The sequence below is a fragment of the Lactuca sativa genome, chromosome 8 (genome assembly GCF_002870075.4).
Source record: "Lactuca sativa cultivar Salinas chromosome 8, Lsat_Salinas_v11, whole genome shotgun sequence".
In the NCBI taxonomy this organism is placed as follows: Eukaryota; Viridiplantae; Streptophyta; class Magnoliopsida; order Asterales; family Asteraceae; genus Lactuca; species Lactuca sativa.
The window spans coordinates 230424287-230496375 of NC_056630.2; the positions used below are offsets into that span (position 1 = coordinate 230424287).

The following is a 72089-nucleotide window of genomic DNA, read 5'->3' on the forward strand; positions in this document are numbered from 1 at the left end:
TCGATCCACGCGTCTGGTGATATGTTGACCAATTTCATCATGTAAACAGAAGAGAACAATGAACATTGTTCTCTTGAATTTGATTGTAACTTGCAGGTGGTACCAGATTCGAAGAACAGGGGTGTGGAGACGGTGGGTGGAGGTGGTTGCACGATTAAAACAAGAATAGGCTTGGTGAATCGATTAGAACTTTGAAACCTAGATGATGAAGGTTCAGAACCATATATTTTGAAGGTTGAACCATGAAGTTGATCAAGGAAGCAACGGTCCAGGGCAAGAAAGGGATCAGGGTTATCATGAAACCTACAACATCACCCTTGTTGAATTGATCGGGATACAGGACCATCGATCTAATATTTAGAGATTAATGAGGAGGAGAGTGATGAACACTGTTGTTGCTTCCTGTGATTGATTTATCCCAAATGATGGCGGTGGTGGTGTTAGATTTAGGGTTATGGTAGCATCTCCGGTAATGGGGTGGAAGGCGATTTTGATAAACACCAACGTATTTTGGTATAGGAAGACGAAGTCGGTGGATGGACCTAGATCGATTCGTCTTCTCTGGCGAGATGAAAGCATCAGTGTAACCCAGATCGACGAAGACACAATCATTGGAGCCGTAGTTGCCAAAACCCAAATTCTACAGATCTTGGTAGGTGGCAGCGTTGTGATTCGACGAAGAAGACGGTCAAGCCGGAGAAGACGAAAGTGGGCTTCGGTTTTGATGGTTTCCGACGAAGAGGTGGTTTCTGGCGTGACTGTAGACCTATATATATATATATATATATATATATATATATATATATATATATGTTAGGTGGTTTCCAAGAGAGAGAGAGAGAGAGAGAGAGAGAGAGAGAGAGATTTTATTTTATTTTTTTGTTTTCTTATTTAGAAAATAATTAAATAACAAAAAGAAAAGCAAAAAACAAATGGAAAATGGCAAATCCATCATTTTTAGTTTTTTAAACTGTTTTGGACCAAAACCGCAGCAAAATGAAAAGTTTTGGACTATTAGTGTTAGTCGAAACTCGTTTGGCCCAAAGTAGCAATTTTAGACATACCACAGGGAACATTCTTGCGATTTTGTCTAGTTTAGGGGAGTGATGGATTTAGTAGGGCTGTGCATGGGTCGGTTTTGGACTCCAACCCAACCCAACCCGTAAATGATCGGTTTCTAGTTTTCAGAACCCAATAGGGTCGGTTTCTGGTCCGTTCGGTTTCTCGGTTTCTGATATCGGTTTGGGCGGTTTCTCGGTTTCTTGGGTTTGAACCCATTTTCCAGAAATGTAACAATTAGTTAAATAATTAAAAAAACACCTAAGCTTCTTTTATTTATTTTTATTTTTTTAATATACATATATATATATATATATATATATATATATATATATATATATATATATATATATATATATATATATATATATATATATATATATATATATATAAACATAAAATAATCAGTAAAAAGCATCGGGTTTGCGGGTTTGCTGGGTCGGTTTCTCGGGTTGTTGGGTCGGTTTCTGGGGGCAAAACCGAAACCGAACCCGGAAAGTCGGTTTTTACAAATTTAAAACCCACACCGTCGGTTTTGATTCGGTTTCGGTTTTTTCGGTTTCGGTTTCGTCGGTTTTTGTCGGTTTCTCGGTTTCTTGGTTCGGGTTTGCTCACCCCTAGGATTTAGGTGGCTGGGGGAGTGTGGGGAGACCACGTCTTTTGGCCTTTAGGTAGTGATTATAAGAATTTTAGAGAATTAGAGGTTACAAATCTATTAATTAACATCAATTAAATATCATAAGCATGTCGATACTATAGTAATGAAGACTATAATATTTTGAGTACAAAACCTCGGTGGTCTCTAATTCTCTAACCTCCAATATTGTTTGAAGGAAAATAAAAGACATTTGTTGAGGAAGACAATCGCACACCATTTCTAGTTAGTCGTGAAAGTTTTGCACTAATCAAACGACAGATCATTAGATCAATGTATGACTTTATTTTACATCTTAATGATTTAATGATATAATTTCCATCTATGATTTTTTTATTTTTGCTGACAAACATCTTCCTCTTCCTGCATTTTCATTAAATATAATATTTCATGATTGAGGATTTTATCTAACAAAGTTTACTTTGTCGTTATTGTTGGGTTTTTCGCTTTTCAATCAAGTACCGATTCAATCGCCTGAAAATCTTGTCAATTTGTAATAATTCAATTGTTTTTCTTTCCGATTTTCAACATCGTTAAAGATTATTTATCTTAATAGTTTTTTATAGCATGACAAGGAGGACCAATGAATTTGCTTTGATTTTGTGGTGTACGATCCTAATGGCAATCATGTCAACATACATGGTTCATATGAATAGCTGGTGGGACGCGTGGCATGTGATGTGTGGTTGTTTGTCACCTTCCATCTTTGCGTAGCCAACATCAGCATTCAGCATCATCTTAAAAAAAATATAACATGTCAACTCCTTCACGGATTGTATGTCAATTTTCTATAAAACGAAAATTTTGTTTGATTCAAACTTTATGTATTAGTTAAATCGTTTTTTAAACACGTCATACATACTTTTATGTTTTTTTAATTATACACATAAACATAAATATAACATAATGTTAAAACAAAATTACAAGAATGGTTTGTAGTTAGGTTGAAATTGCCACTTTGAGCCAAAAATATTTGGGCTATCACTCATGATTCAAAGGTTTACATTTTGTTGTCTCTTTGATCCACTCATGGTTCAAGGTTTATATTTAGTTGCCACTTTGGTACAAAACCTTAAATGCCATCACTTTCCCCCATTACCATCCATTTGACTTGTCAAAGGGAGGGTATTTTCGTCATTCCTTGTTTTAATCCCTTTATTTAATTAATAAAATTCTCTTACGTATTTCCCCCTTACTGCCATACGCATAAAGGCCTCGATCATACTCGCATTTATAGTCTTAATTAGACAGTTGGTCGATTCCACTTAAATTGTCATTAATTGAGGATCAAGAACCCTAATCCCATTTCCAGCTTGTGAGCTTCGATCAGGCGAGTTGATCAGTTAATGCAAATACCAGTGTGGAATGTAAGGTTGCATGAGAAACCATTCAACCATGGGTGGTGTATGGTACGTATTTTTTATTTTGCTTACTAAGTTACATTTTTATGTGAAATCCTCTCATCTGAAACTTCTTTTTTGTTTTTGTTTTGAAGATGGACACCCTACTTTGTTTACTATCATGCTATATCATGGGGGTGAGTTCACAAAGTTTCTAGATATGAACTACATCAATGGAACTATGACCTACGCTAACATGGTGGATATAGAAGAGTTTTCTATTCACGAAATGGATGCTATCATGAAAGGGTTAGGATACTCAGTTCCTACAAAGGGTTAGGATACTTTATTCCTCCAGTATCTATTATCATTTTCGGTTGCCCAAGGGAGACATGCATTTTGGATTATGTTCCCTGGGAAACGATGATGATGTTCGTAATCTTGCACAATATATGAAGGAGCATAAAGTCATAAGGGTGTACACTGAACATGGTATGACAAAATTGCTTACTTACTTTATGGCTCCCAAACCTGTTAAAAAGGTTATTATTGAGAAATTAGATAAAATTGAGGAACATGAAACCACAACAACTGATAACCAAGCTGGTGATAGGATAGATAGGCGCACATCCCTTGTTTTACATAATGATCTAGTAACTACACTAATACAAGCTGGAATTATAGGAAATGAAGGTGCTTTGTCATTATCCTATGAGTATAATAGGAAAAGGAGTTGGACCAAGGACAAAAAATTGTCATCATGCAGTAAGAAATTGGCCATGGATGATGTTGGTGAAGTTAATGTAGGTGAGGATAAGGATTATGCACCTAATGATTTTGATGAGGCAACTAATTAATTTGATCATGGGTTGTATCAACAGATTTTACAGTCTAATTCTGAATTTCATAAAGGAGTCAATGAAGAGAAGGAAGGGGAGGAGGTAGTTAATGAAGTTAGTGATAATATAGATATGAGGGATTATGAGATGGATGCTAAAGTTGAAGATGATGTAGATATGGGGGGTTATGAGATGGATGTTGGAATTGAAGATGATGTTACTCATAATGTAGATATGATGGATCCGACTGATGAGAATGAAAAAGAAAGTGATGAAAGAAATGATGAGGGGGAGGGTAGTGGTAACAATGACTTTTGGGTAGATGAGGAGAACATAATTCCTGCTGTAGAGGTAGATATGAAAGATTTTTACATGAGTGTTGATCTGGAAGCTGAATTTATGGAAAAGAGAGTAACAAATCCCATGCATAATGACAACGATGAAGACGCTAAAGACCCTGAATATTTGGATGTAATTGATAATGACCAATGGGATTCAATGGATGAGGGTTCTGATATGGAAAGGAAAATGAGAGGTTTATTAAAAGAATTAGGGAAGGAGACAAGGTGCTCTTAAGGAGAGTACTTAAAGTAACTTTTAGGATAGGGAAAAAAATATAAAAGTAAAAAGGAGTTAAAGGAAAAGATACAATTGCATGCATTGGAAACCATAAGGAATATATTCTTCAAGAAAAACGACAAAAAAAGGTTAAGGGCTCTATACAAAGGGAATATAACCTTTAATGAGGGTGATGTTGGTGAACCTACCCCATATCCTTGGGTGATACAAGGTTCTAGGCTAACTAAAGGTGGTAGTTGGATGATTAAAACATATAACCACGAACATAGATGCTTGCACACAAGAAAAGTTAGATCTGCAACTGCAAAGTTCATTGGTAAGCAAATATTGGATCAGGTGGAATCAAACCCAACAATCCCAGTGAAAGATTTAAAAGAGAAACTTCAAAAGGAGTATCAAGTGGGTTTCTCTATACATCAGATTTTCAGGGCTAAATCTAAAGCAAAAAAACAAGTGCAAGGAGATTACATAAAGTAGTATGAGGTTCTCAGAGATTACATCTTGGAGTTAAAGTCTACCAATCCAGATACAACTGTGAAGTTAGAATTTAAGTTTGAACCCAACTCTAGTGCTACCTCAAGAAGGTTTAAAAGAATTTATGTATGTCTGGGTGGAATGAAGAAGGGCTTTAGAGCTTGACTGAGGGATTTTCTAGGTTTCGATGGGGCATCTATGAAGGGCCCTTTCCCAGGACAGATTTTAACTGCAGCTGGGGTAGACTCCAACAATGGAATATACCCTCTAGCTTATGCCATTGTTGAGTATGAGAACACTTAAAGCTGAAAACGGTTTCTTGAGTTTTTAGGAGATGACTTGAACCTATATGTAAACTCAAACTTCACATTTATAAGTGACAGACAAAATGTATGAAATTGGTAGTTTGAATTTGCTATATTTGGATGTAATATACTAGCTATATTTTATTCCTTTACCGGGTTTACAAGTTGCCATTGCTCATCTGTTCCCATATGTTGAGCACATATATTCTATCGGACAAATACATGATAATATGAAGAGAACATGGAGATCCAGTGAAAACAAAGACCACTTGTGGAATTATGCCACAACAACAACAGTCCAAGAGTTCAACCATTTTATGAATGAATTCAAATTATTTGACAAAGATGCATATAATTGGTTGAAGCAGACCCCCCCCCCCCCCCTCCAACACTAGGCAAGAAGCCATTTCACAGGTAATTTCCAAATTTGCCCCTGTGGTGTATTACTTTGTTAGTACACTATCTTGCTTACTAGTTTCTTTGCTTTTGACAACATTTCAGGGAGAGCAATATCATATATGCTTTTGAATAATCTTTGTGATGTTTTCAATAGAAAATTGATTGAAGGAAGGGACAATCCACTAATAACTTGCTTAGAGTACATGAGGGAATACATTATGAAACAAATATGCAATGTCATCAAGGTGAAAAATAAGTGTGTAGAGCCACTAAATCCTTCTACAACAAAGATTATGGAGAAAAATGTCAATTTGACATCTCAGTACACAACTATGTGAAATGGGTCAGACAAGTACCAATTGAAAGGGCCATGGAAGGATCAACAGGTTGTTGACATGGCTAAAAGGGTGTGCAGCTGCAGGAAGTGGGAATTAACTGGCCTCCCTTGTAAACATGAAATAGCAATCCTAAATGACAAAGTAGATAATGATGAGAAGATTAGAGAGTTACACACTTATGTCTACAGGGTGCACTGGCTAGCAACTTATGTCCATAAGGTAGAGCCTATTAAAGGGAGAGAAAGATGGCCTATAGGTGAATGTCCAATTAAAATCACCCCTCTTCTGCATAATAACAGATAAATATACACATAACCAGTCAACATACAATCAACCAAATCATACAAATCACTTAGCATAAAATACATCCTAGATACCAGGATACTGATCTAACAGATCTCTACAACATACTAACATACAATAACCAGGATAACAATCCAATGGGTCAGCCATGGTGCCTTCGACCCGAAAGTACAGTGAGGAAGACTCACCTCGCAAATTCATATAGGTAGTAGAAAGGAATATCGCTCCACGAGTCAACTCTATAGATCACCTGAACATAAGGAGAATCCTATACCTTAGGCTTCATAACAAAATACCCAAAATACCCCTAAGGCCAAACTATGTCAAAAGTCAATGGAAAGTCAACAGGTCAAACCCACTAAGTCAACTGCGTCAACCCAGCCGAGTCAACTCAGCTGAGTTTACTCTACAAGGCTGACCCAGTGCAAGTACGCGGGACGTACTCCGGAGGTATGCATGGCATACACGAAGCCTCGTTGTTGATCACCATCGGGGTGGTTGACCGAGTATGCAGGGCGTACTCCCAGTACGCGAGGTGTACCCTCGCAACCTCCAAACTCCAATAAGTGCTTAAGGGCTTAAGCACTTAAGTCCATATTTCAGATCTAAGGTCCAAATACACACATAGAGTCATAAAGTTTCCAACTTTATGACTTTACAAGTCCAAAAAGTGCTTAACACAAGGTCTTAATCCATTAAGACCTTCTACAAGATGCATGAAGCAAATCTAACAAACAAGATTTCATTTTTATGGCTTAAGACCCCTCCTAGGGTCTAAAAAGACAGCTCAAATCGACAAGACAAACCATTCACAAGATGAGACTTTTGGGATCAAAAAGTAACATAAAACACCCAAATATGAGATCTAACAAAGAAGTCATCAAGGTATGAACTTTATACATTTCTAACGATGGAGAAGGATGTAAAACTCCCAGACCCAAGCTTGCTTCAAGCTTTCAAGCTTCACCAACACCTTCCTCTTCATTGGGAACATACAAAAACTCACACCAACCCTTCTAAGAACTCCAATGAGGCTAGGGTTTGCAAGAAAACACAAGTATGCTGATGGAGGCTGGAAATGAGAATATAAATGAGGCTTAATATTGCTTAAATACCACCCAAGCCCTAAAATTTAGGGTTTCCTTCTTTAGCTAGTATGCATCGCGTACATGTGTGTACGCCCAGCGTACACACATGTATGTATGGTCTACTTCTCCTGCCAAAACAACGAAAATGCCACCAAGGCTTCAAGGCACTTTCTCTTGGGACTTAGGGACCAAAATGTCCATAAAATAAAATTATAGGGATGAATTTAGAAGTACCTTAACATCAGGATGTTACAGTAAGAAGAAGTTTGCAAGAACGGAAAACATAAATAATACACAAATCGGTGATTATTTCCAGTCAGAAAATGATGTATACCATGGAAATAGACACAATGGTTAAAGTGGGGCGGGAAACTGAAGGGATACATCAATTACATATGGATTCAATTTCCCGCCGCTAGGCCTCTTCCCTTTAGACATCATCATAGACAAATCCCCTTGGAACCTCACCAGGTGCTACCCCCAATAACTATATATATATATATATATATATATATATATATATATATATATATATATATATATATATATATATATATATATATATATATATATATATATATATATATATATATATATATATATATATATATAAATAAAGAGGTGATTGTATATATAAAGAGGCCTCCTCACCAGGTGCTACCCCCAATAACTTTTATATATATATATATATATATATATATATATATATATATATATATATATATATATATATATATATATATATATATATATATATATATATAAATATATAAAGAGGCCTCCCACACAAGCAACATAGCTAAAACTAAATACTAAAAGCCAACATTAAAACAATAAAGTAAATTTTTGTCTTCATACTAACTCTTGTACGTTTTTATCCTACTAAATTTTGTTTTTCTTTGGTGTTGTAATCAAGTTTATTTTCATATTTATATGTATTTTATACATTTAATTCATACACATTGCGTATGCTTATGTTTAAATCTTTGATTTTAAACTTTAGTCTAAAGAATATATTCATGCTAATGAAATTATTTTTTCTTATTTGAAGCAAATTATTAGAAAAAATCATTATTTATGGCTAAAGAAGAGTGAACAATTCCCTAACCAATCATACACATGAGTAACTTTATTATAATTTGTTAAAGTCGTTATACATAATTGCAACCACAGTCAATGTCAATTAATCTTGCAAACCAACTTGCAATGCCATTGCCAACTATAACTTTCACTTGCAAAATTAGAAAGGCTTGCATGTTGCAAAAGATGGAGAAAGAAAAAAGAAGAGATATAGAGATAAATTACTTTTTCCTTTTCTTTATTCTAGAGTTTTGATGGAAGTAATTTAGTATTAAAATATTAAACTAAATAATTTATTATTATGATTTTGTTATAAATTAAACTAAATATTTGTTATTATTCATTATTTTATATATTTTAAAGATATATTATTCATATTTAAAAAAATCATATTTATATTAATATTTAGAGTAAATTACATGAATAATCCTTGTGGGTTGAGATAATCTGTACGCTTGGTCCCTAAATCTTTTTTTTTTTAACTCGAACGGTTCCTAAGAAATATTTTTGTTGCGAGACGGGTCCATGATAGACCTATATTGACTATATTACCCTTAATTGTTTATTTTTTATTTTTTTGATTTATTAATATATAAAATAAATATAAAAAAATAAAAAAAATCCTAAACCTAATCTAATTGTTACCACTTTCTTGATTTCATCTCAAACATTTTATATACTAGCATCTTCTTTCCTCTTCCCTTAAGGTTTATCCATCGATGTCTTCCTTCAATGATCACCAGCCCCACTACCATCCTCATACCAACATACGTAGCCCCCGCCATCGACGTCCACTGTGGTGGATTACCCTCATGTTCTTCCTTATGGACTAGTACCAAGGTCAAGTCCTAGACAAGCGGGCCTTATTTTAATAGCTGGAACAGTAACAATGAAAATAGCCCCTTCCTTAGTGATATTATACGAGCAAAAGCCTGAACCAAAATATGTTATTGCTATGGGAGCATGTACAATTATCGGGGGGATGTTCAGTACCGATTCTTATAGTACTGTTCGTGGAGTCGATAAGCTAATTCCTGTGGATGTATATTTGTCGGGCTGTCCACCTAAACTAGAAGCAATTATAGATGCTATAAAAAAACTTCGTAAGAAAATATCTCGAGAAATCTATCCAGATAGAACTATGTCTCAGCGAGAGAATTGTTGTTTTACTACCAATCACAAGTTTCAGGCTGGACATAGTATTCATACTGGAAATTATGATCAAGGATTCCTTTATTAACTGATATCTACCTCAGAGATTCATCCTGAAACATTTTTCAAATACAAAATGTAACATCCAAAAATTCGTACCAAAATTTTTTCTTTAAATCATTATCAAAGCCATATTCATAAAAACATATCATAAGTCATAACATAAATTCAGAGTGTTAATTGCAAAACATATTTTATTATCAGAGTAAAACATCCCAGACTGACTAATCAGTGGTGTGTGCCATGCGATCACCCCGAGCTCTTCCCTGCGCTACCGGAAGTATCTGAAACCAAAACTGAAAACCGTAAGCACGAAGCTTAGTGAGTTCCCCAACCTACCACATACCCTGGACATACACATACAACATATATTGGGCCACACTCGCTATTTCGAGCCTCGCCCCTATCTTGGGCCCCACTCGGTACAACGGCCCTGCCGCTCCAGGCCCCGCCTGGCTTCGAGCCCCGCTCGGATACATATCTGTTTCTTTTAGGCCCCGCCTGTCTCTGGGCACCGCCCACTAACCACATATAGTACAAAATAGCATATAACACATAACTAAACATACCCTACTGCATTTTTGTCCTTAGGCCTCGCCTGTCTTGGGCCTCGCCCCTGTCCTGTCACTAATGAGTCATGGAACCCCGTCCAAGCTCCTACAGTAAGTGAGATACGGGCCCATGCCCACACTCACTCCATGCCTATCTCAGGCCTCACCCATGCTCTGCTACTAATGAGATATGGAACACCATCCATACTCTTCTATTGCAAAAGCTTAGTGGTCTAGTCCTCCAAACCTTCCTCTTGCAAAAGCCCCAAACCCACTTCCTTCTCTCACTCAACTAGGATTTCGAATCGTGTATAACAGCTTTTGGCCGACAAGGGGGGACTAAGGAGAGGACTTAAGGTCCTTTAAATAGGGTGCAAACCCTCAGATTAGGGCTTTCCTCGATCAGACTAGACTCGCCGAGTCCACTTTCTGACTCGTCGAGTCGGTCACTTATTCTATAACCCGGATCCCGCTTCGACTCGTCGAGTTCACCTATGGACTCGAGGAGTTGACCCCTTTGACTTAGGGTTTTCCTTTCCTTTCTTGGTATTTTTGATTCTGGGTGTTACAACTCTCCCCCACTTAAACTAAACTTCGTCCTCGAAGTTTCTCTACGGCCAATCGCCCCGCAATCTGCTTTCAACACTCTGCTTGGTAGATCTAACACCCGCTGACTACCTTCGCTGGCCTTCCGCCTGGTCATTCTGACTAACATTAATCCTTCTGGATAATATTCTCGGGTCAACCCTAACCCTGACCATCCTGGGAACACAACTTACTTAACTGACAAACCTTCTGGTACTCCCCGAGTACTTATGCTGGACACCCTAGGGGTTCACCTCCTTTTTCCTTGTGCGTTTTCTGGCTTCCCCAAGGCAACGTTCCATAACTAACTACTTCCTCTGTCACTGTGAAGGTCCTATCCTTCACCAAATCCATTACTCCTGCTACTTCCAGTACAGGTCATTACCGTTAGTATCTAGTGGACACTTCTCACTACTATAACTTAGTGTTGAGCACCCCTCCCAGCGAATGGTTCGGATAATCCTTCGAGTAAAAGATTCATCCCCGCAACAATTAGACTCAGACGAGAGCTGCGTAATAGGGTCAAACCCTTCCCTCTGAGATTATCCAACCTGCTGTGATGTGCATAGCACCCCTTGATTAACTAACTGTATTCCACCATAGTCTGCTTACCATCACTGTCACTGACTGAAAGTTTCTGCTGTCCCTTCGGATGAGCCGAGACCACCCTAGTCCCTACTGATCTATCAATATCTGGATTACCGGCTCCCACCGGTCGCTAGCCCCAACACAAACTTCTAGTCGCTCCCAGCGACTTCCAAGGAAACTTAGGCTACCGAATACTGCCCCCTCTACTCTGCCACTCTGGTGCTACAAGTCCTGGGATCCTCAATCCCCCTAACTCGACCTTAAGGTCCTTACCAGTTCCCACCTGTGCTATTAAAACTCACGGGCCTTGCCCACGGGTCTCACCAGACTACACTACTGAGCAACCCTGCTCTCAGGTCTCACCTATACTGCTACTCTCATACGGGCCTCGCCCATGGGTCTCACCCAACCACATCCTGGAGTGGCCTCTCCCAAGGTCTCACCTCTCTAGGGCTATGCAGGCAGGCTCCGTACTATTCTCATCCACTACCAATTCCTGATTCTTACCTGGATCACTAGGATGTAAGGGCCTCGCCCCAACTCCTTTAACTAGGAGATACGGGCCTCCGCCCACAATCCGCTAACTAAGCTGCTAGGGAATGCTAGAGCTTAACCGTAGTCTTACAACACCTTCCATACTTACTGACTGCTAATGAATGCTACGGGTACCCCGTAGTCTTACAACACTTTCCACCTCTAGCTCGCTGGCGCAAAATGTTGCGGCTCTCCCTCCGCTCTACCATGCTCTACATGTTGTCTCTGCCACTGACTACTAACACGAAAGCATCCCATTCTAACCGTTCTTAAAATCCTCCTTCTAAGTTTCTCGAGCTCTACGGGCGACCCTCCAACCCGAATTCCCAACCAGATACTAACCATCTCGAATACATGAACTAACTGTTGGGAAGTCTCCCAAACTCCCAACGCTGAACTCCTCAACCCATCAATCGTTGTGCTACTTCTTTTCCTTCTCATAGGTTGTGTACTCATTCTCGATCTACGTGCTCTTCCCCTGTACTCTCGGAGGGTTCTCCCCCACTTTGATCCTTCTTATACCTCACTGCTCAATGCTTGAGAAGAATTCCCAATCTTCTCTACTATACCGCAATCAATCTGCTGAAGAAGCAAGCTTTCCATAGCTAGAGGTCTAACCGATCCATTACTCGATGACACCTTCCTGAATCTAGCTGGACATTACTGTGTCCCACATAAGCATGTTATAGTTATTGCATCCTAAGTAACCTGCTTCCATAGGGCACGACCCCTAACTACTATTTTAATACCCAAGGTATGCAGATGGCATATAACTAAATCAAAAGCAAGCCACACAATTCTAAAATACTTATACCAATAATGATGCAGAACCTTAACAATATAATCATGAATGAAGGAAACAGAAAACGGAAGTCGCATACCTGCGACATCCGGCACTGCTCACGTCTCCATGGTAGTCATCTGAAAAGCCCTGCCTCCTACCGCAGGCGCCTCTGCTCGGCCCTGACGGCCGTATGTGATCCTTAGAGTTGCAGGGTGCTATCACCCGTCCTGCCGAAAAAAAACTGGGGCACTGGGCCTTCTTGTGGCCCCGCTGATTGCAGTGGGAAACATATCAAGTCTGATCCCTGTGTGGTGGTAGCAGTACAATCCCTGCTAAGATGACCAGTCCGGCCGCACTTAAAGCAGCCCGAATCTCCACCACTACCACTCCTACACGCACCCTCGTGCATCCTGCCGCACCTCCCGCATCGGCCGTGACTCTGGTAATCACTCGATCTCGAATATGATGGGCCTTTTTCCAGAACCTATGGCTCCCTGAACCTCATCCGGCTTCCTCTTCCAAATCTGCTCCAAATCAATCTCTCTTTAGCTCGAGAAATCATATCTTCCAGCATCTTATAGCCGGACCTGCTCACGAACTCCCTGATGTTAGCCCTTAACATCTCGTGTTATCAGGCCTTCTTCATCTCCTCGTCCGTGACATACTGCAGAACAAGGAGGGACCTCTCCCTGAACTTGGTGGTGATCTCTGCCACAGTCTCAGTAGTTTGCGTCAAATCCTGAAACTCCCGTGCTAACTGCTGCACCTCAAAAATTGGTGAAAACTCTACCTTAAACCTGGCCGAGAAATCGCTCAATTTCATCACGTGCAACGCGGCATCATCACCAATGGCATGAACAACATCCTCCCACCACTCCCTCGCTCTGGCCTTCAGAAGACAGGAGGCGAGTCTGACCTTAAGCCCCTTGGTACACCGGCTCGTACGGAATGCTTTGGCAATATCAGCCAACCACCTGCTGCTAGCGATGGGCTCCCTAGCCCCATGATAATCTGGCGCTCCGCAAGCTCTAAACTCTCGGAATGTCATAGTACGTGCTCCCATCAAAGCCATTATCTTGGTACAAAAGGCTCCCAGCCTCTCATCAAAGATCTCCAGTATACCCTCCTTGACCGTGCCAAAGATCATAGGATTCTAATCTAGGATACTACGTGTAACCTCCGCTGATATCAACTCCCTCATCCGCTCCTCAAGCTGCTCGACCCCTGAACCCGAGCCTGATCCCTCTCTGGTGCCTAATCTGCCCACTGGTCTCTCTCACAATGTCACCATGTTGAAAACATATCGCAACAATTATCAGAATACTCATCACTGCTGAGGGATGATACGCACACACTACAAGTCTCTCGGTTACATCTGGCCTTTCTCGAATCGAGTACGGATCCTCTTCTTTTAGTAGCACGGGCCCATACTACCTTCCACATTTATCCGTACTTTCCTCAAGAACTGCTTCGCCTCCACCAGGTCCCTTTTTCTACTACTACTGCTCCCAACACTATCTTATCCTTGGCTTACCCTAGGGAAACCTATGACTCAACTCAAACCAGTCCTCAGCTGCTGAAAGCCTCCTTGTGATTCCAATTAGCCATCACCTGAATACATCACATGTGACGAGGCTCAGATAATCCTTCGAGTAAAGACTCATCTCTACAACGGTTGGACTCAGACAAGAGCTACGCAATAGGGCCAAATCCAGCACTCTGAGATTATTCAACCCTGATCACATGTGATGTGACGTATTCACCTAATGGCTAACTCCCATCACTCAGAATCCCACAATGCACAAAGCAAGCAGCATTCGGACAAGTGAAAAATCTAACCATAACATACTCAACAATCATAATCTCATATCAAGAATCTGCACTAGCATGCGACATAAGCTCATAAACTTAGGCATAACCTAAACAAGCTATCCTACTACTGTCTAATCAGCACTATCATGCAGCTCAAAGCACATATAATAGGCACATAAGGCATCCTCCCTAGATCCTTAGTCCTTATCTAGCATGCTTCTATACTAATTGATAAACATAACATAAACTTGTATGGGTATTTTGGGGTACTTACTTGAGCTCGGCTAATTGTATGCACCACACCCTTTTCTCTTATCAAAGTTCCTTTTCTTTCTGAATTCTTTTCGCTTTTCTAAAACTGTTTCCTTTCTAAAAACACTTTTTACAAAATTGTCTTTTCATTTTGATAACTTTTAGACTAATCCCTTAGTTTGAGTTCAGACACACCCGAGAGTATGTCTGAATCCCTCAAACCAAGGCTCTGATAAAAACTTGTAACATCCCAAAAATCTGTACCAAATTTTTTTCTTTAAATCATTATCAAAGCCATATTCATAAAAACATATCATAAGTCATAACATAAATTCAGAGTATTAATTCCAAAACATATTTTATTATCAGAGTAAAACATCCCAGACTGACTAATCAATGGTGTGTGCCATGCGATCACCTCGAGCTCTTTCCTGCGCTACCGGAAGTACCTGAAACCAAAACTGAAAACCGTAAGCACGAAGCTTAGTGAGTTCCCCAACCTACCACATACCCTGCACATACACATACAAGATATATTGGGCTACGTTCACTATTTTGGGCCTCACCCCTATCTCGGGCCCCACCCGGTACAACGGCCCCGCCTGGCTTCGAGCCCCGCTCGGATACATATCTGTTTCTTTTAGGCCCCACTTGTCTCTGGGCACCGCCCACTAACCACATATAGTACAAAATAGCATATAACACATAACTGAACATACCCTACTGCATTTTTGTCCTTAGGCCTCGCTTGTCTTGGGCCTCGCCCCTGTCCTGTCACTAGTGAGTCATGGAACCTCGTCCAAGCTCCTACAGTAAATGAGATACGGACCCATGCCCACACTCATTCCATGCCTATCTCGGGCCTCGCCCATGCTCTGCTACTAATGAGATATGGAACACCGTCCATACTCTGCTATTGGTGTAAGGAATAGCTGAGGTCGGACCTGCTTTTTATAGTAAGGATTTTGGACTCTCACGTCGTGAGTTTTATAAAATTCACGTTGGGAGTCTTGCATGCTCATCTTGTAGACTTGCCATTTGCGTCCCTAGCTTCGGAGGGTGGCCATGTGACTCCTCACATCGTGAGTTATCCTTGCTCACATCATGGTTTTGGATCTTATCCCTTCGTAGCCTTGTCACACACCTTCTAGATTTCGAGATGTGGCAAAATGACACCTCACGTCGTGAATAAACCCTTGTTCACGTCATGAGTTCAGTCAGACTAGGGTTTCTTATAGCCGAATCTTTGAAAGGTCATAACTTTCGCATACGAACTAAGTTTTTTATGTTCTTTATATCCACACGTAGGTATTTATGAGTACTACAACTATCTTTTAGACTCTAATGGCTAATTCTAAGTCTATTTTAAATTCCTCTTATTATATAGATATATAGTGTTCAATTTATCACAACTTCCTTATGCGAAGTCAGATTCAGACGTTCTCTATATCTTTGGAATCGTAAGGACATATATTTTGAGTTGTATTATAAAGAAAGTTCGTATTTGTATTAGAATTTATCATGAAATACATAGTAAGTTTATCACATTACTAGTTTACAAAATTATATGATTGGTATAATCACATGTGATTTTCTATTGACCTATTTTGACTGGTGTTACATTCTCCCCCCGTTAGAATAATTTCGTCCCGAAATTTATCTTGTGCATGGGATTTTGTCAAATAGTTGGGGGTAATTTTCTTTCATCTGATCTTCACATTCCCAAGTAAATTTAGGTCCTCGTAAAGAGTTCCATCGAACTTTCACTATGGGAATACGACTTTGCTTTAATCGTTTGACTTCTCGATCCATGATTTCGACAGGTTCTTCTACAAAGTTGAGTATGGTATTGACTTGTATCTCGTCGAGAGGTACAACAAGAGTGTCATCGGATAGACATCTTTTGAGATTTGATATGTGAAAAACATCGTGTACATTACTTAGCTCTTGAGGCAACATGAGTTGGTATGTGACAGAACCAATTTTTGCTAGAATTTCAAAAGGTCCTATATATCGTGGGTTTAGTTTGCCTTGTTTCCCGAATTGAATTACACCTTTCCAAGGAGAGACCCTCAACATTACGTTATCTCCAACTTGAAATTCTAAAGGCTTACGTCTTACGTCGGCATAGCTCTTTTGACGATCACGTGCAGCCTTTAATCGATCCTTAATTTGCACGTTCTTTTCAGTTGTCTCATGGATTATTTCTGGTCCAATATGTAAGGTATCACTTGTACATTCTCTGGTCATTTGTGTAGCTCCAACTTCTGCCCAACATATAGGGGAACGACATTTTCGTCCATAAAGAGCCTCAAACGGTGCAACCTTGATGCTGGTGTGATAACTATTGTTGTAGGAAAACTCAATTAACAGTAAATGAGTATCCCACGCATTTCCAAAGTCTATTACACAGGCTCGGAGCATGTCTTCTAATGTCTGAATGGTTCTCTTACTCTGACCATCAATCTGTGGATGGTAATCTGTACTTATCTAGACGTGTTCCCAAGGATTTTTGTAGAGATTGCCAAAATCGTGAAGTGAATCTACTATCTCGGTCAGAAATAATAGAATTTGGAACTCCATGCATTCTGACAATTTCCTTAAGATAAAATCTAGTTAGCTTCTCCATCTTGTCGTTCCCCTTAATCGGTAAGAAATAGGCGGACTTAGTCAATCTATCGACTATTACCCAAATAGTGTCGAACCCACAAGGAGTTTTGGGTAACTTAGTGATGAAGTCCATTAAAATTTGCTCCCATTTCTATTCCGGTATTTCCTTTTGTTGAAGCAAACCTGAAGGCTTTTGATGTTCTGCCTTTACTCTAGAACAAGTCAAACATTTGCTCACATAAGTAGCAATTTCTTCCTTCATGTTTGACCACCAATAATGTACTTTTAAATCCAAGTATATTTTGTCAAAGCCTGGATGTACGAAATATCTGGACTTGTGGGCTTCTTCTAAGACCAAGTCCCTGTGACATCCCCATTTTCATGGTCAGAAAAGACCGATTTTGTTTATGCTTTATAAAAATCAGAGTATCTCTTTTAATAAAATTGTTGCGGAATTTGTTCCCAATAAAACATGATAAATAAATTATCAAAGCATTTCTGAAGAAAAGTATTTTTTTATTCATTTAAAACATTTGGGATGTCATCGTCAATACAGAAACATAAGCATAAACATAACTTACATTTATTTACACTAGTGATCTACTTATCTTTTAAATCTCTCAGCGTAAAGTAGCTTTATATCGACACCTATGATACAAATAAACTGAGTGAGTCAGGTTGGGAAACCTGGTGAGTACATAGGGTTTTCAACCCATAATAATATAATTATTATGTTTAATCATCAAACAGTTAACCCAACTACCCATCCTTATTAACTTCTTTAATCTTAAGGATCTACCCTAAGAATCAGCTATTTCTCGTTCATTCATTCCTAAGGATTTTCCTAAGGAATAGGTACGAAGTCCATCATTGTCAATGACACAGCTGTCAAGCATAGCTGCTAGTTCTGTCACTTAGGCGCACCTGCCATAGTTGTGACATTCTATATGAGGCGCTTCTACCGGTATTGTCCTTTAGATGCAACTGTCAAGGTTATGATGTTCTCTATTAGGCGCAGCTGCTGATATTATCCTTAGAGCGCAGCTGCTAGGATGTTTATCGTAGATCAACAACATCTACAGGTTATGGCGCAGCTGCCAGTGCTCATATATAGGGTACTAGGTCCATTGCTGCCAATGTTCACCTATAGGGCACTAGGTCCATACCACTAATATTTCTCTATTTCAGCTTTCACCCCTCGTCCTTCATCTACCCATGTTTTACCCAACATATTTTGTAGATATAAAAATACGTATACAGTTTAAAACATTTAAAACATGTATAAAAATCTCTCACCCAGCATAAACAACAAGTATTCAGACAATATGCACACATAGCACGTAGTTTATATTAAATACTTCATATCTATGTGTAAGATGAAAGTAACCATGCACTCACCTGGGAAGGTGGTGACTCGACACTCGGACAACACTTCGTTACTCTTAAAACAACTTCCTCGACAAAACCTAGTATCAATATCACTAGGGTTTAGTCTAATATTCTTTGAGACTAATTAATAGCCTGGCTATTATTACTATTATATAAGCATTAAACAATACTTATATAACCCATAATAATAGCCCAACCACTCCTTTTAAGGTCCTAATAACATTACTATATCGAAACATAAGGTATACTAAAGATAGGGTAGGCATAACTCACTTACAGCGGGTTTTCTCGAAAACCGGGCTTCGCTGGAGTAGCGTTTCTGAGCCGAAAGGCTCTTTTCTCGAGGCTTCGGGAGCCTTAGGGCTTCCTTCGGGTGCTAGGGGTTTTACCTAGACTTTAGGGGAGTTTGGGGCTTTAGAGAGAGAAACTAGAGAGAGAAAGAAGGGTTTCAAGGTGTGAGGAAGTGAGGGAACCCGACACCTCTATTTATAGGGGTGTTGACTGATGGACCTGCCAAGTAGGAGGACCTACTCACCAAGTTGGGGCATGTGGCAGCCTTCTGGTGGTGCCACATGTCCAATTATGGTGGTGCCACGTCACCCCCTATCGCGTATCAGCCTTCAAACTTAGAAAAATCATAACTCTTGCATACGAGCTCTGTTATCAACGTTCTTTTTTTCAACGCGTAGGTAAAATCAAGATCTACAACTTTCGTTTAGACTCTGTCGGCTAATTCAAGACTGATATCAAATTTAACAGTAGGAAGTTTTTAGACTGTTAAATGACCGCGAAGAATTTGTAACTCCTTCATACAGACTCCATTTCCGTCTATCTTTTTACCGTTGAGTTTCTATTAATGAGATCTTCAACTCTCACTTAGGTCGCGTAAGCCAAAAACCGCTCGAACTAAAAATCAAGTTTCGGGCCGTGCACTGCTAAGCCAAATCTTAGAAAATTCATAACTTCCTCATACGAAGTCAGATTTGGGCGTTATTTTTTTGTATGTTCTCGGTTTAACATATACTACAACTTTAATTTAGATTGCTAAGGCTAAAAGTCGCTCCATCGTAAATTTACTGTTTACGCTTCTCGGTTTTATGCCGGTTTTGCCGTAAAAACTTCGACGGGCCATAACTTCTTTGTTATAACTTGGATTTAGACATTCTTTATATGTACGGAAACCTTGAGACATATTCTACAACTTGGTTAAGACTATTTATTATAAATAATCTTTTGCCGAAAAGTCATGTTCGACACTTATTGTCTCTAAATTGACTAGCCCGGATCTGCGGGCGTTACAATTATCTCCCCCTTAGGATGATTACGTCCCAGAATCATAAACGAAACAGGGCTCATATGATGACTATATATGTTATATCTTCATCCTAGGTAATAATCGTAACTTTCTGTGTTTCTTCGAATGCGTATCTAACTCCTGGTCTTCTTGACTGCAAGCGGTGCTTGATCTTGCACACTTGCTCTTTATCGGAGACTCCTTCTTATTCTTAACAAACTTAAGATAAGACTGTTCTATTACTACAATAGATCGATGTGTCATACTCTAATGTCCTATCATCGCATATTGCAAAGCTTAGACTCAGGTCTCTTAGAGTCAAATTCCAGAACAGACTATACCTTCCTTCATGTTCTAAATCACATCTTAAAAAGGTAGCATTTCTAGCTACAAGCAACTATCGTGATACCTCTACCGATTGATTTGATTATCATTTATTTCAATCTTTTGGCTTAAGTCAGATGCTACATAAAACTTGGTTCTCTGAACCACGTAACATACTTATCGTAGTCGGAATCAATTTGATATGACCACTAGGGTCGGAATAACAATCCTCCTCTTAGTCGTTACTGAAATGATGCTAACGACATATTTCAATAAAACAGTATTAATTACTAGCTTCTTGGTAACCTTGTGACTTTCCCTGATCCAAGCGTGAGTCCTGTGCTTACGGTAGTATAGGCCTCTACTACCATTCACACCTACTCATACTCGTCCCAAGTATTGTCCCGCAGTTTTCCAAGTCACCATACAAGAAAATCACTTAAAAACTTAACACATCAAATATAAAAACGAAGGTTTTATATTATTCCTTGAGACGAGTACATGGGTGTTCAAGTTTACCCTATATTATGCCTCTAATAGGCTACACCATATGACACTATCTACATGGCTTCTTCATAACTTGATCTCCATATATCCATCCTCACTCCTGATTCCTTGCATCGTCAGCTGCTTTGTCTAGGATCATATGGAATGCTCTTGCCTTTGGTTTTGGTGGCACATTTGGCTTTGTTGCCCCTTCTCTCTTTGGGCAATCTTGCTTGAAGTGCCCTTCCTCATTACATTCGTAACACACCCTTTTGTTGAATTAACACTTGTTGGCATAGTGCCCATGCCTCCCACACCTGAAACAAGTCACCTCCTCACCGCATTTTCCAGAGTGTTTCTTTTTGCACTTCTCGCACCATCTTTCTTCACTCCCTCCTCCTCTAAACTTCCTTGTACTGGACTTGCTTCTCTCATCGGGCTTCACAGACCCCTCAAACTTCCTCTTTTCGCCAACCTCGGTCTTGTTGGCGGCTCTTCCCTTGATCATCTCCTCAACCGACTTGGCAGCCCAGATAGCTGCCTCCAAAGTAGGTGCCTGACGTACTGGCACTACATACTCCCATGGAAGTCCCTTAGCGTACTTGTCGATTTTTTTCAGCTCATCTAGGACAAGACGCAAGGCAAACTCCATTTTCTCGGTGAAGTTGTTGGTGTAATCATCAATCGACATGCTTTCCTTCTTCAAGGTCAGGAATTGGTTCTCTAGCTCTAGCATGTTTTGAGCTGAGCAGTGCTTGCGTTTGAACTGTACCGAAAAATTTGCCCATGTTAGTTGCAGGGGCTCATTGGGGCTTAGAGTCTTCCTCAGGGTGTTCCACCAGCGATCAACGCCTCCTCTGAATTGACGTACTGCAAACGTGGTTTGTAGCTTGCCTTTGCAACCACATGTCATGAAGGCTAACTCCATTTCTGAGATCCAATCCATGACTCCGATCGGATCTTCCTTCGATGTGAAAGTCGATGGCTTGCAAGTTAGAAAATCTTTGTACTTGCATCCATTCCTCTTGACTTCATCTTGATTGTTCCTCCTAATCACCGGTGGATCAGCTTGACCAACGGTCCTGCTGTCGTTCCCTTCCTCAGACTGCCCGTCATTCAGCTCGGGTTGTTCAATAGGCATTGTAAGTTCCTCTCGGGTTTGTTGAAGTAAACGCCTTGTTTCCTCCATTTGACGATCCAACATCATCTGGATCAACGCTTGAACTCTGGCCATCGTGATTGGCTCAGGAGTGGCTACTACAACAGGTATTTGCGCAATCACTGAGAGCTGATCTTGGTTCCCATTTGCATTCACGTTTCCGTTTCGGGTCCTTGCCATCCTAATCTATACACCCAATAAGGTGAATCTAGATCTTTATTTAGGATTGACGTTTAAATCATTCTTATCACTCCGAAACATTTATATGCTAGTTCTAATATCGTAGTTAAACACTTAGAATCCTAAACACATAAGGTTTCCAGATCCGGTCGGCAATAGACCATAGATCCGAACAAATAACAGCATATCAGGCACAAACAGTTAGCACATAAAAGCATTTTAGGCACAATTCCTAAAATAAGCTAGTGCTCACACCTCACAATCATCGCTTAGCATTCTATGTTTAAGTCTAGAAATAAATCCATATTCCTAGTTCGCTTAAACTAATGCTCTGATACCAACTGTGACATCTCCATTTTCACGGCCAAAAAAGACCGATTTTGTTTATGCTTTATAAAAATAAGAGTACCTCTTTTAATAAAAATGTTGCGGAATTTGTTCCCAGTAAAACATGATAAATACATTATCAAAGCATTTCTGAAGACAAGTATTTTTTATTAATTTAAAACATTTGGGATGTCATCGTCAATACAGAAACATAAGCATAAACATAACTAACATTTATTTACACTAGTGATCTACATCTCTTTTAAATCTCTCAGTGTAAAGTAGCTTCGTATCGACACCTGTGATACAAATAAACTGAGTGGGTCAGGTTGGGAAACCTGGTGAGTACATAGAGTTTTCAACCCACATTAATATAACTATTATGTTTAATCATCAAATAGTTAACCCAATTACCCATCCTCATTATCTTCTTTAATCTTAAGGATCTACCCTAAGAATCAGCTATTTCTCGTTCATTTATAATTAAAGATTTTCCTAAGGAATAGGTACGAAGTCCATCGTTGTCAATGACACAGCTGTCAAGCACAACTGCTAGTTCTGTCACTTAGGCGCACCTGCCATAGTTGTGACATTCTATATGAGATGCTTCTACCGGTATTGTCCTTTAGACGCAACTGTCAAGGTTATAATGTTCTCTATTAGGCGCAACTACTGATATTATCCTTAGAGCGCAGCTGCTAGGATGTTTATCGTAGATCAACAACATCTACAGGTTGTGGCGCAGCTGCCAGTGCTGATCTATAGGGTACTAGGTCCATTGCTGCCAATGTTCACCTATAGGGCACTAGGTCCATACCACTAAGATTCCACTATTTCAGCTTTCACCCCTCATCCTTCATCTACCCATGTTTCACCCAACATATTTTATAGATATAAAAATATGTATACAATTTAAAACATGTATAAAAATCTCTCACCCAGCATAGACAACAAGTATTCACACAATATGCACACATAGCACGTAATTTATATTAAATACTTCATATCTATGTGTAAGATGAAAGTAACTATGCACTGACCTGGGAAGGTGGTGACTCGGCACTCGGACAACACTTCGTTACTCTTAAAACAACTTCCTCGACAAAACCTAGTATGAATATCACTAGGGTTTAGTCTAATATTCGTTGAGACTAATTAATAGCCTGGCTATTATTACTATTATATAAGCATTAAACAATACTTATATAACCCATAATAATAGCCCAACCACTCCTTATAAGGTCCTAATAACATTACTATATCGAAACATAAGCTATACTGAAGATAGGGTAGGCATAACTCACTTACAGCGGGTTTTCTCGAAAACCGGGCTTCGCTGGAGTAGCGTTTCTGAGCCGAAAGGCTCTTTTCTCGAGGCTTCGGGAGCCTCAGGGCTTCCTTCGGGTGCTAGGGGGTTTACCTAGACTTTAGTGGAGTTTGGGGCTTTAGAGAGAGAAAGAAGGGTTTGAAGGTGTGAGGAAGTGAGGGAACCCGACACCTCTATTTATAGGGGTGCTGACTGATGGACTCGCGGAGTAGGAGGACCTACTCGCCAAGTTGGGGCATGTGGCAGCCTTCTCGTGGTGCCACGTGTCCAATTATGGTGGTGCCATGTCACCCCCTATCGCGTATCAGCCTTCAAACTTAGAAAAATCATAACTCTTGCATATGAGCTCTGTTGCCAACGTTCTTTTTGTTTTTCAACGCGTTGGTAAAATCAAGATCTACAACTTTTGTTTAGACTCTGTCGGCTAATTCTAGATTGATATCAAATTTAACAGTAGGAAGTTTTTAGACTGTTAAATGACCGCGAAGAATTCGTAACTCCTTCATACGGACTCCATTTCCGTCTATCTTTTTACCGTTGAGTTTCTATTAATGAGATCTTCAACTCTCACTTAGGTCGCGTAAGCCAAAAACCGCTCGAACTAAAAATCAAGTTTCGGGCCGTGCACTGCTAAGCCAAATCTTAGAAAATTCATAACTTCCTCATACGAAGTCAGATTTGGGCGTTCTTTTTTTGTATGTTCTCGGTTTAACATATACTACAACTTTAATTTAGATTGCTAAGGCTAAAAGTCACTCCATCGTAAATTTACTGTTTACGCTTCTCGGTGTCGTGTCGGTTTTGCCGTAAAAACTTCGACGGGCCATAACTTCTTCGTTATAACTTGGATTTAGGCATTCTTTATTTGTACGGAAACCTTGAGACATATTCTACAACTTGGGTAAGACTATTTATTATAAATAATCTTTTGCCGAAAAGTCATTTTCGACACTTATTGTCTCTAAATTGACTAGCCCGGGTCTGCGGGCGTTACAATTATCTCCACCTTAGGATGCTTACGTCCCGGAGTCATCAATGAAACAGGGCTCATATGATGACTCCATATGTTATCTCTTCATCCTAGGTAATAATCGTAACTTTCTATGTTTCTTCGAATGCGTATCTAACTCCTGGTCTTCTTGACTGCAAGCGGTGCTTGATCTTGCACACATTCTCTATGTCTTGTTACACTTTCAATCATGACCTTCATGTCACAAACTTGCTCTTTATCAGAGACTCCTTCTTATTGTTAACAAACTTAAGATAAGACTCATCTTTTACTACAATGGATCGATGTGTCATACTCTAATGACCTATCATCGCATATTGCAAACCTTAGACTCAGGTCTCTTAGAGTCAAATTCCAGAACAGACTATACCTTCCTTCATGTTCTAAATCACATCTTAAAAAGGTAGCATTTCTAGCTACAAGCAACTATCGCGATACCTCTACCGATTGATTTGATTATCTTTTATTTCAATCTTCCGGCTTAAGTCAGATGCTACATAAAACTTGGTTCTCTGAACCACGTAACATACTTATCGTAGTCGGAATCAATTCGATATGACCTCTAGGGTCGGAATAACAATCATCCTCTTAGTCATTACCGAAATGATGGTAACGACATATTTCAATAAAACAGTATTAATTACTAGCTTCTTGGTAAACTTGTGACTTTCCCTGATCCAAGCGTGAGTCCTGTGCTTACGGTAGTATAGGCCTCTACTACCATTCACACCTACTCATACTCGTCCCAAGTATTGTCCCGCAGTTTTCCAAGTCACCATACAAGAAAATCACATAAAAACTTAACACATGAAATATAAAAACGAAGGTTTTATATTATTCCTTGAGACGAGTACATGGGTGTTCAAGTTCACCCTATATTATGCCTCTAATAGGTTGCACCATATGACACTATCTACATGGCTTCTTCATAACTTGATCTCCATATATCCATCCTCACTCCTGATTCCTTGCATCGTCAACTGCTTTGTCTAGGATCATATGGAATGCTCTTGCCTTTGGTTTTGGTGGCACATTTGGCTTTGTTGCCGCTTCTCTCTTTGGGTAATCTTGCTTGAAGTGCCCTTCCTCATTAAATTCGTAACACACTCTTTTGTTGAATTTACACTCGTTGGCATAATGGTTCATGCCTCCCACACCTGAAACAAGTCACCTCCTCACCGCATTTTCCAGAGTGTTTCTTTTTTCACTTCTCGCACCATCTTTCTTCACTCCCTCATCCTCTAAACTTCCTTGTATTGGACTTGCTTCTCTCATCGGGCTTCGCAGACCCCTCAAACTTCCTCTTTTCGCCAACCTCGGTCTTGTTGGCGGCTCTTCCCTTGATCATCTCCTCAACCGACTTGGCAGCCCAGATAGCTGCCTCCAAAGTAGGTGCCTGACGTACTGGCACTGCATACTCCCATGGAAGTCCCTTAGCGTACTTGTCGATTTTTGTCTGCTCATCTAGGACAAGACGCAAGGTAAACTCCATTTTCTCGGTGAAGTTGTTGGTGTATTCATCAATCGACATGCTTTCCTTCTTCAAGGTCAGGAATTGGTTCTCTAGCTCAAGCATGTTTTGAGCTGAGCAGTGCCTGCGTTTTAACTGTACCAAAAAATTTGCCCATGTTAGTTGCAGGGGCTCATTGGGGCTTAGAGTCTTCCTCAGGGTGTTCCACCAGCAAACAACGCCTCCTCTGAATTGACGTACTGCAAACGTGGTTTGTAGCTTGCCTTTGCAACCACATGTCATGAAGGCTAATTCCATTTCTGAGATCCAATCCATGACTCCGATCGGATCTTCCTTCCATGTGAAAGTCGATGGCTTGCAAGTTATAAAATCTTTGTACTTGCATCCATTCCTCTTGACTTCATCTTGATTGTTCCTCCTAATCACCGGTGGATCAGCTTGACCAACGGTCCTGCTGTCGTTCCCTTCCTCAGACTGCCCGTCATTCAGCTCAGGTTGTTCAATAGGCATCGTAAGTTCCTCTCGGGTTTGTTGAAGTAAACGCCTTGTTTCCTCCAATTGACGATCCAACATCATCTGGATCAACGCTTGAACTCTGGCCATCGTGATTGGCTCAGGAGTGGCTATTACAACAGGTATTTGCTCAATCACTGAGGGTTGATCTCGGTTCCCATTTGCATTCACGTTTCCGTTACGGGTCCTTGCCATCCTAATCTATACACCGAATAATGTGAATCTAGATCTTTATTTAGGATTGACGTTTAAATCATTCTTATCACTCTGAAACATTTATATGCTAGTTCTAATATCTTAGTTAAACGCTTAGAATCCTAAACACATAAGGTTTCCAGATCCGGTCGGCAATAGACCATAGATCCGAATAAATAACAGCATATCAGGCACAAACATTTAGCACATAAAAGCATTTTAGGCACAATTCCTAAAGTAAGCTAGTGCTCACACCACACAATCATCGCTTAGCATTCTATGTTTAAGTCTAGAAATAAATCCATATTCCTAGTTCGCTTAAACTAATGCTCTGATACCAACTGTGACATCTCCATTTTCACGACCAGAAAATACCGATTTTATTTATGCTTTATAAAAATAAGAGTACCTCTTTTAATAAAAATGTTGCGGAATTTGTTCCCAGTAAAACATGATAAAGACATTATCAAAGCATTTCTGAAGAAAAGTATTTTTTATTCATTTAAAACATTTGGGATGTCATCGTCAATACAAAAACATAAGCATAAACATAACTTACATTTATTTACACTAGTGATCTACATCTCTTTTAAATCTCTCAGTGTAAAGTAAATTCGTATCGACACCTGTGATACAAATAAACTGAGTGGGTCAGGTTGGGAAACCTGGTGAGTACATAGGGTTTTCAACCCACAATAATATAACTATTATGTTTAATCATCAAACAGTTAACCCAATTATCCATCCTCATTATCTTCTTTAATCATAAGGATCTACCCTTAGAATCAGCTATTTCTCGTTCATTTATAACTAAGGATTTTTCTAAGGAATAGGTACGAAGTCCATCGTTGTCAATGACACAGCTGTCAAGCACAACTGCTAGTTCTGTCACTTAGGCGCACCTGCCATAGTTGTGACATTCTATATGAGGTGCTTCTGCCGGTATTATCCTTTAGACGCAACTGTCAAGGATAATGTTCTCTATTAGGCGCAACTGTTGATATTATCCTTAGAGCGCAGCTACTAGGATGTTTATCGTAGATCAACAACATCTACAGGTTGTGGCGCAACTGCCAGTGCTCATCTATAGGGTACTAGGTCCATTGCTGCCAATGTTCACCTATAGGGCACAAAGTCCATACCACTAATATTCCACTATTTCAGCTTTCACCCCTCGTCTTTCATCTACCCATGTTTTACACAACATATTTTATAGATATAAAAATATGTATACAATTTAAAACATTTAAAACATGTATAAAAATCTCTCACCCATCATAGACAGCAAGTGTAATGCCCGGGTTTCAGGGCTAAGCATATTTGTCAATGTAATAGTCTACGTCAACTATTGTAACTCTTTTTGAAGTAATAAAGATGAAATATTTGAGTATTATGTGAATTATGTGCTTACAATTTAATTATAAATAAAGAATAAAAATAAGCGTCAAAATTAAAGTGTGAGATAAGCCCGATATCTCTACACAAAGTTGTAGACTATGTCTCAAGGTTTCCGTACATATAAAGAACGCCGAAATCCGAGTTATAACGAAGAAGTTATGACCCGTCGAAGTTTTACGGCAAAACCGGCACGGCATCGGGAAGCGTAAATAGTGAATTTACGATAGAGTGAGATTTAGCCTTAGCAATCTAAACGAAAGTTGTAGAATATGTTAAACTAAGAACGTCGATAAAAAGAACGCCCAAATCTGACTTCGTATGAGGAAGTTATGATTTTTCTAAGATTCGGCTTAGAAGTGCACGGCCCGAAACTCGAATTTTTGTTCGAGCGGTTTTTGGCTTATGCGACCTAAATGAGAGTTGAAGATCTCATTAATAGGAACTCAACGGTAAAAAGATGGACGAAAACGGAGTTCGTATGAAGGAGTTATGAATTCTTCACGGTCATTTAACAGTCTAAACGCCTCTTACTGTTAAATTTGAGATCACTCGAGAATTAGCCGACGGAGTCTAAATGAAAGTTGTAGATCTTGTTTTTACCTACGCGTGGAAAAAAAGAACGTCGAAAACGGAGCTCGTATGCGATAGTTATGGGGTTTAGAAGTTGGCAGAGTGCTGCTGCAAAAGGGGTGACGTGGCTGAATATGGGCCAAGGCTTTCTCCCCAAGGAAAGCCATCAGATGATGACACATGGCACTGACTCGCCGAGTCAGTGAACCGACTCGGCGAGTCCGTCAGGATTTCACCCTATAAATAGAAGTGTCAGGTTCTCTCATTTCTCACACCTTTCCCCACTTCTTTCTCTCTCTACACACTCTCTCTAGCCTATCCTAACCCCCCTAAAGCCTAGGTAAACCCCCTAGCACCCGAAGGAAGCTCCGAGGCTCCCGAAGTCCCGAGAAAAGAGCCTTTCGGCTCGGGAACGCTGCTCCAGCGAAGCCCGGTTTTCGAGAAAACTCGCTGTAAGTGAGCTACGCCTAACCTATCTTTAGTTTAGCTTACGTTTTATTATAGTAATGTTATTAGGACCTTATAATAAGTACTTGGGCTATTATTATGGGTTATATAAGTATCGTTTAACGCTTATATAATAATAATAATAGCTAGACTATTAATTAATCGCGGTTATCGTTAGACTAAACCCTAGTGGTGTTGGTACTAGGTTTTATCGAAGGAATATCGTTTTGAGAGTATCGAAGCGCTGTCCGAGTGCTGAGTCACCACCTTTCAGGTGAGTGCATAGTTACTTTCAGATTACACATAGATATGAAGTATTTTATATAAATTACGTGCTATGTGTGCATATTATCTGAATACTTGCTATCTATGCTGGATGAACGTTGTTATACATGTTTTCAATGATTTAAACTGTATATGTATTTTATATCTACGAAAATGTTGGGGTAAAACATGGGTAGATGTAATAGGTGATGTGTGATAAAATGATGAGAGGCCTCGATGTTGATGTTGTTGATTCTGTCATCTAGCGAAGTATGGATGACGACCACGGACTCTTCTAGACAGTCCAGTGGAACACTAGCAGGCTCGCAACCTATAGGTGTTTGTGAACGATGTGTTCACCGGTGTACTCCATCCCCCACATGGTTGCCTTTAGGACATTTATTGTTAAGGAATCCCCTTAGCAATAGTGTCCGTCCTAATGATGATCCTTAGGCTAGGTCCCTTATGATAGGTGTTTAGGGACGTAAAGTGAGGATAACGGGAATGGGTAATCGGGTTATTGTTGATTGATGAAATTAATAAACTTATTTATTGTGGGTTGAAAACCCTATGTGCTCACCAGGCTACCAAGCCTGACCCACTCAGTTTCTTGTATTACAGGTACTGGCGCATGAGCATAGGTGTGATGTTTTGGACGAGGGATTACGGATATAGGCCTGTAGATATGAAATAATGTAGTAAGGCTTATATTGTACTGTTTATGCTTTTGATCTGTACGAACATGACATCCCAAGTCTTTTAATGAAATACATTTCTATGGAAATGCTTTTGAAAAATCTTTATCATATTTTTGTTTTGGGACAAATTCCGCAACACTTTCATTTAAAATCTAACTCTGATTTTTAAACAAAGCATAAACAAACCGGTCTTTTCTGGCCGTGATTTTGGGGATGTCACAGCAAGTATTCAGACAATATGCACACATAGCACGTAATTTATATTAAATACTTCATATCTATGTGTAAGATGAAAGTAATGATGCACTCACCTGGGAAGGTGGTGACTCGGCACTCGGACAACACTTCGTTACTCTTAAAACAACTTCCTCGACAAAACCTAGTATCAATATCACTAGGGTTTAGTCTAATATTCGTTGAGACTAATTAATAGTCTGGCTATTATTACTCTTATATAAGCGTTAAAAAATACTTATATAACCCATAATAATATCCCAACCACTCCTTATAAGGCCCTAATAACATTACTATATCGAAACATAAGGTATACTGAAGATAGGGTAGGCATAACTCACTTACAGCGGGTTTTCTCGAAAACGGAGCTTCGCTGGAGTAGCGTTTCTGAGCCGAAAGGCTCTTTTCTCAAGGCTTCGGGAGCCTCAGGGATTCCTTCGGGTGCTAGGGGGTTTACCTAGACTTTAGGGGAGTTTGGGCCTTTAGAGAGAGAAACTAGAGAGAGAAAGAAGGGTTTGAAGGTGTGAGGAAGTGAGGGAACCCAACACCTCCATTTATAGGGGTGCTGACTGATGGACTCACCGAGTAGGAGGACCTACTCACCAAGTTGGGGCATGTGGCAGCCTTCTCGTGGTGCCACGTGTCCAATTATGGTGGTGCCACGTCACCCCTTGTCGTGTATCAGCCTTCAAACTTAGAAAAATCATAACTCTTGCATACGCGCTCTGTTGTCAACGTTCTTTTTTTCAACGCGTAGGTAAAATCAAGATCTACAACTTTCGTTTAGACTCTGTCGGCTAATTCAAGACTGATATCAAATTTAACAGTAGGAAGTTTTTAGACTGTTAAATGACCGCGAAGAATTCGTAACTCCTTCATACGGACTCCATTTCCGTCTATCTTTTTACCGTTGAGTTCCTATTAATGAGATCATCAACTCTCATTTAGGTCGCGTAAGCCAAAAACCGCTCGAACTAAAAATCAAGTTTCGGGCCGTGCACTGCTAAGCCAAATCTTAGAAAATTCATAACTTCCTCATACGAAGTCAGATTTGGGCGTTCTTTTTTTGTATGTTCTCGGTTTAACATATACTAAAAATTTCATTTAGATTGCTAAGGCTAAAAGTCGCTCCATCGTAAATTTACTATTTACGCTTCTCGGTGTCGTGCCGGTTTTGCCGTAAAAACTTCGACAGGCCATAACTTCTTCGTTATAACTTGGATTTAGGCATTCTTTATATGTACGGAAACCTTGAGACATATTATACAACTTGGTTAAGACTATTTATTATAAATAATCTTTTTCCGAAAAGTCATTTTCGACACTTATTGTCTCTAAATTGACGAGCCCGGATCTACGGGCGTTACAATTATCTCCCCCTTAGGATGATTGCGTCCCAGAATCATCAACGAAACAGGGCTCACATGATGACTCCATATGTTATCTCTTCATCCTAGGTAACAATCGTAACTTTCTATGTTTCTTCGAATGCGTATCTAACTCCTGGTGTTCTTGACTGCAAGCGGTGCTTGATCTTGCACACATTCTCTATGTCTTGTTACACTTTCAATCATGACCTTCATGTCACAAACTTGCTCTTTATCAGAGACTCCTTCTTATTGTTAACAAACTTAAGATAAGACTCTTCTATTACTACAATGGATCGATGTGTCATACTCTAATGACCTATCATCGCATATTGCAAACCTTAGACTCAGGTCTCTTAGAGTCAAATTCCAGAACAGACTATACCTTCCTTCATGTTCTAAATCACATCTTAAAAAGGTAGCATTTCTAGCTACAAGCAATTATCGCGATACCTCTACCGATTGATTTGATTATCTTTTATTTCAATCTTCCGGCTTAAGTCAGATGCTACATAAAACTTGGTTCTTTGAACCACGTAACATAGTTATCGTAGTCGGAATCAATTCGATATGACCACTAAGGTCGGAATAACAATCATCCTCTTAGTCATTACCGAAATGATGGTAACGACATATTTCAATAAAACAATATTAATTACTAGCTTCTTGGTAACCTTGTGACTTTCCCTGATCCAAGCGTGAGTCCTGTGCTTACGGTAGTATAGGCCTCTACTACCATTCACACCTACTCATACTCGTCCCAAGTATTGTCCCGCAGTTTTCCAAGTCACCATACAAGAAAATCACATAAAAACTTAACACATCAAATATCAAAACGAAGGTTTTATATTATTCCTTGAGACGAGTACATGGGTGTTCAAGTTCACCCTATATTATGCCTCTAATAGGCTACACCATATGACACTATCTACATGGCTTCTTCATAACTTGATCTCCATATATCCATCCTCACTCCTGATTCCTTGCATCGTCAGCTGCTTTGTCTAGGATCATATGGAATGCCCTTGCCTTTGGTTTTGGTGGCACATTTGGCTTTGTTGACCCTTCTATCTTTGGGAAATCTTGCTTGTAGTGCCCTTCCTCGTTACATTCGTAACACACCCTTTTGTTGAATTTACACTCGTTGGCATAATGCCCATGCCTCCCACACTTGAAACAAGTCACCTCCTCAGCGCATTTTCCAGAGTGTTTCTTTTTGAACTTCTCGCACCATCTTTCTTCATTCCCTCCTCCTCTAAACTTCCTTGTACTGGACTTGCTTCTCTCATCGGGCTTCGCAGACCCCTCAAACTTCCTCTTTTCGCCAACCTCGGTCTTGTTGGCGGCTCTTCCCTTGATCATCTCCTCAACCGACTTGGCAGCCCAGATAGCTGCCTCCAAAGTAGGTGCCTGATGTACTCGCACTGCATACTCCCATGGAAGTCCCTTAGCGTACTTGTCGATTTTTGTCAGCTCATCTAGGACAAGACGCAAGGCAAAATCCATTTTCTCGGTGAAGTTGTTGGTGTATTCATCAATCGACATGCTTTCCTTCTTCAAGGTCAGGAATTGGTTCTCTAGCTCAAGCATGTTTTGAGCTGAGCAGTGCCTGCGTTTGAACTGTACCAAAAAATTTGCCCATGTTAGTTGCAGGGGCTCATTGGGGCTTAGAGTCTTCCTCAGGGTGTTCCACCAGCGAACAACGCCTCCTCTGAATTGACATACTGCAAACGTGGTTTGTAGCTTGCCTTTGTAACCACATGTTATGAAGGCTAATTCCATTTCTGAGATCCAATCCATGACTCCGATCGAATCTTCCTTCCATGTTAAAGTCGATGGCTTGCAAGTTAGAAAATCTTTGTACTTGCATCCATTCCTCTTGACTTCATCTTGATTGTTCCTCTTAATCATCGGTGGATCAGCTTGACCAACGGTCCTGCTGTCATTCCCTTCCTCAGACTGCCCGTCATTCAGCTCGGGTTGTTCAATAGGCATCGTAAGTTCCTCTCGGGTTTGTTGAAGTAAACGCCTTGTTTCCTCCATTTGATGATCCAACATCATCTGGATCAACGCTTGAACTCTGGCCATCGTGATTGGCTCAGGAGTGGCTACTACAACAGGTATTTGGTCAATCACTGAGGGCTGATCTCGGTTCCCATTTGCATTCACGTTTCCGTTACGGGTCCTTTCCATCCTAATCTATAAACCGAATAAGGTGAATCTAGATCTTTATTTAGGATTGACGTTTAAATCATTCTTATCACTCCGAAACATTTACATGCTAATTCTAATATCATAGTTAAACGCTTAGAATCCTAAACACATAAGGTTTCCAGATCCAGTCGGCAATAGACCATAGATCCGCACAAATAACAGCATATCAGGCACAAACATATAGCACATAAAAGCATTTTAGGCACAATTCCTAAAATAAGCTAGTGCTCACACCTCACAATCATCGCTTAGCATTCTATGTTTAAGTCTAGAAATAAATCCATATTCCTAGTTCGCTTAAACTAATGCTCTGATACCAACTGTGACATCTCCATTTTCACGGCCAAAAAAGACCGATTTTGTTTATGCTTTATAAAAATAAGAGTACCTCTTTTAATAAAAATGTTGCGGAATTTGTTCCCAGTAAAACATGATAAATACATTATCAAAGCATTTCTGATGACAAGTATTTTTTATTAATTTAAAACATTTGGGATGTCATCGTCAATACAGAAACATAAGCATAAACATAACTAACATTTATTTACACTAGTGATCTACATCTCTTTTAAATCTCTCAGTGTAAAGTAGCTTCGTATCGACACCTGTGATACAAATAAACTGAGTGGGTCAGGTTGGGAAACCTGGTGAGTACATAGAGTTTTCAACCCACATTAATATAACTATTATGTTTAATCATCAAATAGTTAACCCAATTACCCATCCTCATTATCTTCTTTAATCTTAAGGATCTACCCTAAGAATCAGCTATTTCTCGTTCATTTATAATTAAGGATTTTCCTAAGGAATAGGTACGAAGTCCATCGTTGTCAATGACACAGCTGTCAAGCACAACTGCTAGTTCTGTCACTTAGGCACACCTGCCATAGTTGTGACATTCTATATGAGGTGCTTCTGCCGGTATTGCCCTTTAGACGCAACTGTCAAGGTTATAATGTTCTCTATTAGGCGCAACTACTGATATTATCCTTAGAGCGCAGCTGCTAGGATGTTTATCTTAGATCAACAACATCTACAGGTTGTGGCGCAGCTGCTAGTGCTCATCTATAGGGTACTAGGTCCATTGCTGCCAATGTTCACCTATAGGGCACTAGGTCCATACCACTAAGATTCCACTATTTCAGCTTTCACCCCTCATCCTTCATCTACCCATGTTTCACCCAACATATTTTGTAGATATAAAAATATGTATACAATTTAAAACATGTATAAAAATCTCTCACCCAGCATAGACAGCAAGTATTCAGACAATATGCACACATAGCACGTAATTTATATTAAATACTTCATATCTATGTGTAAGATGAAAGTAACTATGCACTCACCTGGGAAGGTGGTGACTCGGCACTCGGACAACACTTCGTTACTCTTAAAACAACTTCCTCGACAAAACCTAGTATCAATATCACTAGGGTTTAGTCTAATATTCGTTGAGACTAATTAATAGTCTGGCTATTATTACTCTTATATAAGCGTTAAAAAATACTTATATAACCCATAATAATATCCCAACCACTCCTTATAAGGCCCTAATAACATTACTATATCGAAACATAAGCTATACTGAAGATAGGGTAGGCATAACTCACTTACAGCGGGTTTTCTCGAAAACCGGGCTTCGCTGGAGTAGCGTTTCTAAGCCGAAAGACTCTTTTCTCGAGGCTTCAGGAGCCTCAGGGCTTCCTTCAGGTGCTAGGGGGTTTTCCTAGACTTTAGGGGAGTTTGGGGCTTAAGAGAGAGAAATAAGGGTTTGAAGGTGTGAGGAAGTGAGGGAACCCGACACCTCTATTTATAGGGGTGCTGACTGATGGACTCGCGGAGTAGGAGGACCTACTCGCCAAGTTGGGGCATGTGGCAGCCTTCTGGTGGTGCCACGTGTCCAATTATGGTGGTGCCACGTCACCCCCTATCGTGTATCAGCCTTCAAACTTAGAAAAATCATAACTCTTGCATACGAGCTCCGTTTTCAACGTTCTTTTTTCCAACGCGTAGGTACAATCAAGATTTACAACTTTCGTTTAGACTCTGTCGGCTAATTCTAGAGCGATATCAAATTTAACAGTATGAAGTTTTTAGACTGTTAAATGACCGCGAAGAATTCGTAACTCCTTCTTACGGACTCCATTTTCGTTTATCTTTTTACCGTTGAGTTCCTATTAATGAGATCATCAACTCTCATTTAGGTCGCGTAAGCCAAAAACCGCTCGAACTAAAAATCGAGTTTCGGGCCGTGCACTGCTAAGCCAAATCTTAGAAAGTTCATAACTTCCTCATACGAAGTCAGATTCAGGTGTTCTTTTTTTTTTGTATGTTCTCGGTTTAACATATACTAAAACTTTCATTTAGATTGATAAGGCTAACAGTCGCTCCATCGTAAATTTACTATTTACGCTTCCCGGTGTCATGCCGGTTTTGTCGTAAAAACTTCGACGGACCATAACTTCTTCGTTATAACTTAGATTTAGGCGTTCTTTATATGTACGGAAACCTTGAGACATATTCTACAACTTGGTTTAGACTATTTATTATAAATAATCTTTTGCCGAAAAGTCATTTTTTACACTTATTGTCTCTAAATTGACTAGCTCGGATCTACGTGCGTTACAGTCCTTGACTCCACCGAACTTAGGCGTCCAAATTCGGTTCATAAGGCGTCACGTTCCGTCATCTTTTTGTATAAGTTACTTTTCCATTCCTCACAAAGCTTCGTTCTTGATGTTTTCTTCTTTTAGAGCCTCAAGTTGAGCTTTTCTAATTTGTGCGGTAAAGTTAGAATGGATAGTTATAGTTAATGCTCGTACCCGTCGGGGTTTAATATATTATTTCCTGCTCAAGGCATGTACTACCACGTTTGCTTTTCCTGGATGATAACGAATCTCACAATCGTAATCATTCAACAATTCAACCCATCTTCTTTGTCTCATATTAAGATCTTTTTGGTCGAATATGTTTTGGAGACTCTTGTCGTGATGCATAGGCGATAATTTTTCCTCTTTGCATCCCAATCCTTGATTTGATGCGTCACAGTACACGACGAAATCTTTTGTCCCATCTGGAAGGGATAGGATTGGAGCACTACACAACATTTGCTTATGTTTCTGAAAAGTAGCTTCTTGTTTGTCTTCCCAGTTGAACTTCGTATCCTTCTGGGTTAGTGTTGTAAGCGGCTTGGCTATTTTAGAGAAATTCTCTATGAATCTGTGGTAACAGCCAGCAAGTCCTAAGAATTGACTCACTTCTGTCGGTGTCTTTGGTGCGTTCCAATTCCTGATTGCCTCGACTTTGGATGGGTCAACATGAATTCCTTCTTTGCTAACTATATGACCTAAAAATTGTACTTCTCTAATCCAAAACTCGCATTTGGAGAGTGTACAACTTTTCTTTTCTTAGTAGCTCCAAGATTATTTGCAGGTGTTGACCATGTTCTTCCTTGGTTCGTGAATATATCAATATATCATTGATAAATACGATCACAATTTTATCCAAGTATGGTTTGCAAACGCGATTCATGAGATCCATAAACACTACTGGGGCATTGGTCAATCTAAAAGACATAACTAAGAACTCATAATGACCATAACGTGTTCTAAATGTTGTTTTTGGAATGTCGTCTTCTTGTACCCTGAGTTCATGGTATCTTGATCTAAGATCTATCTTTGAGTAGTAGCTAGATCCTTGCAGTTGATCGAATAGATCATCAATTCTTGATTGTTAGCTTGTTCAACTCCCGATAATCAAAACACATTCGAAAGGATCCGTCCTTCTTCTTGACAAACAAGATTGGTGCTCCCCAAGGTGAAAAACTTGGTCGGATAAAGCCTTTTTCAAGAAGTTCTTGTAGTTGGCTAGACAATTCTTGCATTTCAGATGGAGCCAATCAATAAGGAGATTTCGCTACTGGTACTGCTCCTGGAATTAAGTCAATTCCAAATTCAACTTGTCGGACGGGAGATATTCTAGGTAGATCTTCAGGAAACACGTCAGGGAAATCACATACTTGAGGTATGTCCTTGATTTCTTTTGTCTTTCTCTTCCTATCTACAATGTGGGCTAAGAATGCGCTACATTTCTTATGTAGATATTTCTGGGTCTTAGTACAAGAGATGAATTTGAAGTTCTTCCCAGATTTATCACCATAGATAATCAGGGCTTCGCCGTTTGGTAAGGGTAGCCGTATGGCTTTCTCATGACATAAAATTTCGGCGCGGTGTGAAGATAACCAATCCATGCCAATTATGACATCAAAACTACCGATAGGACATTGGCATGAGGTTGACATGAAAATGTAGTTATTAAGAGTTAACAGACAGTTTTCTAGGATTTCATGTGTTTTCTCAGATTGTCCGTTAGCGATTTCTACTTCATAGATTTCTTTTAATACGCTAGACTTATGACTTAACAATTTTCTAAATGTCGGAGTTATAAAACTTCGATCTGCTCCAGAGTCGAAGAGTATGGTAGCATATAAATTATCTATGAGAAACGTACCAGATATGACCGAAGGGTCCTGGATTGCCTCTCTGCTTCCGATCACAAATGCCCTGCCACGTCCTATGCCTCCTTGACTCCTTAACTTTGGACATTCTTTCTTGATATGTCCAAGCTCCCCACACTCGTAACATTTTCTTCCTTCACCACGTCCTGTCCCATTATTGGTTTCTTGATTGATTGTTGCAGGTGTTGTGCTCCTGCAGTAACTAGTAGTATGCCCCTTTTTCTTGAACTTCATGCAGACAAAACAGTCACCTGGATGATGACGGTTGCACTGATTGCACCATGAAGATTTTGGTTGCGTAGGTACTGCTGTTGTGGCTGCATAATTAGTTGCCACTTCTTGTCTTTTTTCAGATGATTGTTTGGGATTCTTCCTATTAAACTTGCGCTTGTTTGTTCTAGATTTGGGAGACTCAACCTTTGAGATTTATTCTGTTCCTTGGATCTCTGTGAGGGTTAGCTGATGAGCTATCCTCTTGGTGCTGTCATAAGTCGTAGGCTTTGAAGCGATCACCATGCCTTTGATTTGCGATGCTAAACCCCAAATATATCGCTCAATCTTCTTATATTCAGGGGTTACAAGTGCTGGACACATTACTACAAGATCATTAAATCTAGCGGTATAAGCTTTTATCTCTGAACCCTTCATGGTTAGGGTCCACAATTCTTGTTCCAGCTTGTGTATTTCCTCCCTAGGACAATACTCCTCTACTAGAATTATTTTTAGCTCTTCCCATTTTATGGAATTTGCAGTATCAATCCCCATTGTATTCACATGGCTATTCCACCATGTAAGTGTTGCATTAGCGAAAGTACATGCTGCAAATGGTACTTTACAATCGTCTGGACAAAAGCTTATTTGAAAGACGGACTCTGTCTTTTCTATCCACCTCATCAAATTAACTACCTCTTCATTTCCATGAAAACTTTTTGGCCTGCAATTCATAAAATCTTTATAGATACATGTTCTAGTGGTCCCTGCATGACCTTCATTTCTAACTCCATCTCTTGTGACATTAGATAGAGCCGCAACAATTATTTGAGATATGATTTCTTCAAGTTGTACTGTACTTATTGAGGGGTTTATTTCTGGTGGTGGTTGCGGTTGTTGTTGTTGTGGTGTTGATGGTCGGTTAGGGGTTAGCCGATTACTCCTTCTAGGCATTTTGTTTTAGTTCCTATTATAAATAATAAGAATTTTATGAGTTTTGTTAGTAAGTTAATACGTGAATACTTAAATACTTCAATTATTCTTCAAAGTGTAAAACATAATGGATAACACAATGATTATTGTAATATATGCTTCATATTATTTTGGTGGTTACATCAGTTTATTTAGGCTTATAAGAGAAAAGTTTCTATAAACATTACAAAATTTGCAAGGTTTTCTACATCTTTGCTATAAACTTTTACTCTTCTTGCCTTACCTAGTCTGATTTTCTATATTTACACAACCACTAGTTTTAGCTTATCTACCAGAAACCCAAGTGATGACCTAGCACATCAATGACATTAACCACTTGCTCCTCAAGTGCTTGAGTTCTTTGCTCAAGACCTCCTATGCGCTCCTCTTTTCTCGAGGTTTGATTGTATAGCTCTAACTCTACAATCCTTGCATCGTGAGTAATCATATCGTTATAAGCGAAATTTATACGATGATGGACATCCATCACTGATTCTTGATCTCGCATTCTTTGTCCTTTTAGCCTTCGTACTCTTCCAGAGAGATGAGTAGCCCTTCCTTCAATAATTTCCATCTTATCTACAATTTTCACACTTTTATCAAAAAATTGAGATAAGGCGTTCACTTCAGAAGAATGTGGGGGATGTGGTCGAGATGATTGACCTGTCTCATACATCTTAGCAGCTCTTTCTTCTGCCACCCACCTATCGACGGTTTGGGCTATCCGTACAGGTTCATCTTGAACTCTCTGACTTCCTCAAGATGTCGCCTTCTGATTCTTGTTAATTTTTTTTTTCATATGGGTATGCATTTACGTGCTGTGCGTTTCATCTTTGCTTCTCCTGGAACTTGACGATAAAGAGTGTTCATTGGTGGTAAAGATGATGCTACTGATTCTTTCTCCTCCATTGGTTCGCTCTCTTCCATTGGTTCACTCTCTTCCCATTCATTGGAAGGTAAAGGTGCTGCATCGTCAGAAGGTATTGGATGAAAATTGGTTGGATTTGCCATGTCGTGAATGTGCCATGTCGAATTCAAAAGTGGTAGGATAGTAAGGATCGCCTACCATCCTGGGGAATGAAACTTCCTCTTCTTCATCTGTATCCTCGATGATTATCCATTCTCGTGAATGTGCCATGTCGAATTCCTATACATTTTGGATCATCAAGAGTTTAGTCTATCAAATATTTCTCCGAAATTAAATATTCCATATGATCTGATCATAATAAAATGTATTTACGCACCTACACCTAGTTGTGATAGGATCTATGCACATATAAACTTTTGTTGGAATATTTGATCTAAATCCTTGAGATCAAAAACATTCTAGGTATTAAGGTGTATTCTCTTCGCGGGTCTGAGTCTTTATATATGACTCTATATTCTTATTTATTGTATTCATGCTTTAATTATTGTTTGTTACTTTAGTAGAATAAGTAATAATACTTTTTATTGTAGGCTAAGGGATATACCTAAACCTAATAGAGTAAGCCCTAAACTATAGATGTGCTTTCCTAAGAAAGTACTAGTTCACTATAGTTAATAGCTCTGATACGAAATTTGTCACACCCCGGCCATCGGCGGAAACACCGGGTGGTGTAACGTCATTCTTCGTATCACAGTTATATAACATACATTGAACAATATTAAAGAAAATACATACCTTTATTGATAATTGAAAGTTACATAACTGTTTTTCTAGAACCTATTAAATAATATCCGACTATGGCATATTTCTTAATGAACAGAAAGATAATAGTAAAATGAAAGACCCTAACTTTCGTATTTATGAAAGACCCAAATTTTCATACTTGACATTATAGTTAACCCAAAACATGCTACTTGCAAATTCATAAAAACAATATTTTACATTGATAAAGAGGTAACAAACTACTGGATACACATCGACTATTTTAAAGTGTTATATATTACATAACTTCCCATGATTCTATAATTTTATACATATGGGAGTGCAATATACAATAGTTTCAAACTATTCATAAGCTTCTATCGATACAATAGTTTCAAACTATTCAAAAATCTTCTACCAATATATAACTATACTGGATGTTTATCTCCTGCAATTTGTTAAACATTGATAGGGTAAGCGGTGACGCTTAGTGAGTTCAATAATAGATACAATATAACGTTATGCCGTATATATACTTCAATATGGAAGAAGCAAAGAGGAACAAGGAACAACAAGGGCATATGTGAATCATGTGACAAACATTCCATTTCAATCATTGATTTGATTTAAAGATATACAATCATTCGGACATAACAATTTCCATGCTTGATATACATCAATAAAGCTTTGGGCCAAATGGCACAGAAGACATACAACTTCGGATTAACATTTTGGTGGATTTCAGGCTGTTAGCCCTGTCTAACCTTCTGCCAATACCATGAAATAGATATCAGTAACTTACAGAGACATGTTCTACATGGCCAGAGGCTACATACCAGTACCAACATGAATCTAAGTCCTTTCACTGATCACATGGTCAAAGGTATTTCTTTACTATTAAAAATAGCGAATAAAAATAACCCGGGAAAATGACCCGGAATAATAACATTGAAAAGCACATAGCACATATAACACATAACATACAATGGTTCCTATATATTAAACTCACAGTGAAATAACCGGGGGCTAAAATATTAATTTGGGTAGCACTTCGGCTCTAAATATTACTTTCTTCGTTGAAAATCGGGAGTTTTCTTGAAACCCGGGCTCTGTGAAAGCAGAGCTTTAAGACCGAAAAGATAAAATTTTCGGGCTTCTCGGGAGTCTTGGGGCGTGTTTCAGGCTTTGGAATCAGTACTGGGGCTTCAGGGGAAGTAGGAATAGTAAAAATATCAAAAAATGGGGGGGGGGGGGGAGGGGGGGGGGGGTGAAAGTGGCAATTTTCTAATGTTACCTGAGAAGGCTCGCAGGCCTCCCTTTTATAGGCCGAGAATGCGAGGTTCGGTTCGAGAAGGAGGAGTTAGCAACACAGATGGCAGCGAGGGAGAGAGACACGCGAGGGGGGAAGGGTGAGTCAGCAGCGAAGCAGCTCGGTGGCAGCAGCAGCGGAAGCGAAGCAGGTGGCCCGCATGCGTGGGGCCGGGTGCGAGGCTCCGAAGTGTGACATGGGGTAAGGCGTGTCGGACGCACATTGGACCAATGCTCTGTGCAAACCGGACTACGACGCGTGTCGGACACGAGGCACGATTTTGCGAGTGTGACGTGGCCGACTCCAATCCATGCGAATTTCTCAGAAATTGTGCAAAAAGTTCTAAAATCCATAACTTTCGCATACGAGCTCTGTTGTTGACGTTCTTTATATGAACGCATAGCTAAATATATTCTCTACAACTTTCGGTTAGACTTTGTTGGCTAATTTTGACTTTAATTTTAATATTATTATTTTTAACAGACCGGGACAGGAAAATTCGTTAAAAATTCATAACTTCTTCATCCGACGTCCATTTTCGTCAGACTTTTTACTGTTCTACTACAAATAACGAGATCTTCAGTTCTCGTTTAGGTTGTGTCGGCTAAAAATCACTCGATCTAAAATTCGAGTTTTTTTAGCTGTCTACTGCTAAGCTGAAACTTCGAAAAATCATAACTTCCTCATACGAAGTCAGATTTTGACGTTCTTTTTATCGAACTCCTCGGTTTAACGAATACTACGACTTTCATTTAGATTACTAAGGCTAAAAATTATTTTATCAAAAACTCACTTTTTACGTCATTCGGCGCCGTGCCGGTTTTGTCGCGGATCTTCGATTGGTCAAAACTTCTTCGTTATAACTCAGATTTCGATGAGGTTTTCGCCTAAATGTTTCTAACGAGACTATCTACAAATTTCAGTAATAAAATTTTACTTATTTCAGATTTTATATTTTCGCTATATTTCACTATTTGGCTTTTAATTGGAATCTCATAAGACTTCCAATATTTTATGAGTGATTCTAAACGTAGTTTTACTTTAATTCTAGTAAAAACTATCCGTTAGAACTCAATATTCAAATTCACATAATATTTCATATTATTATTTAATTAAAACACGATTTCAAAACGTGTATGTTACAAATACCTCCTCCTTTTGAGGATTTCGTCCCCGAAATTACATCGATTAAAATAAATGGGGATATTTTGCTCTGATATCATTCTTATTTTCCCAAGTATAATTTGGGCCTCGATGGTGTTTCCACTTGACAAGCACCAAATCTACTTCTTTATTATGTAGATTAGTTGTTCTTTCATTCACGATCTCTTCCGACTCTTCTACATATCTTAACTTATTATCCAATTTCACTTTGGATAATGGAACTATCTCATCATTGATGCTCAAGCATGTGCGCAGATAGCTCACATGAAACACATCATGAATACCTGCCAAATCTTCAGGCAATTCTAAGTGGTATGCTTGTTTACCAACTCTCTGATGATTTTGAAAGGTCCAACAAATCTGGGACTCAACTTTCCTTTCTTCCCAAATCTCATAAGGCCTTTCCATGGGGATACCTTCAGCATTACAAAATCTCCCACCTGGAATTCTATGGGTCGTCTCCTCTTTTCTGTATAGGACTTCTGTCGATCCTGGGCTGCTTTCATTCTTTCTCGTACAATTTGAATCTTGTCGGTGGTGTCTTGAATCATTTCAGGGCCTCCAAGGATCTTCTGTCCTATGTCTTGCCAACATAATGGAGTACGACACTTGCGACGATATAATTCTTCATATGGTGGCATTTTGATTAAAGCGTGGTAACTATTATTATACAAGAATTCGACAAGAGGGAAGTATTTATCCCAGTTACCACCGAACTCCAAGACACATGCACGAAGCATATCTTATACTGTTTGGATTGTTCTCTCCGTATGACCATCTGTCTGGGGATGATAAGCTGTGCTGAGAGCAACTCGAGATCATAATTCACGTTGCATACTCGCCCAAAAGTAAGAAGTGAAGCGAGTATCACGATCGGAAATGATCTTTAGTGGCACACCATGTCTTGCAACAATTTCATCCAAGTATACTTGTGCGTATTTCTCCATTGGAGCCGTTTCATGCATGGCAAGAAAATGAGCACTTTTAGTCAGTCGGTCGACGATTACCCAAATGCTATCATGCTGTCTAGCAGTCTTTGGCAATTTGGTAATGAAATCCATGGACAGTTCTTCCCATTTCCATATAGGAACACTAACACTTTCTGGGGTTCCATAAGGCTTTTAATGCTCTGCTTTGACTTGTAAGCATACTAAGCATTCCTGTACATATCTTCCAATGTCTCTCTTTAATCCAGGCCACCAATAATCAACTCTTACATCATAGTACATTTTACTTGTACCAGGATGGATTGACAGTTTAGATTTATGGGCTTCATCTAAAATCTTCTGTCTCAATCCACCAATCTTCGAAATCCACAGCCGATTCTTGAATACTTTTAATCCTCGCGGATCATCAAGTAAAGCATCATTATAATGTATCATCCTTTCTTTCTTCACATTTTCTGGCTTTAGGTCCTCTTCTTGCCATTTCTCTAATTCATCTAAAATAGTTAATTTTACTGTAGTATGAGTAATAGCATAACACATACTATTGCGATAAACCTTTCTGCTAAGTGCATCGGCAACTACGTTGGCTTTTGCAGGATGATATAGGATTTCAAAATCATAATCTTTGATCAGCTCCATGGCTCGTTTTTGTCTCATATTCAAAGTTTGCTGACTGAATATGTACTTGAGACTTTTGTGGTCAGTAAATAATTGGCATTTTGTACCAAAAAGGTAATGCCTCCAAAGTTTTTGGGCAAATACCACTACAGCGAGTTCGAGATCAAGAATGGGATAACTCTTTTCATAATCTTTCAGTTGTCTTGAGGCATAGGCTATCACTTTGCCACGTTACATCAACACACAATCGAGTCCCAATCTTGAAGCATCGCTATATATGGAGAAATCATCATCACCTTCTGGGAGTGATAAGATTGGAGCATGAGTCAAAAGATCTTTTAGAGTTGAGAAAGCTTTTTCTTGGGCTTCACCCCATTCAAACTTCACTTCCTTCCGTGTAAGACTCGTGAAAGGTATGACTATACGAGAAAAGTCTTTAATGAATCTCCGGTAATATCCCGTGAGACCCAAGAAACTGCGAATTTTGGAAGCATTATGGGGCACTTCCCAATTTTGAATGGCTTCGATTTTGATAGGATCTACGGATACACCATCACTAGAAATAACATGGCCGTGAAATTTAACTTGGCGAAGCCAAAATTCACATTTCGAGAATTTATCATATAGTTTCTCCTTTCGATGAAGTTCTAATACCGCACGAAGATGAATGGCATGATCAGCTTCAGACTTGGAATAGATTAGAATATCATCAATGAATACGATGATTGATTTATCGAGCATTGGGCGGCATACCCGATTCATCATATCCATGAATATAGCAGGAGCATTTGTTAAACCAAACGGCATAACAAGGAATTCATAATGCCCATATCGAGTACGAAAAGCAGTCTTCAGTACATCGTGCTCGTGAACTTTCAACTGATGATAGCCAGATCTTAGATCAATCTTTGAGAAATAGCTAACACCCTGAAGTCGATCGAACAAATCGTCGATGCGAGGTAGTGGGTACTTGTTCTTGATAGTCACTTTATTCAGCTCACGGTAATCAATGCACATCCATATTGATCCTTCTTTCTTATCGACAAACAGTACCGGAGCACCCCAGGGAGAGGTACTCGGTCGAATGAAACCCTTTTCAAGTAGTTCCTACAGTTGGATCATCATTTCTTTCATATCAGCTGGCGCAAGATGATAAGGTGTTTTTTTACAATCGGAGCAGCACCAGGCACAAGGTCAATTCGGAATTCTACTTGCCTATCCGGAGGAAGGCCATGCAAGTCATCGGGGAAAACATCAGGATATTCGTTAACAACAAGACCATCATTAACAATTTTCTTCTCCTCTTTTAAGACATCAAATGTGTAGGCCAGATAGATAGAACACCCTTTCGATATGAATTTACGAGCTTTAAGGAAAGAGATTATTTTTTAAGAGTCTTTGTTCACCGTAGACATAGATAGGATTCTCCCCTTCAATAGGAATGCGTACTATCTTTTCATAGCACAAGATTTCTGAGTGGTTCTTTGATAACCAATCCATGCCGAGAATAATTTAAAAGTTGGGCAAGGAGATAGGGATCAGGTTAGCAAGAAAAGTATAGCCTTCAATTTCTATAACACAATCCCTATAGACTTTATCAGCAAGTAATGATATACCTCCCGCAGTATCTACGTGAAATGGTTGCGCGAGTACAAAGCAAGCAATTTGAAAGGAATGCACAAATTTGTACGACACAAAAGAATCTGAGGCACCCGAATGAAATAAGATGTTAGCAGGTCTAGAGTTGACAAGAAATGTACCCGTCACAACATTCGGGTCCTCGCGTGCTTCCTCTGAGGTAATCTGGAATGCACGACCCTTAGCTTTTGGCACCTCCTCCTTTTTAGTTGGAGTACCCTTTGATTGTTGAACAGGGACTTGACTTCTCGCCGGTTGTTGAACAGAAGCTTGACTTCCCATCATCTGACTAGTAAGAGTATGGAAAAAATGCTTTTTGTGGCCAGTAATACCACATGCATAGCAAGTAACATCCTTTCTTGGGCAAGCTGGATTTATATGACCCTTTTCTCCACATCCATAACAGACAATGGATTCCTTGTCTATTTTGCATTGGCCCGAATGATTCCTTCCACAAATACGACATGAAGGCGATTAAATAGAAAAAGATTCTGATCTACCGCATCCACAAGAGGCATTTTGAGTTTGAACTTGACGAACAGGTTCAGTCCGAACGGATTGAGCTAGTAGAAAAGAAGGAACAGGAATAGTTCTTTCAGTACGTGGATGCTTCAGAGCAGTAAAAGTGGCACCACGTATTTCTAAGTCATGCTCACGTCTTCGAGCATCTTCAACGGCTTTATCGAATGACAGAAGTTCTCGATTGGCAACGAAATCATGGATTTCGTGTTGTAGTCCCTCCATGAATAACTGAATTTTCTCATCTTCAGTTGGAATATACTTTGTAACAAACCTTGCTCTTTGATTAAACTGAGTTTCATACTCATTCACAGTTATTCCTCCTTGTTTAAGCTCGTGGAATTCCTTCTCCAATCTCCTCCTCATGTATAGAGGACAATACTTCTTTGGCAAACGAGTTTTAAACATTTCCCACGCTAAATTCTCCTGGTCTAACCCGTTGAGAGCTTCATATGTTGCTTCCTACTAGACCAAGGCTTCTCTAATGAGAAATACGAAACACTTTCTTTGTGTTCTGAATCCAAGTAAGAACAATAATGGGATTGAGAACACCTGAAAACTCTGTAGCACCACTACTCTTGAAATCTTTGAATGAGGGACGCTTCACCTCTCCTTTTGAATATTATTGAGTGGCTTTCTCTTTTCCCTTATCACCATTCTTTTTGTGTTCTTCGAGAGTCTGTCGAATAACACCGATAAGTTTACCCAAGAGTCGCTCCTCACGAGGAGATACTAGAGTATTCACTTCCTCGAGTTGAGGACCTCCACCAACCTCAGGGGTATGGCTACTAACCTGTTCAGCCATTGCTCTGCAATATGGGATAACATCGTATTTTAGAATATTAGGGTTTATTATTACCTAATAGTTTTACTTATATATATTTCCTATGGTTTGTATCCCTATACTTACAATGATTAAGTTCATATATGGAACTTCCAATAGTTTAAGTCTAAATACCAATCCATGGAATTTAGTTCACTCAAACTACTACTTTGATACCATGATTGAAAGACCCTAAATTTAGTATTTATGAAAGACCCAAACTTTCATACTTGACAATATAGTTACCCCAAAACATGCTACTTGCATTTTCATAAAAACAATATTTTACATTGATAAAGAGGTTACAAACTACTGGATACAAACCGACTATTTTAAAGTGTTATATATTACATAACTTCCCAGTATTCTATAGTTTTATGCATATGGGAGTGCAAAATACAATAGTTTCAAACTATTCATAAGCCTCTATCGATACAATAGTTTCAAACTATTCAAAAATGTTCTGCCAGTATAAAACTATACTGGATATTTATCTCCTGCAATTTGTTAAACATTGAGAGGGTAAGCGGTGACGCTTAGTGAGTTCAATAATAGATACAATATAACGTTATGCCATATATATATATATATATATATATATATATATATATATATATATATATATATATATATATATATATATATATATATACTTCAATATTGCAGAAGCAAAGAGGAACAAGGAACAACAAGGGCATATGTGAATCATATGACAAACATTCCATATCAATCATTGATTTGATTTAAAGATATACAATCAATGAGACATAACAATTTCCATACTTGATACACATCAATAAAGCTTTGGGCCAAATGGCACAGAAGACATACAACTTCGGATTAACATTTTGGTAGATATCAGGCTTATAGCCATGTCTAACCTTCTGCCAATACCATAGAATAGAAATCATTCTCTTATGGAGAGATGTTCTACGTGGCCAGAGGCTACATAGCAGTACCAACGTGAATCTAGGTCCTTTCACTAATCACATGGTCAAAGGTATTTCTTTGCTATTAAAAATAGCGAATAAAAATAACCCATGAAAATGACCCAGAATAATAACACTGAAAAGCACATAGCACATATAACACATAACATAGAATTGTTCCTATATATTAAACTCACGATGAAATAACCGGGGGCTAAAATATTAATTTGGGCAGCACTTCGGCTCTAAATATCACTTTCTTCATTGAAAACTGGGAGTTTTATTGAAAACCGGGCTCTGCGAAGGTAGAGCTTCAAAACCGAAAAGATAAATTTTTCGGTCTTCTCGGGAGTCTCGAGGCGTGTTTCAGGCTTTGGAAACAGTACCGGGGCTTCGGGGGAAGTCGGCTTAGTAAAAATATCAAAAGGGGGGGGGGGTGAAAGTGGAAATTTTCCAAAGTTACCCGAGAAGGCTCGCAGGCCTCCCTTTTATAGGCTGAAAATGCGAGGATCGGTCCGAGAAGGAGGAGTCAGCAAGACAGATGGCAACGAGGCAGAGAGACACGTGGGGGGAAGGGTGAGTCAGCAGCGAAGCAGCTCGGTGGCAACAGCAACGAAGGGCACACGACAACAGTGGAAGCGAAGTCGGTGGCGCGCATGCGAGGGGCCGGGTGTGAGGCTCCGAAGTGTGACACCGGGCGGACGCGCATTGGACCGAAGCTCTGGGCGAATCGGACTGCGACGCGTGTCGGACACGAGGCGCGATCTTGCGAGGGTGACGTGGCTGACTCCAATCCATGCGAATTTCTCGAAAATTGTGCAAAAACTTCAAAAAACCATAACTTACGCATACGAGCTTTGTTTTTAATGTTCTTTATATGCACGCGTAGCTAAAATTATGCTCTACAACTTTCGTTTAGACTTCGTCAGCTAATTTTGAATTTAATTTTAATTTTGTTATTTTTAACAGACTGTGAGAAGAAAATCCGTTAAAAATTCATAACTTCTTCATCTGACGTCCGTTTTCGTCAGACTTTTGACTGTTGTACTAAAAATGACGAGACCTTCAATTCTCGTTTCGGTTGTGTCGGGTAAAAATCATTCGATCTAAAATTTGAGTTTTTAGCTGTCTACTGCTAAGCTGAAATTTCCAAAAATTATAACTTCCTCGTACGAAGTCAGATTTTGGCGTTCTTTTTATCGAACTTCTCAGTTTAACGAATACTATGACTTTCATTTAGATTACTAAGGATAAAAAGTAGTTTATCAAAAACTCATTTTTTACGTCATTCGGTGCCGTGCCGGTTTTGTCGCGGATCTTCGAATGGTCAAAACTTCTTCGTTATAACTCGAATTTCGATGAGGTTTTCACCTAAATGTTTCTAAAGAGATTATCTACAACTTTCAATTATAAAATTTTATTTATTTCAAAATTTATATTTTTGCTATATTTCACTATTTGGCTTTTAATTGGAATCTCATAAGACATCCAATATTTTATGAGTGATTCTAAACATAGTTTTACTTTAATTCTAGTGAAAACTATCCGTTAGAACTTGACATTCAAATTGACATAATATTTGATATTATTATTTACTTAAAACACGATTTCAAAATGTGTATGTTACATAAAACTTCTCTTGTTCGAATACATACCAGCTTTTCAAGATCCTAAAAACACATACATTTTAAAATACGTTAACAAAAAGTAGTTTATCAAAAACTCATACTAGCAAACAATGCCTAGGGCTAACCCCCGGGTCTTCCTACTCATAACTACATGGGCCGACATTGAGGTCGTAGAACCATTCACACAAATGGAAACTCACCTGCACTGCTGAACTTGCTGATAACCCTCTTGTTGCTGACCGACAATTCTCTGAACCGCTGCTCCACTAGCTCCCCGAGCTACCAATATCAATACATATATCACTTAGTTCCAAACTGAACTCTAGAAGCCAAACTAAGTCAACTCTAGTCGAAGTCAATCTTTCTGGCTGACTCTACTCGCCGAGTCAGTCCTTTGACTCGTCGAGTACATATACTCAAAACTCTCATAATGCGACCCAACTCGCCGAGTCACCCCAAGAATCGTCGAGTTCAACGATCTCTGAGTCCCATCCTGTCCAACTCACTGGGTCACCATTCAACTCACTGATCTAAGCCTTAACCAGAAGGGGTTAGTGTTCCGCGACCTGACTCGCCGAGTCCATGACAATCTTCAACAGACTTGCTGAGTTGTTCTTCCAACTCGTCGAGTCCATGCCCATCTTCATCTAACTCGCCGAGTCGCTTTAGTTCTTAATCCATACTGTGGCTTTTCGAGCCATGTAGGGGCTCCAACTTATAGATCCACTCTTCCCAAGTCTATTCCTCAGATAAACTTGCAAACTTTACGTTAAACCAAAGAGATATGGGCTTAAAACACTCTAGGGCTAGGGTTTGGGGCAAACATGCTTAACCAACACACCAAAAACTAATACTTTATGGATCTCTGGGCCAAGACACACCTAGATCTAAAGTAGCAACTTAGATCTGGACTTCTAACTCAAAAAGGCTCCTTATCATAGCAAAATGGCCCCAAAACATCATCCATGAGAGGATCTAGAAGCAACAAAGGCAAAGTGATAGATTGTTACCATCAAACTGATACTCACAACAAAAGGGTTGGATCCTCCAGCTCCTTAGTGGTCAAATCCTCCAAACCTTCCTCTTGCAAAAGCCCTAAACCTACTTCCTTCTTTCTCTCACTCAACTAGGGTTTGGAATCGTGTATAGCAGCTTCTGGCCAACAAGGGGGACTACGGAGAGGACTTAAGGTCCTTTAAATAGGGTGCAAACCCTCGGATTAGGGCTTTCCTCGATCAGACAAGACTCGCCGAGTCCACTTTCCGACTCGTTGAGTCGGTCACTTATTCCATAACCTGGATCCTACTCTGACTCATCATGTTCACCTATGGACTCGACGAGTTGACCCCTTTGACTTAGGGTTTTCCTTTCCTTTCTTGGTCTTTCTGATTCTGGGTGTTACACAAAAGTTCAGTATCTTTCCCCAAATTAGTAAATTAGACAGGATTCCTTTGCACATAATAAAAAGTCACGGCTCAATCTTCATAAATTTCATTGTAAATTTGAAATACTTATAAAAAAATGCAGGAGAGATAAAAGAGATGCAGGCTCATTTTTTCTGCTTGGCTAGTTAAGCATGGGCTAATTCATAGATCTTTGGGCTTTGATTACCAAAGAATAGAGACTTTACAAATCAAACTGGGGGATTGACATTTCATTGCTGTCATTTATATGTATATGGTTACAATTATCTCTGCTCCCAATGTGCCTATGATGTAGCACCAGGTGGACTAATAGCTAGTGTGTATCATCTTACTAGAATAGAGTATGGTACGGATCAACCAGAAGAGGTATGCACAAAAGTATTTGCCCCGAGGAGGGATCCTAGAATTCTATCTGTTTTTTGGGTTTGGGAAAGTGTGGATTTTCAAGAACGGGAATCCTTTGATATGTTAGGAATCTCTTATGATAATCATCTCCGTTTGAAACGTATATTAATGTCTGAGAGTTGGGTAGGATGGCCTTTACGTAAGGATTATATTGCTCCCATTTTTTTATGAAATACAAGATGCTCATTGAATGATAAAAAGCAAATCTTCAATTATACAATTCTACAGATTCCAGGTTCGATTCTAGATTAAATAGAGTAATTGAAATCTCGTTTATGGTTTGTATTTTTATTATGTATAGAATAAATAAATACAATAAAATAAAATTAAGAATTAATCGGGATTCTCAAATTTGTAAAATACTTATTTCGGATGAGCCAAGTAGAAAGTGGAGGTGAAGCTTGTTCTCGAACGCCGTCATTTTCAATTGTCCCTTTTCCCTTTTCTGGAACTCATGGTTTAGTTATGTTAGTATGGGTTTTTCTAGTTGGTTAATGACTTGTGTTTGATTGGTTATACCTAGCATGCTTAATTTGATACTAGATTGCTTTAATTCATATTCTTTGTAGTTTAGTGACCATTAATATGCATGAATTTGATTACTTAGTAATTTAGTGACCATTGGATTATTAGAGCTAAGATCGAACAAAGCTTAGATAAGTAATTAAAGTATAGAATTTGGCTGTGCTGGAGAACACATATCATGACTATAATTGTGTTTGTTAACTCAATCGTACATAGCTCCAATCCTATTACATAATTGATTATATGTTAAATTATGTATGACCATGCATAACTCTACATGAATTTATTCAACATTAGAAAATTTGAACTCGTATTGCTAATAATATATTAATTGGTAACCAATGAGCATTGCCTATAATTAATATCTAACCATTCAGGGAAAGTGAATTCGAGCTAACATAAGTTTTTTGAATATTTGATTGAATAGTTGTTGAGTAATTAAGTTTGTCTAAACTTGTAAAATTGGATAAAAATAATTTTACTTTTTGCTTAGAATTTTAGGTTAATTAAGATCGTAGGTAAATTAGGTGTAGCTGTTTGCACACATCATTAATGCTTTAACGACTTGTACCATATGCAATGAATGATATACCGGTCTATCTGTACCAAAAACTAAAAAACCGACACCGGCATCGGAACCCATACCGGCACCGATATGCCTCAATAAGTTTGGTCAATGATCCTTAGAATCAATCGAAACCAGTAATGTCTAAGTTCTCACCCCTAATAGGATTGTTGTGACGTGGATTATCTCATATTATTTGGGCACGTATATATAAAACAAGTATTTAATTATTATTTAAATTATTTCATTAAACAATTAAAAAAACCAAGATAACCATTTGTCCACTTGTCTTGGTGTTGAGATGCACAAAAATGCACACAATTTGGATTAAGACACATGAATTGATAATAATGAGTTGATTACAAAAGGCCTTCGGCTTTATGAAACCAAATTGAAATGGATTCAAATCAGACTTAAACATTAAAAAAGAAAGTCTCCGATTTATCCTTATCAAATAGCGTAGATCTCAGAGTTCCGAAGGCTTCTCGTCATCTATGAGCAGTTATAAGCGTTTCTATAAACCTCAATCCATCAAACCTCGGCGCAAATTTCTCCGAACAACAACTCATCTTCTCCTGTGAAGAGTCTGTCTGATGTTTAATCGAAATCCCACGTTCCTACACAACAATCAAAACCAAAGATTCGATTATTAAAAACTGAAACAAAGTTGAATCGATTAGAATTAAGTAATACGATCAACCATATAAATCATTTGATTGGATCCTGTTACAATTTCAAAAGGGTTTCGTAAGTGTTTTACCTCGTGAGAAGTTTTGGTGCCATTAATGGCGGTTGTAGCAGAAGCTGCGGCGATAGAAGCTGCTAAAAATCCAGGTTTCTTCATGGTTATTGTGAGAAGGAGAAACAGTTGTGGAGTTTGTTAATGAGTTGAATGCATATTTATATAAGTGATATTGGGAGTTGGGAGGCTTATTTGTTTTACGCGGCTACTAATTCCCTGAGCTGAGCCTCGACATTTGTTTAATCAGATTTATGTTTTTACTTTTTTGTGACTTGTGAGTCTGCTTACGTCTTTTTTGTTGTTAATGGGGGAGGAGTTGGATACGGTGTTTGTTAGTGTAAAGGGATCTAGTACATCTTTACGTTTAATAAGAGTAGATTACACAAGTGGTCCATGTGGTTTGGTGCTTCTTGCAGCTTCGGTCTATGTTTTTTTTCTTACTTCATTTGTCCTTTAGTTTTGTTTTCTTTGCAGGTCTCTTCATGTTAGAAATTTGCTATTACGTGTTTGTGAAAAGATGTTTTTGTCCATATTTTGTCTTTTTGTTAATACGTAAATTTGTCTTTTATTATATTTTTAATAACCCCACCACCCCATATTCCTTGAGAAATGCAACTATAGATTTTTATTTAAATAAACAATTACCATTCAAAAAAACTATTATAACGCACCTCGCTAATCAAAGCAATTTTAGATCCTCAATCACATGAAATCAAAGAAAAGCGACAATGACGATGGGGAAACAAGAAAGAAAAACGATGGCAGGGTTGCTGCGTAGCCTAGTGTTGCTGCGTAGCCTTGCGTAGCCTCCTGGATGTCTCATAGCTTTCAAATGATATCCTTTTATAATAGATGAACACTAGGTTAGAAAGTATCAAAGCGATACCGAGGGATAGACTCTAGTATTGCTCTCGATGCTAAATTAGATGTCGAGTGTGGAAGCTGCAAACTTCCGTATCATAAAAAAGTTTTGTCTTTAACGATGCGTGTCGAGGTCTTATATACAAAGGAAATGGTCTAGGTTCTTGTCTTGTCGACCGGGTGATGACTTTATCCAAATGTTGCAAGGGTAGAACCATTCAATACAATAGTATTGCATTTTCAATGTTTCCTGGAATATTACATGTGACACCCCGGAACTTCTACCTTGTTGACCTATTTAATACTATCAATGTTAAACTTGTTTCAGCTATCTTTTAGCATTATATTGAGTCTGTTTGGATGATCTAAAGCCTCGTACAGCCAAAGTTTGACTTAGGGATGGGTTGGTTTAAGATCCAGGGTTGCAAAAAGGCCAAACACTCCCTTTGGAGGAGTGTGTGGCCACACACATGAGTGTATGGCCACACACCTGATTGTGTGTCCGCACACCCGAGTGTGTGGCCCCACACCCATTTTCTATATATAGATGAGGCTCATTTTCACTTCATTTCCCCTCTCCTCAACCATACACCTCTCTCTATCTCTCTACTTGAATCAACTACAAACACTTCTAAGGCTTCAAAAACGTATGTATTCCATCCTTTTAGCTTGCTATACTTGAAAGACTTCATGATTTGAGCCTTGATTCACCTTAAAGTCGACCACACACTCCGACCAAACACTCCGACCACACACTCAGATCACACACTCAGACCACACACTCCGACCACACACTCCGACCACACACTCTGACCACACATTCCGACCACACATTCTGACCACACACTCGGACCACACACTCCGACCACACACTCAGACCACACACTCCGACCACACACTCCGACCACACATTCTGACCACACACTCCGACCACACACTCTTTTTGTAACGTCCCAAAAATCACGACTAAAAATTTCTTTTAAAACATTACTAAAACCATATTTATAAAAACCGCATCATAAGTCATGACATAATTTCCGAGTATTAATCCAAAACATACTCTTATTATCAGAGTAAACATTCCCAGGCTAGCTGACTATGGTGTGTGCACTGCAATCCCTCCGAGCTCCTCTTTTGAAAACTGAGTACCTGAAACCAAAAACTGAAACCGTAAGCATGAAGCTTAGTGAGCTCCCTCAAACTACCACATATCATACAATAACATATAAAGCACATACTGGGCCTTGCCTACTGCATCGGACCGAGGTCCAGAAACTGACTGGGACCTTGTCCCCTGCATCGGACCGAAGTTTGGACTAACTGGGGCCTTGCCCCCTGCATTGGACCGAAGCCCGGAAACTGACTAGGACCTTGTCCCCTGCATCAGACCTAAGTTCGGACTAACCGCATCAGACCGAAGTCCGGAACTAACTGAACATATCATAACAAAAACATCTCAACTATCGGACAGAGGCAAGAGAGTAACAGGGTAGACACACGGCATTCAAAGAAAGGATGATTGCAACCAAGCGTCGATTGGCAAAGCTGCATGGTGCATCGACTTTGTCTCAGGCATCACAAGGGACAGATCGTCGTGAGTAAGTTCTGACCACTCACAAGACCTCGTAAAATAGGTTCATGAGTATGCGTTGGTGCTACTCTATTCTAAGCGTAAACATGACACTATGATTTAAGCGGTTATACTGATCAAGGGATCTGGTTGCTATCAAAACTTTTCCTTACAATAATCTAGTGTAGACCTACATTTAGGTCAAAAATTTCTCTGAAACAAAAATTTCTAGAGTCATATTAATAAGATGGGCTTAGGACATACCTAATAGACTCAAAGGTCTATTTAGTCTTAATTATATACCTAAGCATACATCAATTGGTCATAATAAGGACCTAATTTGGGTCAAATTACAAGGTTTCACTTTGATACAGAACTACTAAAACACATGAGTTTATCATATAAAGACCCTCGTTATGAACTGTTTACAGAACACCCTTAACAACCGAATTACGTTACAAATTGATATAAGATAAACTTAGTTAGAAAACTTGCAACGTATAGCCATTCTAAAGACTCATTTTCGTCCCACCTTGGAACATTTTGGTTGAGAGGATTCCTTCTTCGTAGACCTATAGGGTGCGATCATACCAGCACTAATGCACCGGATCCCATCAAAACTTCTCAGCCAAGTGTGTTTGGACAAACATGATTCTAAGATGAGTAAAGCTTAACGCCCGTATGAAACCTACTCCTACCCACTGCCATAACTCCATCTCAGGAACGTTAGCAGAAACACTAGGAATAGTACAGTAATGTGCAAAAATTTATATGTGTGAATATAAATCGTAAGGATGCACTTGAGATAATTATTTCCACTATCGAAGTCGTTTTTCATCGTGAAACAGAGCTATGTCTTCACCAAGAGGCAACCAACCAACTATTAAGGCGCCAACCCTGCAGATAGACTCTGCTACTTTTCAGGCTGTAGTCACGGTAGCCGTGACAGTCGTCATGGCACAATTCAATGCTAAAAACGCCAGCAGAGATGGAAGCGGTACTGACAATACATATTTTTGTAAATTAGGAACACCAATGGGTGTCTGCCATCGAAAATGCCTCAGACCACAAACCTACGAACAAGAAGCAAAAGTTTTGGGAAGAAAAGAAGTGTAACCTACCTCAAAAATTCGCTGGAAGAAAGCAATCCGTAGCTGCACCTGCCATTACAATAGCAGTCATGACACATGCCTCGACACTAGCCACAAGGTCTGTCAACCAAGTGCCGGCCAGACCATATAAGGGATCACTCCCAAAGTGTAACAAGTGTAACTACCATCACATAGGAGCTTGCCAAATTTTACACTGTAACAACTGCAACAGGAAAGGACATACCGTCCGTTTCTGCAAGGCCTCGACCCAGCATCTCCCTTCAATCAGCAGCACCAAGGTAGGCCCAGTATGCTACTTATGCGGTGAAATGGGACACTTCAAGAGAGAGTGTCCAACCGAGAAGAATGATGGAGGAGCCGGAGGAGTGTGATGAACACACCAGCATGAGTAACAGGGAACCATATTAGGACTTTTGTAATGTTTCCAACGATAAAAACGTTTAAGCACCATATGTTTGTAATGAATTTGGTATGTTTGTTGAAATCACCGTCTTTCTAAAAAATAGTTAAAATACTCTCTCGTTCAAATCAAACCAAAGACATTCATATATGACCTTAGGATCATTACTTGTAAGACGTGATGACTTCGTACATACATCGGGGTTAATTATAATCAAAATACTTAAGTATTGAAACAAATAATTCCATTCTGACTCCTTATCCATGTCTAATAGTAGGAATTGAGTGGGGCCACCCACTAGACGATTTTACCAACATCAAATTACATATGACGTTCATATACTGCTCGATCGTAGGAAGACCTGTCAGGGATCATGATATCAAGTATCATTACTGGCTATCAAAACACGCCCACTACTAGTGCTAGACACTATGGTATGAATCATCTACAGTAATAATATTATCGAACAAAACGGAACACACTGAAAAGAAACACAAGATACTCTATCACTCTAATGAGCACTTCCTATGAATACAGCTTAACACATATTATCTAAAAATATTCTGTTGTCACCATTCAATTTTGATTGGTATAGTCCTCGTCTTCCCGATTTAACAACTACGAAAGGACCCTTCACCTAACCCACCGAATATCGAAACCTTTGTCTCCCATAAACACGTCTAGCACGGACCTCTGGGTCATCTCTCGATGTGAAACTCCAAAACACACGCCAAAGGAGTGTTATACTTCCCGAAACCTTATCACAAGTATTTACAGAAGACCTTTCGGGAGTGTCACGCATACAACAGACAAGGTTCAAGCACAGAATCTTGGGACGGATACGGTTAGTCTACCACTACTACGTGTATACGCGAGGATAATGTATAATTAAGATTCTATGGACATTGGATGTGTGCTTCTGCCCTATTTCCTGTTCCATGTCTGGTTATGGACTTGGGGCAGAGTCACCCATCCAGCTGTCTTGCCAACCTTAAGTACATATGACTTATATGCGCAAGTTAATGATAGATGGACCAGGTACGAGTCCTGCCATGAACTTCGGGTCAAGGTTGCCCAGGAGGATGAGTGAACGTCCTACCATCCGAATAAGTCTAGTCGTGTAAACCAAACCTCCTGCTTCCTACCGAGCTAAGCAATCGAGGAACACTGCAGCAGGCCCTATGTAACGCTCCGAGGAGAAGTTATTACTTATGAATTAAGACAGATAAATACATAGGAGGTCGGCTAGGTAATGCATGACCTTGAACTAGGAGTAGTAGTGTTCGCCCTAGAGGTCTAGAGGCACTATCTCCACGACACGAAGCATACAATCTTCACCGATCATAAGAACCTAGAAGGCACGGACGACAGAGCATGTTATCCCATGAACCGGATCTGAACACCGAGGTTGATGGGTTCATAGATAATGTCACGAACGAAGCACACGGAAACTCACTACTCCCCTTCATCCAGGCTCGGACAAGATGTGTCCGGAACTCAAAAAGTACCATCAGTAGGCGAATAGGAAAACAGACATCGTTACACACGTGGGAAAGTATTGGACTTGTGCCAATGTCAAGAGAGAATAAAGGAAGCCTTCGCATCTCCTACAACAACTAGTGATACCTGAAAGGAAGTGGGAGCGGCTAACCATGGGCTTCATAACCAAACTACCCAAGAAAATGGACCATTTGGATAACCATCGACAGACTGGCTGAAAACGCACACTCCCTACTAATCAATGAAACCGACAGGATGGAGGAATCGACTAGAGCGTATATAAAAGAGATTATGCGACCACATCTGTTATCCCTATCAGAGATAGTAGATTCGTTTCGTGACCCTGGTGACCCTTGCAGGGAACTACGTTAGACTTGAGCATGGCCTACAAACAGCAAACCAACGGGCAGAAAAAAAGGGATTGTTCAAAACTAGGGCGACATGTTAATAGCTTGGGTGATTACCTTCGGTAAAACGTGGGTGTGCCCACTTACCACTTGGCGAAATCGAAATGAACAAGAGTCTTCACTTTGTAGCGGGGAGCATAAAGGCTCATATAGAATACACTATCATTTCAAAACAATAACTCCTTTAAATTGACTTAGCTCAAGTTACAATAAGAAATTCCAAGGCGTCATTTAACATCAGGCGGAATGGTCCCCACCATACAAATTTCTTGTACTATGAAAAGCTTTCCCCATCTTTTCTCCAAATTCATTAAGTCCTGGTCAAAGTGCTAATTTCGGGATGAAATTCCCTCTAACAGGGGGATGATGTGACAACCATCAAATTCCAGTCAAGTCAAATTCAACTAAAGTCAACAAGTCAAACCGATCGACTCAACTAACCCTTGTGTACTAGGCCTTACGTTAGGTAATTACTATACAACTCGTTATGCTAATGAGAAATCATCAATCAAAAAGTCCGTACATCTAGATTCCCTTAACCTAAAACTGTGGTAAGTAACGAACCAAACCGATAAAACAATGTTGCATACTCATCGAGAGTGTGTAAGGTCCTTAAACATGGCTTAACGGGGCTTACGGACCTTGTGTTGCGAAGCCAAACACTCACAAATGTCACACACGAAACCTCTCTCAATCGTTTTCACTCTATCTCTCTTTATCGAGAATCTCTCCCAATCTCTTTCGCTCTATCTTTCGCTATCCCAAATCTCTCCCAAATCTCTCTTTTTATGAGAAATCTCTCCAAGTTTGTGAAATCTCTCCCAAATCTCTCTTTGTATGAGAAATCTCTCTAGGAACGTGAAATCTCTCCTAAATCTCTCTTTGTATGAGAAATCTCTCCCAAATCTCTCTCTGTATAAGAAATCTCTCCAAGTATGTGAAATCTCTCCCAAATCTCTGTTCGTATGAGAAATCTCTCCCAAATCTCTCTTTGTATGAGAAATCTCTCCAGGAATGTGAAATCTCTCCCAAATCTCTCTCAAAAGTTCCCGTAACTTTTTGGAATCATTCGGGTCACCCCGACCCTTGATTGGGTCAAAAATTGCTTAAATCAAGGTTAGAACGAGTGAAATACCCCATAGGACCCAGAACCTCCCCCTAGGGCCGAAGCCTCTTAGAGACCGGACCCTCTTGGACCGGACCGCAGCATGCGAGCCGCAGCCCCGACCGCAGCCAACGAGCCGCAGCAAGCCAACCGCAGCCTCCTCTTTCTCCTGACTTCAGACCGCAGCTCCCTCTTTCCTTCGGATCCGCCTCCGCGACCAAGACCAAGCCACTTCGGATTTAGGCTGCTGATGACCGAGCCTTAGCACCTCCGGTCCTGAACTTCGGATTTGAGCACTTTCTACCCGGTTTTCAATATATTTAGCATTTTAAGCCCGTTTTTCATCATTTTAACGCGGGATTTTCTCCAAAAATCATATTTTAACATATAAGACCCTAAATATTCATAATATAAACATATTTTTATGAAAATATTTATTTAAGAATAAAATCCATTAAGGGAAATCATGAGGTGGAGTGTGGATCTTGCCATAATATTTAACACAAACAACCACCCCATGCCCATTCCTTTGACCAGCCATTGTACTCCCCACCACTCCTAGTCTCCTCATGGTACCTTCTTACTCATTTCCCAGCAAACCCATGTTCAAAGAGCTGGAAAATCCTCTTTCACTCTTCATTTCTCTCATTTCTCTCTCATTTCCACCCAAGGAACAAACACCTTTTCTCTCAAACTTTCTCTCTTAAATTCGAGATTCAAGGCTGATAATTAAGTTTTCTTACACTCTTGGTAAGTATAATTCATCCTCCTTGTGTTAATTACACTTCCCTTTACTCATATCCTAGAATGCTTATACAAATTCCATCAATTTGGTGTTAGATTCTCGTAAATCTCTAAGCATCTTCAAGTGTTCTTGAGTTGAACACTTTTCACCTCCAACACTCATCTACCGAAACCACTCAAGGTGAGTTCATACCTCTGTATTTTCTTGTTTTCTTATGTTTTAAGGGGGGAATACAAGTTAAAACACCAAGAACATAATTAAACTTTTCTAACAGCTTTCATCAGAAAAGTTGGACTCCATTCACGGACTGTTTTGAACAACTTAAACATTTTAGTTTTCAAAACTGTTTTAGGTGCAAGTAGTTGCAGCTCTTAGCTTTAAAATGACTACATGCACATCTCAATACGATGTTTCTAAAATTTATGGTGATTTTTACAAAACTGCCTATCATTTCAAACATCAATCCGGACCAGTCTGTGATTATGGACTTGTTCACACAAGTTAGAGGTCATTAAAATTCATAATAAAAATTATGAACAAAATAGACTCATTTCTCAAACTCTCAGAATTTACGGATTCTGATTTGGACCTTTGATGATTTTTCTATAGATTTTCTAAGAACAGTAAATGAAAATATTAATAACAGAAAAATGCTATCAATTTCTTTTCACCTTGTAACATGTTGAGCAAGGTGTATATCTTTATGTGAATATATGTTTTTGCAAATAAATGAAATTTTGACTTAGTATATAGTCATACATCAGTTAACAAATGGATTTTGCTAGATAAAGCATAGAAATAACGATTTGTTAAAATCATAGCACATCTATTACATACAAACATTTGATTAAACTATGTTAAAGTATAGTTCATGTACATTACCACTTTTACCCTTGTTTTGCTAAACTATAATAGGTATGGTTTATGTTTCCATTAACACAACAACCACATTTCGGAAGGTTTTATTCCCATAGAAAAAGGCTTTACACTCACGCACACCACACGTAAACTTGTTAACCTAAATTGTGAGACATTCTCTCCCCGTACGTCCGAGTATGGGATCTAAATTCCTGGTAGTTATAATCAAAGTCTCTTGTAGGGAGAACGTGATAGTTGTGTATAGATCTATATTGGGTTAGACACCCCACACCTGAGCTACATGCAACAACTAGACCGGCAGGTCTGTGGTGACAAGTGTCATTTCAGTTTCGCGACGCCTGAGAAACGTCGTAGCAGGTTCATTCAGTCATAGTATGGTTATAGCGGCTCACATAGCGAGTTAACAATACATAAAGTTTACGGGGATTTTCATAAATCAAAAGGGGTTTTATGTTGATTTAAAATCAGTTTTTATATCAATAATTACAGATATTATTGTATACTTTCAGCCTTGGTATTTAAGACTACACACCATTCATTATGGGATTTTTCTCAAATCAGAAAGGGATTTACGCCAATTTAAAACCACTTTATATCTTTAAGTATGACAAATACTTGTTCATTCTCGGTCCCGACATTTAGGACCACATAACTTTTATAAGGAAAATATTGGATTTTTCTTGGTAACACACCGCACATTACAAAGAACGGTTTCCAAACTCTTTATCTAAAAAGCTTATGAACTCACCAACCTTTGTGTTGACACTTTTTCAAACAACTTGTATTCTCAGGAATTCAGTGAAACAGGAAATCAACCGCGTTTTGAGGATGGGACGATAAATCGTTAAACAATTCATTTTGTCATCATAATATAATTGATTTGAATCATGTAAATATATACTTTGGTGTAAGTTTTTGAATTATATTTATGATGGTTGTATTTACTTTGAGCACTATTATACTCGTTGTTGAGATACTATACATGAAGTCCTCCACCCCGGACGTTTCCGACATCCTTGGTTTGGGGGTGTGACGTAGTTGTTGGGAAGTTCCTCAAATCCCAACCTGAACTCCTCAATCCATCAATCGTTGTGCTACTATCTTTTCTTCTCGGAGATCGCGTACTCATTCTGGACCTACGTACTCTTACCCTTGTATACTCGGAGGGTTCTCCCCCACTTGGATCTGGCTAACTTCTTACTGCTGACTGGTCGAAAGGATTCCCCAACCTTCCTTCCATGAAAAGGGGCAATCCGATACCCACCCACGTTTACTTCTGCTGGCACTCCAACTAACCTTTAGCAGATCTGAACCATTCCCGATTAACTACCCGAGCACTCTTCAATCCTTCACTGTATTTGCTTTAGTGTATGCATCCTGAGAACTTGCATTCAGGGTAAACATCTCCAACTCTCTTCCCTACTATCTGCTGGCTACTTCACTAGAAGCTTTAAATCGTCACTACTGAGGATATAACTGATCAATACCCGAATGACATCTTCCGAAAGTAGTGAGGCACTACTGAATCCTACACATACATGCTACAGTCAGCGCATCTAAAGTAACCTGATCTAGAGGGGACGACCTCTAATTCACTATTCTAATTCCATGGTATGCAAATGGCATATAACTTAACCATAGGCAGGTAATATAATACCCCAACACATATGCTTATTGATATAAAATGCAACAACATAACAATAATATCATGAATAATAATTGACAGGAAGGTAAAAGATACATACCCCCATCATTCAGTGCTGCTGGAATCCTTGTTGAATTCAACCGGAATACTCGGCTCCGAACCGTGGGCGCCCTTGCCCGATCTTGATGTCTGTTGGTGGTTCTCGAAGTCCCAGGGGTAGGAGCTAGCACCTGCCCTGCTGTATACAAACTCGGACAGTGGGCCTTCTTGTGGCCCCTCAGACTACAACGGAAACATATCGGATCAAGCCCCTGACTGATGGTAACAATACAATCTCTGCTAAAATGGCCAATCCAGCCGCACTTGAAACATCCAGCATCGCCACCACTTCTACGTCTGCACGTACCCTCGTGCGTCCTACCACACTTCCCGCATCGACTGCGGCTCTGATAGTCCCTCGATCTCGAATCTGACTCCTTAGGCCTCTTGCCCGAACCTGTGGCTACCTGAGTCTCATCTATTTTCCTCTTCCTTTCAGACTCTCTACTCAACTCACGCTCATGCGTTACCTCGTCAACCCCATCCATCGCCTAAACAACTGCTGTCTGATCCTGGAGCTTCGTGGTCAACCTACCAGTGACCCGTCCAACGATGTTGGGTAGCTCCTCGCGAATGGCTCGTGCAACCTCCTTGACTATCCAATCATGCAGAGGTCTCTCCTGGAGACAGGGTGCCCTGCTCACTCCCGTCCCCTGATGGCAAGAGATAAAAATGGGATCTCCCTCCCTGATGGGTCCTGGAACTCCATAAGAATCGGGCTCTAGACGAGCCCCAAACTGCCTTGAAACTATCCCGGCCCTAAAGGCCTCAAGACGACTGTCTAAAAGCTCCATAATGGCCTCCCTAACTGAACCAAATATCACGGGAGTCTGATCAATGATGTTGCGCATAATCTCTGTGGAAATGAAATCCCTCATTTGACCATCAAGCTGCCCGACTCTAGAACCTGAGCCAGATCCCTCCCTGGTACCTGAACTACCAACTGGAATCTCACGCAATGACACCATGTTGTCAATATATCACATTACTGATCAATATACACACCGCTGCTGGGGGGGGGTCTCTCACACACCCTACTAGTTCCTTGGTTTTGCCTTGGTCCCTCTTGAATCCAGTACGGATCCTCTGCTTTCATTAGTACGGGCCCATACTACCTTCCACATCTATCCGTACTTTACTCAAGAGTTACCTCAACTCCACCAAGTCACTCTACTGCTACTGATCTCTGCTACTACCTTCCTAGGCTTGCCCTAGGGAACCTCTGACTCCACCCAATCAGTCCTCCTTTACTAAAGGTCTCCTCATAATGCCAATTGGCCACCACCTGAATACCATCATGCAATGAAGCTCGGATAATCCTTCGAGTAAAAGACTCGTCCCTACAACGGTTAGACTCAAACAAGAGCTGCACAGTAGGGCCAAATCCAGCACTCTGAGATTATTCAACCCTGGTCGCATGTGATGTGACGTATTCACCTAATGGCTAACTCCCATCACTCAGAGTCCTACAAAGCACAGAGCAAACAACATTCGGATAAAGAAACATACTCATGCAAAACTATTCTCATAATCAAGAAACTGTACTAGCATACAATGTTGAACGCATACTATCAGGCATAACCCAAACAGGCTATCCTACTGCTGTCTACTCAATACTAGCATGTATTTCTCATAAGGCTGAAACACATAAGCAGGCACATAAGGCATCCTCCTAGATCCTTAGTCCTATACTAGCATGTTGTTCTACTGAAACTGAAACTGAAACTGAAACTGAAACTGAAACTGAAACTGAAACTGAAACTGAAACTAAAACTGAAACTGAAACTGATAATCATAAACTTGTATGGGTAATTTGGGAGTACTTATTTGAGCTCGGCCGATTGCGTGCACCACACCCTTTTTCTCTTTTCTAGTTATTTTCTTTCTAAATATTCTTTTCGCTTTTTCTAAAAACTCTTTTCTTTTCTCAAACTCCTTTTTACCAAAAATTCCTTTCGAAAATGTTTTCTTTTGAAAACCTTTTACCGTTTCCTTAGTTTGAGTCCAGACACACTCTCAAGTGTGTCCGAATCCCTCAAACCAAGGCTCTGATACCAACTTGTAACGTCCCAAAAATCACGACTAAAAATTTCTTTTAAAACATTACTAAAACCATATTTATAAAAACGGCATCATAAGTCATAACATAATTTCTGAGTATTAATCTAAAACATAATCTTATTAACAGAGTAAACATTCCCAGGCTAGCTGACTATGGTGCGTGCACTGCAATCCCTCTGAGCTCCTCTTTTGAAAACTGAGTACCTAAAACCAAAAACTGAAACCGTAAGCACGAATCTTAGTGAGCTCCCCCAAACTACCACATATCATACAATAACATATAAAGCACATACTGGGCCTTGCCCATTGCATCAGACCGAGGTCCGGAAACTGACTGGGACCTTGTCCCCTGCATCAGATCGAAGCCCGGACTAACTGGGGCCTTGCCCCCTGCATCAGACCGAAGCCCGGAAACTGACTGGGACCTTGTCCCCTGCATCGGACCGAAGTCTGGACTAACTGCATCGGACCGAAGTCCGGAACTAACTGAACATAGCATAACATAAACATATCAACTAGCATGAACACACATATACTGCCTACTGAATCGGGCTGTAGTCCGGAACACATAACACATAAATCCTGTCCGAGCCACAAAAGCATCAAACATACTAACTACTGCATCAGACTGAAGTCCGCAAACTAGTACTAGCTAAACGGGCCGACATTCTGGCCTTAGACCTGTTCCTACTGGAAGGAAACTCACCTGAACTGCTGAGCTCTGCTGATAACCCTCTGGCTGCTAACCGCCCACCTTCTGAGCCGCTGCTCCTCTAGCTTTCTGAACTACCAATATCAAAATGATACTTAGTCTAATAGTCCGTCAAAAGTCAACTAAGTCAACTTTGGTCAAAGTCAAAGTCCTGGTCACAGTTAACCTTCCAGGTTGACCCTACTCGCCGAGTCAGCCTACTGAATCGCCGAGTTCATAAGCTTTGAAATCCCTTTCATTCGTGACTCGACTCGCCGAGTCAGACCATGACTCACCGAGTCTACTGATTTCCGAGTCCTGACCTGTCCAACTCACTGGGTCCCCACTCAACTCACTGATCATTCCCGTAAGTGCAAATCCCCACTATGCTGGGCTGAGGTAGGTGACACGCAGCTAGGAAAGGGTCAAGCCCCTGACAACACTCTCACTGGTCCTGAGATCATCCAAGAGACGACTGAAAAGATTGTACAAATCCGAGAACGACTGAAAGCTTCGCGAGATAGACAAAAGAGTTATGCCGATAAGAGACAAAAACCCTTGGAGTTCCAGGTGGGCGACCGTGTCCTTCTGAAGGTCTCACCCTGGAAAGGCATGATACGTTTCGGAAAGCGTGGAAAGCTAAATCCAAGGTACATTGGACCATTCGAGATCCTTGCTAGGATCATTCCCATAGCATACAAACTCCAATTACCACGAGAACTCAGCAACATCCATCCTGTCTTCTACGTGTCAAACCTAAAGAAGTGTCTGTCCAACGAAAATCTTGTGATTCCTCTCGACGAGTTTGAGCTAGACGAAAGTCTACGTTTCGTCAAAGAACCTGTTGAATTCATGGACCGGGAAGTCGAACGTACGAAGCAGAGTCGCATCCCGATCATAAAGGTTCGCTGGAATGCCAAGCAGGGATCTGAGTTCACTTGGGAGCGCGAGGATTCAATGAAATAGAAGTACCCTCACCTCTTTCCAAGTTCATGATTTGTACTCTATCCTTGAATTTCGGGATGAAATTCCCTTTAACGGGGGGATGATGTGACACCCCGGAACTTCTACCTTGTTGACATATTCAATACTATCAATGTTAAACTCGTTCAGCTATCTTTTAGCATTATATTGAGTCTATTTGGATGATCTAAAGCCTCGTACAACCAAAGTTTGACTTAGGGATGGGTTGGTTTAAGATCTAGGGTTGAAAAAAGGCCAAACACTCCCTCTGGAGGAGTGTGTGGCCGCACACCCGAGTGTGTGGTCGCACATAGGAGTGTGTGGCCGCACACCCGTTTTCTATATATAGATGACACTCATTTTCACTTCATTTCCCCTCTCCTCAACCGTACACCTCTCTCTCTCTCTCTCTCTCTCTCTCTCTCTCTTTCTCTCTCTACTTGAATCTGATGGGTTTTAGCCATAAGAACTTTCCTATGTGCGCATGCAAAACCCTAATGCTTGGATCTAGGCTTTCTAATAAACATGCTTTCAATCCAAGTCTTCTAATGACTAATTAGGTTAAATAACAACATTGAAACAGATCTAGAATCATACCTTTGAGTTCCTTGTTGATCTTGAGGTCTTGGAGCTTTTAGAGTCACAAATGTCACTCCTCTAATGGCTTACAAACACCAATAGCAAGAATAATGATTTAGGAGAGAGGAGAGGGAAGGAATTCGGCCAGGGTTCTCTTACTTTAGGAGAGGTGTCGAATTCCCTATGCTATGGGGTCTATTTATACTTGTAGACTCCTTAAGGGTTACAACCTAAACCCTAATTGGATAATCTTCTCTTAAGGCTATCCAAATCCATTCCATAGATAAGCCTTTGGACGATTTAGGCTATCCTAACACTCTTAGAATTCGTCCAAGGCATATCCCAATGGATTTACAGTCTAAAGCATAACTATCAAACAATTGACATTTATACCCCTTTATTTAATTAATCTCTTTAAGTCACCAAACTAATTCTAATTAATTCTGTGACTTATATTAATCAAATAACAAATCTATTATTCATTATATTATTCTCATAATATATTAATAATATTTACTCTCTCTTAATAAATCATCCTATCAAGTTGCTATGGTGAAGGCAACCCAAAAGGACCATGCACAACCGGATCAAATACTTGCCTAATATAGTTGCAGCCTTAGACACTATTCCAACAATCTCCTGCTTGGATAAGTCTAGTAACTATATTTACAGGTACAATTCGGTTTGCAATCGTAGCTCTCAAAGACGCTGTCAACTCTGATCTAATCAATCTTGTCCTTTAGATAAGGGAACGTACAGTCCTCTGTTAGATATCATGATGACAATCCTATGGAATGGTTAGTCAAGCATTTAGGTTTCTCGATCTCTGATTTATTTGACATAGAACTTAATCGAACACATCAATTTAGTTCTGACCGGGCCCGGCACATAAGTCAAATCAAATCATCGAGCGGCCGAGATATCGCTTTTACCTTCTTAGATAAAAGTTACAGATAAACTTCGACTTATATGCATTTACTTATTCATTAACCAACTATACACAACAATACGTTTTATAACACCAAGTTACTGATGCGTTTTCGTATTATCAATGTACAATTAATTAACAAATAATAAACCATATATCTAGGTTTTAGGACTATATGATATTATCGTCTTGCGATCACCTTTTATATCGTATTCCATAAGGTCATTCCAGCAAGCGCGGGTTTATTCCAATGCTCAAAACTAGTTCATAAGCACTCATGAACGTTGCAACAATCCTTTGCTATGTCTAACACCATTTAGACATTCTACACACCAATTCATGACAATCTTCATTCATATCTACTCCCAACATATGAACGATTGTGGACCATTTGAACAATTCGATTATTCCTAATAAACTCAATTATTCTGGAAGTCAAAACATGCAAAGTGAAACAATAGCTAAACAACTAACATAAGATAGTAACATTACTCATAAATAAAACTCCTTTATTTAATCATCAAATGTCAATTACATTTATCTATTACACGTTTCTAATATTATCTAATCTATGCTAATATCATCCTTCAGCCCAATACTCCTAGCATGCTGCAAGTGCTTAACCCTACTCAGTCCCTTCGTAAGCGGATCTGCTGGGTTATCTTCTGATGATATCCTCTTCACTACGAGTTGTCTTTCTTCTACACGATGTCTAATGAAGTGATACTTTCTGTCGATATGTCTTGATCTACCATGATCCCTCGGTTCCTTGGTCAAGGCAACCGCGCCTTCGTTATCACAGAAAATCTCCATTGGATCATTTATGGCAGGCACAACTCCAAGATCACCGATGAAGTTCTTTAGCCATATTGCCTCCTTCGACGCTTCGCTCGCTGCAATGTACTCTGATTCGCACGTTGAATCAGCTATGGTTTCCTGCTTGGAACTCTTCCATGTCACTGCTCCTCCATTTAGGGTAAAGATCCAGCCCGACTGCGAACGGTAGTTGTCCCTGTCGGTCTGAAAACTGGCGTCACTATACCCTCGCACCTTCAAGTCATCACTCCCTCCGAGGATTAAGAACCATTCCTTCGTCCTCCGAAGGTACTTAAGGATGTTTTTCACCGCAATCCAATGCGCTTTGCCAGGATTCCCTTGATATCTGCTAACCATGCTCAAAGCGAAGGCTATATCTGGGCGAGTACAAGTCATAGCGTACATGATTGAGCCAACTGCGGAAGCGTATGGTACTCGGCTCATTTCTGCTATCTCAGCTTCGGTACTCGGACTTTGAGTCTTACTTAATTTGGCATTACTTTGTATCGGTAGTTCTCCCTTCTTTGAGTTTTCCATACTAAAACGTTTTAGTACCTTCTCTAAGTAAGTATTCTGACTAAGTCCAATTAGTCTCTTACTTCTTTCTCTTACTATCCTTATTCCCAAAATGTAAGAAGCCTCTCCGAGGTCCTTCATAGCGAAGCACTTTCCGAGCCAGGACTTAACCTCCTGCAGAGTCGGGATGTCGTTTCCTATGAGTAATATGTCATCGACATATAGAACGAGGAAGCTTACTATACTCCCACTGGCTTTGACATATAAACAAGATTCGTCTTCGCTTCGTACAAATCCAAACTCTTTGACTTTCTCATCGAAGCAAAGATTCCATCTGCGAGACGCTTGCTTAAGTCCATAAATGGACTTCTCAAGCTTACACACTCTATTCGGAT

At 39.7% G+C, this 72089-nt stretch overlaps 1 protein-coding gene and 1 long non-coding RNA gene across 2 annotated transcripts; one reads left to right on the forward strand and one right to left on the reverse strand.

Moving 5' to 3' along the window:
* Positions 1–9414: 9414 nt before the first annotated feature.
* On the forward strand, positions 9415–53156 carry LOC122195727 (NAD(P)H-quinone oxidoreductase subunit J, chloroplastic-like). The gene is made up of 2 exons (XM_042897806.2): positions 9415–9622; positions 52876–53156. Exons 1-2 carry the CDS (start codon positions 9415–9417, stop codon positions 53154–53156), a joined length of 489 nt encoding a protein of 162 aa, XP_042753740.2.
* A 1126-nt stretch (positions 53157–54282) lies between these two features.
* On the reverse strand, positions 54283–55398 carry LOC111905645 (uncharacterized). Its single transcript, XR_002854964.3, has 2 exons — positions 54836–55398; positions 54283–54692 (listed from the first exon to the last, which is right to left on the reverse strand). It is a non-coding gene; the product is annotated as an uncharacterized LOC111905645 (long non-coding RNA).
* Between the last annotated feature and the right edge of the window lie 16691 nt (positions 55399–72089).

Excerpts from the sequence above, each read along its gene's own strand:
- LOC122195727 (XM_042897806.2), top strand. The coding sequence starts at position 9,415 with ATGGGAGCATGTACAATTATCGGGGGGATGTTCAGTACCGATTCTTAT. Across the intron at positions 9,623-52,875 it reads GTCTCAGCGAGAGAATTGTT|CACCAGGTGGACTAATAGCT; the intron begins GTTTTACTACCA and ends CCTATGATGTAG.